Source organism: Sturnira hondurensis, unplaced genomic scaffold (genome assembly GCF_014824575.4).
Source record: "Sturnira hondurensis isolate 20B ecotype Veracruz unplaced genomic scaffold, ASM1482457v3 Scaffold0015596, whole genome shotgun sequence".
Taxonomy (NCBI): domain Eukaryota; kingdom Metazoa; phylum Chordata; class Mammalia; order Chiroptera; family Phyllostomidae; genus Sturnira; species Sturnira hondurensis.
In genome coordinates this window covers 20,443,495-20,515,583 of record NW_028088227.1, presented here as the reverse complement: position 1 = coordinate 20,515,583, position 72,089 = coordinate 20,443,495, and the positions used below count along the sequence as shown (strand labels likewise).

The window sequence follows — 72,089 nt, the reverse complement described above, 5'->3', positions numbered from 1 at the left end:
ACCTTAAACTTACACTATTTTTTGTGTGTAAATTTTATCTCAATAAAACAAAAAATGTTCAGTTTTGCTGTTGCATACATATTCTGCAAATACCTATGAGAACACATAAATTTTTATATACATAAAAATAATTAAAATAACTTTGCATCCCTTGGATAAATCACACTTTGAAACAATGCTCCCCCTTCCTAGATTTGATTTGTTAATAATATTTCAGAATTCTTCAATGTATGTTTCTGAAAGATATTAACCTTCGGGGATGTTTTGCTTTGGTTTGTCTATTTCATATAACATATTTGTTTGGTTTTGGTGCATAAATTGAACTTCATAAAATGAGTGGGGAAGTGTTTCTGCTTCATTTTGGGTAAGCCTTTGTATTGTACTCATATTGTTCTTTCCTCAACTATTTGAAAGAAAATTCACCAATAAAGGTATACAACCCTGGAGATACTTTCTGGGAAGACTTTTTATTAGGAGTTCAATTATTAAAAATAAAAATAAAATTATTTAAGTTATCTATTTCTTGAGTGAGATTTGGTTGTTTTTCTTCTATGGCACTTGCCCTTTTTATCTTAGTTGTTGAAAGAGGAACACTTTAGAAGTATGGATTTAATTTTTTAATAGATGACATTATTCATGTCTTTTACATTTTTCACAGTTACAGGATATTATTGTCCATTAATTTTTTATTCCATACATATTTTTACATTTGATATAAAAGTATGGAGAGGGGAGGGAATTTTAGGGGAAAAGGGGAAGGATTTACAGGAACTAGTATAAAGAACACATGGACAACAACTAAGGAGGGTGGAAATGGGAGGGAGGTGGGGAGCACTGGGGGGNTTCTGAAAGATATTAACCTTTGGGGGTGTTTTGCTTTTGTTTGTCTATTTCATATAACACATTTGTTTGGTTTTGGTGCATAAATTGAGCTTCATAAAATGAGTGGGGAAGTGTTTCTGCTTCATTTTTGGGAAGCCTTTGTATTGTACTCATATTGTTCTTTCCTCAACTATTTGAAAAAAAATTCACCAATAAAGGTATACAACCCTGGAGATACTTTCTGAGAAGACTTTTTATTGGAGTTCAATTATTAAAAATAAAAATAAAATTATATAAGTTATCTATTTCTTGAGTGAGATTTGGTTGTTTTTCTTCTATGGCACTTGCACTTTTTATCTTAGTTATTGAAAGAGGAACACTTTAGAAGTATGGATTTAATTTTTTAATGGATGACATTATTCATGTCTTTTACATTTTTCACAGTTACAGGATATTATTGTTCATTAATTTTTTATTCCATACATATTTTTACATTTGATATAAAAGTATGGAGAGGGGAGGGAATTTTAGGGGAAAAGGGGAAGGATTTACAGGAACTAGTATAAAGAACACATGGACAACAACTAAGGAGGGTGGAAATGGGAGGGAGGTGGGGAGCACTGGGGGGTGGGCTGGGATGGGAGTAAAAGACAGAAAACTGTACTTGAACAACAATTAAATTAAAAAAGTATGATATCTCTAGGACCTAATTTTAGTATTTGTTTTCCATTTGTTCTTGGGTTAGTTTTTTTAGTTGTAAATTTGTTAGCTTTTATATAAAAAAACAACTTATAGTTTGGTGACTGGTCTAGTGTACATTTGTTTTTATGTTTTGTTTTTTCTAGCTTCATTGATAACTGCTATCTCTATTAATTGCCTCCTTTTATTTTTTTCTGGATTTAAATTATTTCTGATTTTAAAAAACTTTATTATATGGGTTATTGAATCACTTATTTTTAACATTTATTTTGCTAATTCTGTAGATGAGGATTTTCCTAAAGAAAATGTAACATTCTTCAAATTTTTATGTATTATATTTTATTATAATTCAGTTGAACATATTTTATGTTTCTTTGTAAATTCTTCATCCAAAAATTATTCACAGTTATATCACTTCATTTCTAAGTACATGTAATTTAACTGCTCTGGTCAGGGAATATAAACAAATAATCAGTTCTTTGAAATTAGTCAAGCTTCTCTCATTTTATTATAATTTTGGTATTTCATGAAAGCTTGAAATAATGCATAATCAGTGTTTCTTGGGTGCATTTTCCATAAAATTCGTTTAAATTGATTTTGTTAACTCTGTCATTCAGATTCACTATATTCTTCTTGAGATTTTGCGGGATTATTAGTCAATGTAAGACACAACATAATGTGCTTAATTTGTTCATAAATAAATCCGCACATAAATCAACTGCTTAGACCAGGTTGTGGCAGGAATTTTCCATCCCTCTTTTAATGTCTTTTCATCTATAGCTGATTACTTTCTAGTGGGCAACGTTGCAGTAAGAAAAATTAATATACAATGTTGTATTTTTGTTTTGTTCACTTCAATGGCAACATCTCAATTTGTAAGTTAATGTAGAAATTTAAATTTCTACAGTAATTTCTATAGTAATAATATTCAAATCTACATTTGTAACTAAATAAATGCATGAAAAGAGAAACTTTAAAAGGACCCATAGACACAGTGTGGGGATTGCCAGAGGGAAGAGGGCTTGGCGGAGGTAAAGGAGGGATAGTGGGGTCTAAGAGGATTTGACTTTGGGTGGAGGCACAGGTAACAGTATGCAGCTGACATATCACAGAACTGCGCTCTTGAAGCCTGTATGGTTTTATTAGCTAATGTTACCCAACACATTCAATAAAAAAGTACACTTGGATAAAAAAATATGTATACTTCTGTTTTATTTTACTCTATGGTTTTAGTGTAAGACATATCACAACTGTATAATGCTATACCATAATATATATTATTTTGTGTGATATATTGCTTTCTATTCTAAAATGAATAAAATCATAATTTTCCAGTATATGCATGATCTGGCTTATAATAAAAAAAAGAAAACACTATAATTTTGGAATTCAGGCTGGTGCAGAATGAATAGACTTAATATTTAATTCTAGTTTTTAGATAATTCTGTTGTCAGATCAGTTTCAAAATATGTGACTTAAGAAGCAATGCCATTGATAACAGCTAAAAAGTCTGGAATAATTTAAAATATGAATCCCTAGGAATAACTGAGTAAACACATACATTATATTTTCTGACAATTGGTCATTTTTCAAATGTTTAGCAGACCTTCACTAACAGCATTTATTTATGTAATTTAATCAATATGGCTATAAACACCAGGTACCAGGATGAGTCAAGAGAATTAAAGACCCTTGTAGATAATCATATTACTTACAGTAAGTCAAATCAATATTTTTTTAGTTCTATGGACTTATCGTTTAAAACTTCTTTGATTTAATGATTATCACGAGTCTCTTTTAGTTCCATCAATAGATTAATTAGCCACTAAAATAGCCAAAGCAGTTCTCTGACCTAAATGAATTAATTTAATACTTTTTGGATCACTTCCATTAAAAACTGTACTTGGTTTTCAAAGCAATATAGTGTTCTTCTTTTCTGGAACCTCAGAACTGAATTTATTTTCATGAATTTCTTTTGAAAAGATGTTTTACTAATTTCTTTATTTCTGCTCTTAAAAATAGGGGCACATTGATTGCTTTGTCAAATCTGAAGTGAGGCTTATTTCCAATTGATCTCGTGTCAATAAAAGTTCTCAAAAGTGACTGAGTTCTGAGAATAAATATCCCAGATTCTCCGTCAGTAACACTCAGTTTATTCATGGGTTGGAGACATTTTTAGGCTGCTGACCAGGGAGAGGGAACACTAGAAGGTAGATCAAGTAGAGGTGATCAAGCTGGCCTCTAGTACAACCAAGGTACCACAATATCATCTATTATCCTACATTCCAGTAGGATTTTTCTTATGACATTTTTTTTACAAAAATAGATAAAACAATCCTAATATTTATATGGAAGCACATAAAACTAGAGAGAGCCAAAAGTGATTCTGAGACCAAAGAACAAAGCTGAAGGCCTCACATTTCCTGATTTCAAACTATATTACAAAGCTGTAGTAATCAAACCAGTATGGTATTAGATAGAAACAAGCACATAGATCAATGCAAAAGATGAGAGATTCCAGGAATAACTTCGCACTCATATGATTAATCTTTGACAAAAGTGCCAAGAATATCCAATGGGGAAAGGAAAGTGTTTGAAAAAAATGGTGTTGTTAGAACTAGATATCCACACACAAATAAGAAAAATTAGACTAGTATCTTACATCGCTCACAAAAATTAAGTCAAAATTCAGAGGGTAGGGAGAGGAGAATAATGGTGAAAAGAAGGAGAAGTGACTAGTCAAAGAACATGGATGAATGACCCAGGGACATGGACAACAGTGTGGAGATTGATTTTGGAAGTGGGGGATGAGATTGGTGGAGGAGGTCAAAGGGGGAAAAATTGGGACAACTGGAACAGATTAACAAACAAATTTTAAAAAGATTTAAATGTAAGACCTGAAATATAAAACTCCTATAAACATACAGGGAAAGGCTCCATGACATTGGTATTAGCAATGATCCTTTGATATGACCCCCCAAATCACAAACAATAAAAGCAAAATGGACAGGTAGGACTACACTAAATTCTGAAGCTTCTGCAGAACAAAGGGAACCATCAAAAATGAAAAGACAGCCCTGGCTGGTGTAGCTCAGTGGATTGAGCACAGGCCTGGGAACCAGAAGATCATGGTTCGATTCCCAGTCAGGGCACATGCCTGGGTTGTAGGTTAGTTCCCAGCGGGGGACTCATGAGAGGCAACCATACATTGATGTTTCTCTCCCCCTCTCCTTCCCTTCCCCTCCAAAGATACATAAATAAAATCTTAAAAAAATGAAAAGACAACCTATGGAATGGAAAACAAATATTTGAAGACTAGAATTAATATCTAAAATATTTAAGAAACTCATGCAACTGAATTGCAAAAAAAATAATTTGATAAATAATTGGACAAAAGATCCAAATAGATAGTTTACAAATATGCACAGTCAACAGATATGTAAAAAGGTACTCACATCGCTATTAGAGAAATGCAAATCAAATCCATAATAATTTTGTTAGTGTGGGTATTATAAAAAAAGCAAGAGATAGCTATTGGATAAGATGTGGAGAAGAGGGAATTCTTTAACCTTCTTGTTGGGAATGTAAATTGGTAACAATCATTATGAAAAATAGAATGGATATTCCTAAAAAAAAATTGAACTATTATATAATTCAGCAATCCCATGCTGGGTATTTCCCCAAAGGAAATGAAATGAGTATTCAAGGAGGCTCTGCGCTTCCAAGTTCACAGCAGTCTCGCCAACAGTAGCCAAGACATGAAAACAAACTAGGAGTCTGTTGATGGAAGAATGGATTGAAAAAACATGGTATGTGTGTATACACACATACAAATAGAATATTATTCAGCCATTGTTGAGAAAGATTTATTTGTGATAACATGGTTGAGCATGGAGGACAGTATTCTAAGTGGAATAAGGCAGATCAAGAAAGAAAAAAATACATATATATACACATGATTATATATAAATACATATATACACATATATAATCTCACTTGCATATAGCATATCAAAAAAAAGTGAAAGTCATAGAACAAGGTCAGAATGGTGGCTACCAGGGCCTTGGGGGTGAGAGAAAAGGGAAAATGTTATTCAAGAGGCACAAACTTTCAGTCATACGGTGAATAGGTTGTGAGGTTCTAATGTACAGCATGGTGATTGTAACTAATATAAATTGTATTGGCCAAGAGATTAGATCTTACTATTCTCACCACACACACACACACAATTACCATGTGAGGTGATACATGTGTTGTTAATTAGCTCAATATTGGCAGTCATTTCATAATGTATACATATGTCCAATCATCATATTTTACACTTTAAATATGCAAATTTTGTCAACTATAGCTTGTAGGGGACTGGTTTGTTTTAGTCTGGCAAATGTGACTCAGCTCTATACGGAAAACCTACAGAAGTGAAGTGGTGGGCAGGAGCCAGACCTTCAAACCGAGTTTTCCTGTGGGGATCAGGCCTAGAAAATGCATACAGATTGTTATGGCTTGCTCTTGCTAAAACTCCATCACCCTGGTCTAAAACAACAATGTGTATTGTCTATCTTCAAGGTGATTTCCAAAGCCTGTATGAATTTTCCCAAGGACAGAGATAATGAGCTCATTGCCATCCCCCTCTGCATGTTATTTTCATTTTCTTGGTTGTACCTAAAATGTAGACAATAATATTCTATGTAATAGGCAATAAATCTTTCTCTGATGTAAGACCCCAGGAAAACAATAAAAGCCTGTCTAGGCAAGGGTCAGGGTGCTCCCCTCTTGAGGGAGTGGCTGAGGCATCCATAGGACTCTCCCCTTGAGAGAGTAGCCGCACCATTCCCTATTTCGCCACAGAATTGTTGTTGCCCATGCATTTATTCTCGTTGTCAGCCACAACGGGTGGACTCTGCTGGCTGCAGTCTGCCACAACACTTTAATAAAGCGGCAAAAAAAGGTAAAGTCTTCTTTAAAAAATTAAATTCAACAACTCAATGACAAAAGGCAAGTAACCTAATTTTCAAATGGACAAAGAATTTTAATAGGCATTTTTCCAAGGAAAATATGCAAACTGCCAATACGCACATGAAAAGATGTTCAACCTTACTAGTCATCAAGGAATTGCAAATCAAAACTACATTAAGACACTACTTCATGGCCGCCAGCATGACTAAAATAAAAAAGACATGTAATATCAAGTGCTGGCAAGGACATGGAACACGGAGAACCCTCATACATTATCTGTATAAATGTAAAATGACCGCTTTTGCAAGCAGTTTTGCATTTCGATAGCTTTTATCTTTACATGCTGCATCACAGCCTGTTGGCCTAGCTTCCTTCTTTTGGAGCACTGGTCTTTGTGCCTAGGAGCAGGTGACCGGTGCTATGGAGAGCGTAAACTACATTGCAAAGGGAGGACTCTTAGCTACAAGACGCAATCTAAGTTGGGACCGAGAAGAAAAGAACAGATACCTGCTAATGTAGCTTTTTATTATTGCACCCTCCTCCGCTTGAATGGATCTACCAGTCACAGTAAAATTGCATCAGGATTCACATGCCTAGAAGATTATGACAGGCTTGTTCGGAGCAGTCAGGCACCAAAAACGTCTCCTTTGAAAATACATATACGTGCTCCTGTCTGGCAGAAGTGTGTTTTCACAAGTAGAGCAAAACTGGTATGATAAAATTAACTTAAATTTTGCAAGTTATTTTGTTTCAAATGATTGAACACTCAACCATTAGTTACCAGACACAGACTATGTGCAAGGCAATACTGGACAAATTCAGGTTTTTAAAAATTTTTCAAGAAATAACTTAAAATCATCATGAGATAAAATATAGATATACATTTGGGGTATTCATAGAGACCTATATGGTGCCTGCAGTCCTCAATGATTTCCTTCCTCTTCTTAGTAACATTCTGCAGTAGACAAAAATGGGGTGATTAATCACAATATAATTAATTTGCCCAAGGTCACACAGTGAGCTATCGGTTCTGGATGATATTTGAACCCGCCTGTAAGTCCATGTTACTAACCAATATATTATGCTACCTCTTGATAAAATTACATTTTGTGCTATGTAAATGTAATTAAAATATTTTTAAAAAAGTATTCTCTCTTATTACTCTTCCATACAGAGTAATCACCACAGTGATTTCATTCTTTACAGAGCTAACGTTAAGAATAGCTGAGATTACAAACAGCCTTATCCTGAAGTATCTTTTTGTTTCCAGTCAGTCAGAGCCCTGTGTGGAAGGTTATAGGAGAATGTAGTAGAGTTCTGAATCACACTGGAGCTTTCATAAGCCAGCGGTTAAAATGACAGACAGATGTTCCACATAGCTGGTCACTCACAACAGGAAAAATGGCACTGATTGGGTTAGAAGTGGAAAGACTAATGCACTTCAGTCCGTAAGGGTTAGAAGACAAATAGATCGCTCAGCTCTGCAAGGGAGCACGACAAGCAATCCCAGAGCATTATTTCTGTGAGGCAGTTTGTAGAATCTGTTCCATTTGTCACTGAACTAGTGGCTGAAGCTCCACAAAACCGGCATTGTGATTCGGGTCCCAGATCGGGGACCCCATGTTCAGAGCAACACCTGAGGTTTAAAGGTGAGTCGCACCCTCAGCACTAAGCAGCAGCGTGTAACCATAATGATTAAGTCTTCAAGCTGCAGCATTGTTTGAAAAGGGAATTAGGCATTGCTCTTTGAAGAAATGGAGAAAAAAAGAAATTCTACAAATTTCAAAGCATATAATAATATTCCTGCATACAAATTACATTAATCCCTGTGATATTTTATGTAGAATTATACTTGAAGCTGGAAAGTGAGGCAAGTCTTTGCCTTAGAGGCTATTCAGTTTTTGAATAGAGAATTTCTCAAAAGATAATTTTGAAATGTAAAAAGAGAAGAAATTAAAAAAAGCAATGGAAGAATCAGTCTGTAGTCTGCAACTACAGACTTTTATGGCCATTGAAATGCATCAGCAGTTAGAAAGGAGTAACTTGAAAACTATGATGCCTGTGACATTGATGTGCAGTGCAAAACACATATTTTTGCATGTTGACAGCATACAAACCTGGAGGCAGAGTGTACTTGATGTTGTCAATCCTTAACTATTTATAATAATTAAAAAATAACCAGGTGGAACCAACATCTGTAACAGTGCCTATGAATCAGCCTGAATCTGAATACTATCTACCACTATATGTGAAAAATAACTTTAAATATTATACTATTTTCAAGCCAAACTTTTTAATTTACCTAAGTGGTGAGCCAAATACAGTGGATTCATTATTCAGTAGCAAATTAATGTGGGCATAATAACACATCATAGGCGCAGATCTGGGTACAGGACATGTAATAGTTCCGATCTTATGTTTCTTACATTTAAGCGGAAGAGACAGAAAATACATAATATCAGATTATGCTCAGGGCCATAAGGCAGACTCTTGGCATGTTGCAGGAAGGTCTCTCTGAGAGGTGAGTGTGGATCTATAACAAGGAGGACTGTTCTCACAAAGGATTTTGTGGATGGCCTTGTAAGGAGGGTCAAGGTTGCAAAGACAAGAGGAGAGAAGGGCATGCATTGGAGAAAGAGCTAGGAAGTCTGCACCACAAAACAGAATGAACAGTGAGCATGGGGGAGGGGGAGGAATACTAGGGAAAACAAACAAATACAACTAGAAAGATAAATATGGGTCAGATGATAGGAGATTGTGATAGCCATGTATTTTTACATCATGGACCTCTTTAAACAGAACTTCCTAAGTTCTGTTTAGGGTCACCACAGTGACCCTAAAGGAACACCATGGACTCTATTAACTATATAGAAATGGTGTTCTGCCCTGGCTGGTGTAGCTCAGTGGATTGAGCGCGGGCCTGCAAACCAGAGTATCGCGGTTTGATTCCCAGTCAGGACACATGCCTGGGTTGCAGGCCAGTTCCCAGCAGGGGACTCACAAGAGGCAACCATACATTGATATTTCTCTCCCTCTCTCCTTCCCTTCCCCTCTAAAGGTAAACAAATAAAATCTTTAAAAAATATTTTTAAAAAAGAAATGGTGTTCTGTAACCTTAGTTTTGTGAGTATTTAATGGTGTGATTTACAAGCTCCTCAGTGTTATTTAGTAATAGTGATTGGATTTGTAATTTGCACTTAGTTCTCCTGGAGCTTTGAGTGTTTTGCTATTTAACACTGTTTGGGTACCTAGAAGGTGCCTATGTGACCACTTCTCTACGGTCAACTCCCACCAAGAGTCAACTTTGAGCTTCCTGCCAGGCACCTGGTACTCACATGCTCTTGGGAAGTTTGAGATCTGGCAGGGCACACCTGTGGGACCCTGTAGTTCAAGGACAAAGAGGTATATCTCTTTTCTGCTGCTGGCACACTATCCATTACCTACACAGTTGCTCCATGACTATGTACTATTTGTAAACTGCGTGAATTTTTCTGCAAAGTCTTATGGTAAGTAATGCATAATTAATACAGTTCTTTATGGTAAAAAATCAGTAAAATTATTTATTCCTGATACTTTTTGGAAGGTTATTTGTGATAGCTTATTCAATATTTTGGTCTTTGTTTATACATTCTGTTATTTTTACTATTATTAATTTATAAGTACACTGTGGCCTGGTTCAGTGAATGTATTACTTCAGTAGTTATTTTAAATTGTTGTTTTTTGTCCTTAAATCATTTATTCAAAAGAATGCTTAGAAAACATAAAAAGTGTAAAACATAAAACAAGGCTGCTTTGGATATAGGAGAACAGGGGGAAAAGGATTCGATTCACTGTCTTCAAATAATAAAAGTTAATGATTTTTTCTATCAATGACTATTACCATGAATTGAGCTTTTAATACTTGTCAAACATTGTAGAAATTTTAGAAACAGTCATAGGTTCCATCCATATTGGCTCTGAATAATCCTCAAACATTTAATTCCTAGTATTATATAGTGTACATAATAAAATCTTATTTTTTGAGCAGGGAGTGAATGTTTTAAGCACTAGCAATGTTTCTGGTACAATGAGCTTCTTGCAAATACATAGAATATTTGATTATGCTATTAATCTATTGCTTTAAAATAACCCCATAAGAACAATATTAAATATATTGCACAGTGGAACATAGCACATGATACATTAAGAGACATCTTTTGCTTTAACTATTTTTTTGGTCTTGATACACTAGTCATCAAAACCACTGCGTTAGTCTATTAGGGCTGCCATAGCGAAATACCAGAGACTTGGTAGCTTAAACAACAGAAATTTATTTTCTTACAATTTTGAAAGCCGAGAGTCCACGATCAAGGCATTAGCAGATTTAGTTTCTCAGGAGACTTCGCTCCTTGGCTTGCAAATGGCTGCTTTCTCTGTGTCCTCACATGGCCCTTCTTCACTGTGTATTTCTGCTGTTTCTTCCATTTTTAATAAGAGCACCAGTAGAGAAAATCAAACAGAGAGATTAAGGGACAAGGATCTGAACTAAAGATAGTCTAGTATTATTTACATCTTCACATGGCCCACGAGGTCCAGCTCTACTCTGCCCTTTTTACACCTCAGAAGTTTTATTTGCTTTGACTTCTACAAAGTAAAATTACTTACAGTGGACCATTGAAACACATGGCTCATGGGGGTAAGTGGTGTTGACCCCTAACATAGTCAAAAATTCATGTATAACTTTTGACTTCCCTAAAATTTAACTAATAATAACCTACTGTTTACTGGGAGCCTTATCAATAACATACATGGTTGATAACACATATTTTGTATGTTATATATATTTATACTGCATTTTTACAGCAAAATAAGCTGCATAAAAACCTCTTAAGAAAATCACAAGAAAAATTAAATAGTTTAGTGTATTTACTGAAAAGTCCTGCATATAAATGGAATCATGTAGTTCAAACCCATGTTGTCTAAGGGTCAACTGTACTTTTTTCAACTAAATCAGCTTGGGTTTCTTCTGTTCTTGCCTTCTGGAGTCCTAACTAATATGCAATTATTTAGACTCATATAGAGACTTTGGACTGAAAAATAATTCTTAACTAAGTAACACTCACTTTGATTTTTAGTTAGTAAATTAAATAGATTTACTTTTTTTGCCCCAATCAGTATTCTTTCTTTATTCTTGCCCAAAATTACTGCCCAAATTAAAATAAAAATCTGCCACACTTCTGAACCTTTTTCAAAGATATATTTTAAATTCCAGAAATTACTTAGTCCAAGTATTTACATATTCACTTTTCTTTAAGAACTTCCTAAATATCTACTACACAGTCAATTCTTTAAACGTTGTCTTATGTTAAAGATCATTGTTTCTTATAGCTTGAATAGATTTTAGCTCAAAAAAACAAATAGTGACACATTGGGTAAACAGATAGTAAGATAGGGCTTTGCAAGGCCAGAAAATACAGCTGGGTAGAAAAGGAGAGCAGAAATTTCCTTTTCCTGAAGGGGCCAGTCTTCCCTCTGTTCTGTGCATGCTGTTTTTCCTCTGTGTCTGCTGTTCACGCTGCGCTCTGCCGAGTCACTCCCTTGGCTCACCTGGGGATTCTATTTTTCCCAAGATTTTGCTCACATGTAGTTCTGAGTGGTCCAGACAACAACTCCAGCACCCTGTCTGTACACTGTTTTTGTTCAAGTGGCCACATCATCTAACTCAGTGTCAGTGCCCCATGGCACGTACCCAGGAGAAAGCCATTGTCTGGCCCACCTAGGATTACAAGTTATCCTCTGTCCAATTTGCTCTGCTCCAGACTAGGTGACAATAAGATTTCCCATCCCCAGTCTCCAAATTCTAACGTCAACTTCCTGCCCACTTTGAAGTATCAATTGATTTTTAAATATAAAATGGACTGTTTTGTTCTTTTAGTTTCTTTCTGGCAGCCGTCATGTCTCACTTCTTCACACAAATGCACTGGAGTGCAGAGTGCCTCACACGCAGTGGGAATTGCACTGGTCTTGCGACATCTTTGCATCTGAATTTAAATATGCTTTTATATTGGTGCAAGATAAACACCTCCTTCATTATTTCTAAATATTTTTAAAGTGGTGGCCAAAGGGCATATAAGGCCTGACTCACAAATGAACACCCCTGTTCTAGAGCTTTTTGAGTGGTCAATTTTTTTCCTGTAGCAGTGAGAGTAGCAATGCTGAAGTTATTTGGTTGTAGGGTGTGGAAAAAAAAGAGGTAAAGTTTTGTCTTAAATCATTTTGGGTTTTTAAAAATCAGAAGACTTTCTTAGTTCCACACTTTTTATTTAGGTCTAGAGGCAGTGAGCATTTTTGCCTTCTGAATGGTCCCAAATTTCAGTATTCTGAAACCATTTACTGTCACAACATACAAATCCTAAATCATCTAGATTCAAAATTCCTTGTTTTCATGTATTCCACAATTTGTGTCTTGATAATTCCTTCCTTTACTCTCTTGGCCAACTCAGTCTACACATCAGTGAAGTCTTCATATTGCTCTGCAGATGTCTTCCCTTCGTATGACTGGACTCTGCTCGCAAGCTCCTGCTTTCACCTATGAGTCTGGGAAACACATTTTGGGGGTTGGCTACCTCCTAAAACTGCCCCCTTGTATACTTTCCTAGGAACAGTTTCAGTAATGTTTTCCAAACTCAGAGACAGACAGGTGATGTCATAATGAAGCAGATAATGTAAGCCACAATTTTACTTAATGTCTTCAAAACTAAGAATATTTTAAATTAAGGACTGATGACATCCTCCATAACTGGAATTTCTAAGAGATTGAGTAGATGTCAAATGATATTGGATGTATTGGGAATTATTCTCTAGTATATGAGTTTTTATGTATTTTGGTGGCAAAGCACTAACAAAATATGTTATACACTTAAAACCACATAAGACTATCCCAAAGAAAAGAATGGATAAATTCATAAAGCTGACAAATAAAGTAGAATAACACTGGGAAGCTCTCATTTAATTAAGATAGGAATATCCAGAGTCTCTGTAGTTTTTGTCCTTTTCTCAATAACTTCCTTAGGACTCCCAAGTTCCCAAGAAACCCTCCAGTCATTTTGAAAACTACTAGGATAAGACCCAGGTCCAAATTTAGAAAAACGTTATTATCCTCATAAAACTTCTGTATAGCTCACTGTGTAACTTTGGTCTCGGTGACTTTCAGCTTTCTTAACCTCAGATAAAATAATGAGAGTAAGAAAGGAGTAAATGACTTCTAAAGTCCATCTTAGAACCTTTACAGAGTTTGATCTACCTTTAATTATCTGGAAAAATGGAAAGGCTTAAGAGTTTACTCTCAATATATTTCTGAAGTCCAAAATGATAAGGACCCCATATGAAATAGAGCCATAAGTCATTGTTCAGACAGTTTAAAATAGCAAGCAATCTTTTTCTTTTGTATATTAGAGCAATTTAACTTTCATATAGAACCTCTCTGTCTCTGGTCATAAAAATGAATGACTAGAATGAAACAGATGAATGCCCGGTGGCTATAATACATACTAATTGATTTATTTCCTAAGTTATTCACAAATATTAACTCATAATGGTCTATTACAGGAAAAAGAAATTTCATTTTTTTTATAAGATCTAAAACTTGACAACCCATTCTAAGAAACTAGCATTCTCTTTTTCCTTGATTCATTGTGCGAAGAGTTCAAAGAACAAAAGAACAAAGATCCCTACGAACAGCGTGAAGTATCTTTCAGATTTTGTTGTGTGAGCTTACTTTTTAACTGTTAGACTATGTAATGTGAAAGCTGTTTATTATGATATGTTGGTTCAACCATTAGCTTACTCTAAGACACCTCAACCTAGTAGGTTTAATTTATAAAAAAATACTCTAGAAACAATTAGGACTTTAATAAGTCTATTATATAGGCTTTCAAGAACCCTTTACTTTGGAGAAATATGTAATCAAAAACCTTGGAGAAAAACAAATATTTTTGTATATAATTATAAATACTATGTTGTTAAGAGTTTAGTATTATGTTTTCTTACCATCCATTTGATCCTTAACACTACTTCCTGCTCTGCCCATGTAAGGAGTATAACTCACAGGGCATGTTAAAATCATTCCTTGCTCTCTAAATACCAACTGAATTTGGCCAGCGGTGAAAGAGAATGAGGTCAGCGTACGTATTACCCTGGTCCCCTCACCGGAGGCCCACAGTGTCCTTCAAGAGAAAATTACTGCTTCCCTTCAGGTGGCTTTCTCTACTGGATTCTCTCCACTGGGTCTAGGTAATCACTTGCCCTTCTTGTCTTATTTAGGGCAAGACTCTGATTAATTTGCTGCTGTGTTGCTGAATTGTTTCCTGTGTGTTTTCTATGCCCTGGCTACATATTTGTGAATAGCGCCTATATGCAACTCTCAGTAATTAGGTTGTGTGTACCTCCTACTTTTGTGGGTCAGCGATGAATACCTGACAACTTCAAGCAACACATAATAAAAATACCACCTTAGACCTTTCCCTTTAAATGATTTATTCAACCTCTAATCAAATACTTTAGGAGTACCCCTACTATATACAAGACACTCGGTTGGATAGTGAGAAAACAGTAGTATATGACTGGCTCATTCTATTCTGAAGCTAATAATACCTCTAAATGGCCAGTGACCCTAAGGTTTCCTGAGAATCAACATACATTTTTGAAAGTCTGCTTTCAAATATACAGTCTTTACCTCAACTTCTGCTACTATTAAGAGGGAATTTTTGTCTTTTCTTCTTTCATTTTTATCTGTTCCAGTTTCATGAGGCGTTCTTACCAGGAGCTCACTGAGCACCATTATTGGCAGGCGTTAAAAATAAGACAGCTGCTAGGTTGCAGCAATAACCAAAACTTACAAACACTGCTCTCCAGGGAGCTTACAGGGATATAAATCTTGGTGTCAGGTCTTTACATTATGCTACTGGAAGTGTACTGTCCTTTTACTTACTTATTTTCATTTGTTATTTTTCAATTACAGTTTGCATTCATTATTATTCTGCATTGGTTTCAGCTTTACAGTAAAGTGGTTACAAAATCATATACTTTAAGGACCCTCGTCATTAATCTGGCCAGGAGAACACTTATTTATTTGAGGTCATTCTGTCATAATGCATTCCAAGTCTCTGAGCCATGGGAAACTTCACTTATCTTTGCACACTGTCTGTTTATGTTGCCTCAGTCCTCCAGCTGTAATAGGGAATAAAAACTTATACTACTCTGACTCCGTATTAAACCTAGCTTTTACTCTAACCTGATTTTTTCTCTCGAAACTAGAGCTTGCACATGGAAAGGTTTTTTGTTTTTTTTTTTAAGTATACTTTACACTTCAGCAGTTTCTGTCCCTGTGGGAACCTTGGAGGCATCCTGACCTTAAGACTCCAGAAATTCAGCTGATGAGAAAGCAGATGCCCGCCTCAAGGATGCTGACTGTCAAGATCCATATTAAGGCCTGTGGGAAGCCGTCCTGCCCATCCACGGCCCCACGCCCCCGATTTCTTTGTCCAGCCCCCTTCTCTTTCTTGATATAACCCAATTGCTGCACTGGGTTGTTAAGGTGGGACTATCAGTCTGAGAGTCTCCCATCTTCCCAGGTGGCTTGCACTCGAATAAACCTCTTTCCTTTTCACCAGCACCTGTCTCACAAGTTTGCTTTTGGTTGTAGCAGGAAACCAAATCCGGGTTCGGTTACAAAACTGCTTGTGTTTACAGTGAAATACTTATGTGCCGTTTTATTTATTCATTTAATTTTTTTCTGTAGCATTTTAGAGTGGGTAATTTTGTTGGTCTTCAGACCGTGGGTTGCATTTCTGAATACTCATTTTTACCTCCTTCCACATGAAAATGCAATTGGCAAGAAACATTTCTATAACCACTTCAAAGAGTTTTTTCCTATTGTTTTCTAAAAGTATAAACATTTGAATGGAATTGTTCAGATTTGTTCAAGATTTAAAATAATGCATCTAACAATGGCCTCACATATGCCAAAGGGCATGTTGAAGATGGAGTTTCCAGAGAAAGATGTTTGAAGTAGACTGGAATTTCTTCTCAATATCAAGTTTTTCTAGTTCTTTTTCTTTTTCTTTTTTTTTCAATTTTTTTATTTAATTATTTTTCAAGTACAGTTTTCTGTCTATTACTCCCATCCCATTCCACCCCCCATCCTCCCCCCTCCCTCCCATTTCCACCCTTCTCAGTTGTTGTCCATGTATCCTTTATATAGGTTCCTCTAAATCCCTCCCTTATTTCCCCTGAAATTCCCTCCCCTCTCCCCTCTGGTCACTGTCAGCCTGTTCTCTATTTCAGTGTCTTTGGTTATATTTTGCTTGCTTGTTTGTTTTGTTGTTTAGCTTCCTGTTAGAGGTGAGATCATATGGTATTTGTCCTTCAACACCTGGCTTATTTCACTCAGCATAATGCTTTCCAGTTCCATCCATGTTGTTGCAAAAGGTAGGAGCTCCTTCTTTCTTTCTGCAGCATAAAATTCCATTGTGTATATGTACCATAGTTTTTTGATCCATTCATTTACTGACGGGCACCTAGGTTGCTTCCAACTCTTGGCTATTGTAAATTGTGCTGCTATGAACATTTGGGTGCATATGTTCTTTGGGATTGGTGTTTTAGGGTTCTTAGGATACAATCCCAGCAGTGGAATTGCTGGGTCAAAAGGCAAGTCCAATTTTAGTTTTCTGAGAAACTTCCATACTGTTTTCCATAATGGTTGTACCAGTCTGCAATCCCACCAACAGTGGACCAGAGTCCCCTTTTCCCCACACCCTCTCCAACATTTGTTGTTTATTGCTTTGTTTATGATAGCCATTCTCACCAGTGTAAAGTGGTATCTCATTGTAGTTTTAATTTGCATCTTTCTTATAGCTAGTGATATTGAGCATCTTTTCATGTGTCTCTGGATCCTCTGTATGTCTAGTTCTTTTTCTAAGCACTTTAAAAAATTAGATATAACTTTAGAACCAAACAAGATTTAAAAAAAACAACTTGCTGTCTGGAGCAAATTACTATTTTTTTTCATGAACCCTGGAATCTTCACAGAAATGTGGAGAGTTTCTACAGCATTTAAATGATGAGCCAAATGGCAGCTTCAGGATCTATAAAGATTCTGAAGCTACTACCAAGCTCTCTAGATAGAAGTGACTTTTTATAAACAAACACTGTCCATTTACCAGAAACAGAGTCTCCTGATTTCTTGCCGTATATCTTGTTTCTGTTTCTGTGTGAATAAATGTCAGGCAAAATCAAAATAAATACAGGTTTAAGATAATTCGGTTTTCCGTTTTTTTCACCCAGTAGGTAAACAGTCAACAGTTTTCTCACAGTGGTTTACTTCTCATTTCAAGATACTTGTTAAAAGGATTTCTTTAAATTCAGCAGAAAGCAGATAGTATTCCTACCAGGTCATGCAGTGATTACGATTTGGCTAAAATCCTTTGAATCTTCTGAACATGAAACTGTGGATGATTCTCCCCGTGTCATAATGTCACTGTGGTGTGTACACACATTACTGTTCTGTTTGGTCCATTCAGCACCTCTGCTGCTGAGGTTTGATTTTAGGCTTGGTCAGAAAGAGCGTTCTATGTATTAGATTGATTGGTGTTTCGATTAATTTCCACTAGAATTACACTCCAATATCATTGTGGAAGTAGAAATGGAATCACTCTATTACACCTGAATATCCATACAGAATCAAAATTAGTTAGTTTTTAAGACTGCATTACTGCGTAGTTAGTATGCACACTTAGATTGTGAGCCGCAGCAGGATTTTATCCATTCTTAGAATTATGTATCTGTGGATTGACCTTCTCTCTGCCCTATAGATGCGGGTAGATATTCATGACCTGCCCCTGGTGAAAGGATTCATCTGAAGTGGTCCCTCCTTTTATAATTTGTGCTGTTTCTAGCTTTCCAATTTGGAAATACTAGTGGGTTTTTCCACATTTGTGTTTAAAAACTGCACGTTCTGTCTTCCAGAAAAGAGCAGAGTGACTTGTCTTTTAAAACATCATTTCACTTTTTTCCTACACGAATGCACAAATCTAATCTTCAAAATTTCAAATATTTTAATAATTTCTGGTTGTTGATATTGTTCTCTCCATACTAGTTTGGTATTTTCTCATTTGCGCTTACCTTCATTTTATTTGGTTTTTATAATGAGTGTTAGGAAGAAAGCCATTGTTCTCAGATTTTACTCGGAAAGCTTTGTAGAACGATCGGTTGTTACAGGGTATTTTAACCCCTTTGTGGAGTTTCAGATTTCAGGTATGTAGGTTTAATCTCATTAACCATTTCTTGAACTCTTGGTAGAGTCCACCTGGATCACCATGTAAACGGTGCGGTGATAGCTGCTGTGGTCTCTCAGACGGGAGAAAGACTACTGTATTGGATATATCCCAAGGCAACTGAAACCTCCCAAAACACGTGACAAAAAGACAGTGTTTGATTGAGAAGGAAAATATTATCCACTGAAGCCAGAAAAGTCTTCCGACCACGTGGGTTTCCTAGGCCATATTTAATGTTTCAGTCATTAGGCTAAGAACGATGGAAATCCACAGAAAGGTTTTAGTTAGGATCTGCCAGTTAAATCTCCTCACTCCCACCCAGTACGAACCATGTGGCTACTTTCTCTTTGAAATAGCAGCTAACCTTTTTCTATTAACATATTTTCTAAAACTAAAACTCAATGCATTGAAGAATCTAGTGCAACCTTGAAAGAGAGGGTGAAGTGGAATAAGGACAGAAGGAAGTCAGAGGTTTCGGTGTTTTCTGTTGGGGCAGGGAGCCGGCTGCACTCCAAACACCAACAACTGTCTTGGAGACGGTGTGGGGAGACCTAGCAACCTGGAGTTTGTTAAAGCAACTGTCACTTCTCTGAAAACTGTTTAGTACTCTGACTTTTCAAAATATATATCTTCTTAAATTTAAGACTGTAATATTTTGATATGTCTTGGTTCTTACTTGACCTATGCATTGATAGCAACAGAAAATAAAATGTAACAGAATATTTAATACCTATTCTACCATAACTAATATTATGAAGATTTTTCTTCTCTGGACTTGTACATTGGACAATTTATGGAAGAATGTTATATTTTATAGCCAATTGTTTTAATTATTATACAGATTATACTTCTTTATAATTTTGATAATCTTGAAAATAAATATTATTAAACCTGGGAATGTGATAACCTATTTTTAAAAGCCATAGATTTAGAGCAGGTTCAACCACACTAGTGTGTACTTAGCGTGAATAGTCATTACCAGTAGTCGCTTCATGGGAGAAAAATCAGGTAAATCTCAACACAAAATATATTGTACATGGAGACAAAGTCTCTGGATAAAACATTTGTTTTGCGGGAACATATTGCAGCTCTTCACATAAATTGCCAGTTGTTTTTTAACTTGATCTAAGGGTGGGGAATTTGTACTTGGAATAGTTCTGTAATATGTAGATCAAAGCCCCCAAAGTGTGTTTATCCACAAGAACACGTAGCTAAAATGGTGGCGCTATAATACATATAACCAAAAGTAACCTCGCAGAGTGGTCCGATCATAACTTCCCAACTGGGAAAGCCGTGGTGGGTAGTCACGCCTTGGGCGTATAACTTCTCTCGTCAAGGAATTGCGTTTGTTTTAAGCAAGCCCTGTCTATTGTTTTCATGCACCTAGGTTGATACACCTTTGAAGTCAACTTAATCACCTTCGTTTGCGCACATAATCTTAACTACTCTGTAATCTGATCTCTGCTTTGCTTTCTCCCACCTTCTTGTAATCTTCTCTGTGTCCTCTCCTTAATTTCTAACGCATAAAAGAAACTGCAAAACTGTCATTCTCCAGTTTCCTGGCAACTGTGTTCAGTTTGGCTTAGATAGGTTCTCACAAAAATTCTCTACAGATTTGGACATTTCTTAGGTTGATATATGCTACCTGAAGTTTAATTTTCTCACATTTACTCTTTCTTACACCATGAATTATTCTAGTTATTTTATTCTTATAATTCATAAATAAAACGAGCTCTCGAGAGAGTGAAATATATATACATATATATGTTACAAAATAGAGGTCCGGGGGGGTCAATACTTGGCCCACCGAGGGATGCCCAAAACTGCTACAGAAAACAGGGGCCCCTCCCAAGGATGGTACACTAATACCTGCTGGGCTCGTCTGTCTGCTGCCAGAGAAAAGACATCTCTCAATGCCAGAGATTTGTGAACAGGAAAAGGAAAGGTTTATTCAAAGCTATAGAGACTTAAAGCAGTGACCCGATGTCCCCATAAAAATATCAAAGTCCTTTAGGGTATACACCTACACACACACACACACACACACACAGAGCTCCCTTCTCCCCCTGTCCTAACTCTGGGTACCATAAATCAGGAAAAGAGCACACGCCTGTTTTTCCAGGCTGCGGGTACTATCATCTGTGTCACGGTCCAGGCAGGATCTCCAGTTAATCCAAAGTCATGTGGCACTTTCTCACGGTCCACTGGCAAGAGTTCTTTGTACCCATTTTTCCAGTCAAAGTCTCACCTGCTTTCCAGGCCACGCTGCCAAAGGGAGCGCCCCAAAGGCACATGAGCCTCCTCTACCAGAGCTGCAGGGGTCCGCACTCTGACCAAAAGCGTGGGCTTTCTTCTTCACCTGGCTGCAGGGATCTCCATTCTGGCAGAACCAAGTGGTACTCCTTCACAAAGCTGCAGGGGTCCCCACTCTGGCCAAACTGCATGGCTCTTTCTCCAATGACTGCGGTGTCTGGGTTTAAATCCCTGCACTAGTCCTCCTTTGCAGCCCAATTTCCGACTCTTCCTAGAATTGGTTACACCTGTCAGGACTCCCACATCCTCCCAGCTCGACTGGGCTGCCATAGTGAGTCTGGGCAGGTGTGGCCCCATGGTGTGGAGCCAATCAACTCCAAGCTCACACGCAGGCGCTGTAACTAGGCAGGGGACCAGCCCCCAGTTACATCCTGGGTAGAAGCCACTCCCTTCTCCCTGGCTCAAAGTATGGCCACAGCTATTGAACCTATCTGTGAAACCAGTTAAAGGTTATAGATACATTAAATGACCATTCCTGAGGTTAGCTGCGAAACTGTTGCTATGCGAAACAGCTCTCAATGGCCCTGCTCCATTTGTCCCTTCCCCCAAGTGACACCTGGGAGGGGGGTGAGGACATCTTAATATTTCCTGGACACCCTGAGCTCTGGACCCCATTTCAAATCCTGTTCTGAGGCCCCCCTCTTGGCTGCGCCCTGTTACATATATGCAATCAGATCACTGGGGAGGAGGAGAGAGGGGCATTGCTGGAGACAATGGTAAACAGTCTAGGAAGGTATTGGTTGAGAAGCTGAACACCTCTAAATCACATGCAATTATGGGCCAAAAGATTTAAAATAAAAAGGGCAGAGACCAGGTCTCTGGCTCTCCTTTTCTTAAGGATGCCTGGATGATTGTGCTGCGGTTGCCTGTGTTTCCCAAGGGACGGTACTTTGGATGAATTTGGATGGGGGAAGAAACTCTGGGTGCAGCCTAGGATCAGGCTGGCCTGGCCGAGGGTGGCAGGGCTGTTCTTTGGGTGTTTTAGAGGGGGCGGGCTGCCATTCTTTCAAAAATTGTGTAGCTTTTGTATCTTATGTTGTTTTGGTTTGTAAACTAATCTGATAGAAACAAGATAATTGAAAACTAACAGGGGCAGGGGTGGTGGGGTGGTGGATGATAGGAAACTCAAAAGATAGCTAATAGTTTAGCCTCATTGATAGGCTTAATCGATTAAAGCCATAACTAAAGAGTACCAGGGTTTATAGCTTTAATTGCTAGGCTTGAGTGACTAATGCATGTGGAAAGCTATTATTTCAAATGGTGTAGCTTTTGAATAAAGACTCCTTTCCTCATTTGCCAAACCTTTGCCTCCAGAATTTTGCCTGGAGGGTGGTGGTGGGCAGGAAGGAGGACCCCACTTGTGTTTGGTAACAAACATAGGCCTAGTATATACACAAAGTTCAGAGCCTATTATGTAATGTAAAAATGCTCGAATGTAAATATAGAATGAATACACAGGTGATGTATTGTGGAATTGTAGACCTGAAACCAATACAAATTTATTAACCAACATCACCCCAATGAATTCAGTAGAAAACAATGAAGTTAAGCAAAACTTTTGCATCAAAAGGTTTTAATAAACCTTTCTGAAGTGAACAAATAAATAAATGCTAGGTTATCTACAATAAAATTTGTCCTAATTATTCAATTGTGTGAATATAATAAAATATTTTATTTTATTCTTTATTTTAAAAAAGACTTTACTTATTTACTTTTAGAGAGAGGGAAAGAGAGGGAGAGAAACATCAGTGTGTGGTTTCTTCTCATATTCCCCTTACTGGGGACCTGGTCCACAACCCAATCATGTGCTCTGATTGGAAATTGAACTGGTGACCCTTTGGTTCACAGGTCAGCCCTCAATCCACTGTGCCTCACCAGCCAGGGCATATAATGAAATATTTTAATAGAAGAGTATGTCAAAATAGATTTTATACTAATAGAAACTCACTTAAAATTAGCTTTCTAAATCATTGAAAGCTAAGTAAAAATAATCTTTCATTTTGTCAAGAACTTTAATGTTTATGGAACCAAATTTCCAATGAGTTATATTAAGAAAGATTCACTAATTATAACATTTGTAGAATTAGGATTTCAATACATAATGTTATTTAAAAAGTATTTCTCTATTTATGTATCTTATATGAATATTTATTTTACAAATAAAGTGTACATTCACTGGAAACAAAAGTAAATTGGACTTTCAAACATTTTAAAAATGCCTTATATTTTATTTGAAAAGTTACAATGAGTCACCAAATCATTCTGTAGGTTTGTTTTATTTATTTTTTAATATTGAGCATGGGATGGGACTTTGAGATAATTCAAAAGACTTGCTCAAACCACCCCCCCCCCCCAGTAAAGTGGGTATCTATCTATACTACTCTCTTCCTGTATTTGCTTTGATCTAAGGACATAACTAAAGAGTCACGAGGTCAGGAAGTCAGCGTAAGTTCTCCCGCCTCCCACATTCACCTTGGCTCTGTTGTTTCCTTTGTTCTGATGCGAATATGGATCTGTCTGCTGTCTTATCTCAGCCTAAGAAATACAAAATATAATACAAATAAGATCTCATAAGGGCTTAGAATATAAGCTCCTCTAGGGCGTTTCACATGGCAAAATGAGAAGAAACAGAAACTGTCTGCACAAATGGGTACTGCGGCTGCAGCCTCACCCTCGCCAACCACCTCAGAAGTTACTTGCGAATGGTTTGACGGGGTCATCCCATCCGCCTGGAGGATGGTTTTGCTCAGGCTAGAATGGAGGCCTTGTTCTTCCAAAGACCTGAAAAATCTGTGTGGCTTTCTACTTGTTCTTTGACGTTTGATGTGTCTTTTATGCTTGTCTTAGAAGTAACTTTGTATGATATGTGATTCTATTTCTAATGTCTCATTGACTTATCTTTTATCTTCCCAGAAGGCAGGACCCTGGAGTAATCTCTTTGTTTTCTACAGCAGTGCTGGGGTATCTTCACCCATCAACAAATGACCCGTCCTTTGTTCTCAACACATGTCTAATGAATTTTAGTTCAGAATATTTTCCCCTAGCAGTATAATATTAAAAATTATTGCCTACTTTTCAACAAGGCATGAAAAGAACACTTTAAAATTCCAGGGTGTCAGTGATGCGAAAGAAACACAGTTTTATTATTACGTTTGTTGCTAGATATATAATGTAACTCTTCCCTTTCCCTCCACTTTTAACCCATTTATATTTCCTAGGACAAAATCAGACTTCTGGTCGTCTGGGATATGAGTATATCAGATGTCTAAAGTTGTAGGTTTTAGGAGGAAATAAGATTAGAGTAAACCAGTTGTCCTGAAACCTAGACCTTAGTTACAATCCTTTTGGGAACTTCAAAAAAAAAGTGTGAATTCCTGAGTCCTGTTACCAGAACTACCAGGTTAGAATGGGAAAGGTTGAGTGGCATAAATCAATGCATTAAAAAGGATTCCAGGTGGTGAGAATTATCAGTCAGCTTGGGGACAACTTTGATATTGACTGTGACGTTTCCTTCCATTCTGAGATACTATAATGCTAACCTCTCCCAGCAAATTCCCTTCCTTTTGTCCAGTGGCTGTGGCGAGAGTGAAATAGTTGCTTTCCGTTGACACTGATCCCTGCATACGTGTAAATGTTTATCTGGAAAGACTGATACATTCCCCACACTCAGTGTTCTGTAGCTGGAGACTGCAAAGCGTGAAATTACTTTTAAAAACATTTGCTCAAGAAGTTACCTTAATTTGACAACAACCCAGGCACAGGTTACCTGCAGTTTACTGGCAAGCTGAGGACAGGCTGCATTGTTTTAAATTGTATTTTAGAGTACCTTGGAACTTTTCTGCTGATCCCTCTGCCTTTCGTCTCCTCACTTAACGCCATCTTTTAAACCTCACCTTTAATATATCTTACCAGCTCAGCATCCACTATGTGATCAGTATCAGCAGGTGCAATTAGTATGTGACATTGGAGGACTGAGTCTGTTCTAAGTCTGAGTGTCACTGATTCTGCCTTATGTCATGTACTTGGTGTGGATGCTAATGAAGGTGATAAGGTGGCACCCTGCCAGAATAAAAAACAGGTTGCCGATCTTAGAGCTTTGATTGGTGTTGTCATTTACATGTATACAATATAACATGCAACATGTTAATGTATTATATTGCAATAAATATTTTATATCAATAAAACAATAATATACAACGATGCATAATATATACATGTGTATACACACATGTATATGTGAATGAAATGAAATGGATCTAAATGAAATTCAAGAGCATGTTTGTATCACAAAAAATTATTCATTCCTCAAGAAATACTGTAGCATTCATGATTTGGTTTTCTTCTGTTAGAGTTAAATATATTTTTATGAGAGAGGAAAAGTACTTGATGATTATTTTAAGAATGTAATTTCCTGTGAAAATTACATCTCATCATTCCATTTCCCAATTGTTGGTTGGTGACATCAGATTTATTTTACATGGTCATCCAAAGCATAGCACTGAATCGGCACATTAATTCAAAGTTATTGTAATTTCCTTGTGTAACTGTTTTGTTTTTTCTATTTTATGTAAATGCTCCAGATGGCAAAAATTCTTGTGAAATAAATAATTTAACATAGTCTGGACAACCATATATAATTGTATCTACGTCTGACATTGAGAAAATGAAAGGTGTATGATATATTGAGATACAACTTAAGCTTTTGAAAAGAAAAGTACATTTTCCAAGTTTGAATTATTCTTTAACCAAATCCTTCTTTTTTGTTGTTGAGCAATTTTTTGAATCTAGATTCTAGTCTAGATTCTCATAGGGAACATAAGGATGATAAGAGCCACCTGTCAAGAATGTTTTAAAGTCAAGAGAAAATATCTGTGTAATGTGCTCCTCACAATTATACTCCAATAATTTAAGTTACCTTTGTTATTTTAGCCTTTAAAGTTAAAATAAATAATTATTACAGTAATAACTAAATATATGTACTGATGCTTCTCAACTTACAGTGGCGTCATATCCTGATAAACCCATTTTAAGTTAAAAATATTGTGAGTCAAAATGCATTTAATACACCCAACCCACCAAACATCACAGCTTAGCCTGGCCTAGCCTGCCTTACTCATGCTCAGAACACTTACATTAGCTTACAGGGGGGCAACATTATCTCAGTGCCGTTGTCTAACATCATGGGAGAGCATTGTATTGCATATCACTAGACCAGGGAAACATAAAAATTCAGAATTGGAAGAAGAGTTTCTACTAAATATGTATTACTTTCACACCATTATAAAGTTAACAATGTAAGTAGAACACTGTTTTATTTTATCACATACCAACATATCTATATTTTTATAATCGAAATGACAAGATTTTTAAGTTGCAAAAGGAAATAATTTTTCTCATATAATTTCTAGAAACTTGACCTGTTGCTTCCTCATAACCACAAGTATAACCCGCCTCTTACCCTTGTAATTCTAAGGCTGTGAGTGTTTTCTCTTAGGTGTGTCTCTGCCCATAAGTTAAGTTCCTGCTGGACTTTTGGTTGTAAACACAATACATTCTGTTCTTTAACATCTCTAATTTATTCGAGAATTTTAGTCTGGAGTTGGGTCTTGATCACCTTTATTAAGAACTCGGTTTTTATAAATTACTTCTTTTCTGCCAGATCTCTACCCTTTCTTTAGTTGTTTGAATATGGATCTCTTTTCTCATTGGGAGAAAGCTAGATTTCACTCCATCTTTTAATTCCCCATTGCTTTCCACTCTGTGGTTTATGGTATATACTCTAGGCTTTGAGTCTTTTAGGCTCTTGGCATTATTATGCTAAATTTAGTCTCCCAAACAGCCTAGCTTTCATAACAAAATTGCAGCTGTTTAGGACTATTATTTTTAGTAAATAGGAAAAATGAGTTATTTAGAAATATGCTATGCTCCCTGAAGCAATGAATGCCACTGGTTGATTAGTTTGAGGGATATATGAGAAAATATGAGCGGTTCAGGATATAATATGCCTGCAAGTAACAGGAATGTTGTCTCAAATGGGTTTCAATGATAAAATATATGCCCCTACATGAAGGAAGACTAGAGTGGGACCATCTTCAGGTGTGGTTCTTTCAGCAGTTTAAAAACATCTTTAAGGATCTGGCTCTTTGTAACCTTCTTCCCTTCTGTCAGTTCATTCTCTGGCTGGTAGTGAGATAGATACATTCATTCCAATTTTTCACAGTCCCAGACACAGGCACATCCTGAGGAAAATGACAATCCTATGACCTTTTGTAGTTTCCCTTGAAAGTAGAAACACTTTTCCTGAAGTTTCTGAGTCCCCTGCTACCAATATGATAGTATGATCCTACTTTTCCCCTTCACCAATCTCTGACAAGATACTGGAGATTATCCCAACATAAATTATGCCATGGAATTCAGCTTCTCCTGAAGCATAATGCAAAGAGAAGAAAACAGGTATTTGTCTGCAATAGATTAGGATCTATTAGGAAGGAGAATGTCATAAATGTTTATTGGGTAGGAAAGCAGTATCTGCAACAATCATAATACAACGTTATTCCTCAACATATTCGTGCAAGGAATTTCAAGATGTCCTTGTCTGTGATGTCAAAGGTTTTAAACAGCGTGGAGAAGTTATGTGCAGTATGTGTGTACATGACAGGGAAAACTATATGCAGAAAGAACTTCTAGAAAGTCCCAAATGTTTTTAAAATTTTTTTTTCCAAAAGTTTTTATAGAAAGTGAAGTTGCTCAAACAAAGCCTGAAGAAAAGAGAAGTGTGCATCTTACCCCCTTGCCACTGCCCCTTCTTTCAGGAGAAACAGTTTCTTCCTGGAGTTTCCTTTTTAGAAATAAGCTTCCGAACAACAATGGGTTGTGCTGCCCCTGTGCCTGGAGATTGGAGCAATGGAAAAATAAAGTGTAAGGCCCACACGCATGAACATGAGATGCAAAAAGGTGCTTTCAGTGTCACATCCACGTAGATGGTGAGAAAGCAACCACTGGATTTAAACAGCAGATTCAATGATGATGGGCAAGTTGAATGGAGCCTAAGAGAGCTATGTTTAACATTGACACAGAAACTAACTGGTTTACATCATAGATCTTTAGAATCCTTTATTGACTTTTATTTAGGGATGGTAAAGATCCTAGACTTTGTGATTAAACAGATCTGGGTGTCATTTTGCCACTGGTAATTATAAGCTAGGATGCTGTGCTGTCTTGGAGGTTGTTTTCAGCACAGACTCGGACTTGAATCCTTCTCTATGCCTGTCAGTGTGTTGCAAATACTGATTTAGGCAACAGATATGGGTTTTATCCCAGTTTCATTGCTTAGAGGTTATGATTATGAGCAATATGTTCAACTTCTCTATATACTATAATTTTCTGATCTGCACAATGGAAATAATGACAGACCTATAACATAATGTTGTGTGGATTTAATACTGCATATATTTTTACTAATGTTGGTTTATACTTCATGACTTCCCCCTCATTCGTATTTGAAAGTTGTCTCCTGATTAGTGTAGAAAGACAATCATACATTTAGAGATCTATTTAAAAATTTGACAGTTATAAAAATAAAAAAAACATTAACATTCCTGTGATAATTTAGATGCAATGGGTCTTTCAATGCTTTTTTTTGGGTTCGTTTAAATTTCATATCACCTTATTAAATTACTATGGATGTGTGGCCTAGTCATATGAGTTTTTATAAAGAGTGGCAAAAGACTATTGGCTCATTATGTATGTACAGTGAATTCCACTCTGTGATCTATGAGCATGACTGGAAATAATTTGAATGTTTAAAAGATATTTAATGTTTTCCAGGTCTCTTCTTATAATCTAGTGCAATAAAATAAGTGCATAAATACATACATGCTTGAAATGTGCTGCATGCTAGCAACACCACCATTAATTTAGCAATACTTTTGCACATACTCTTTTTTTAAAGGTTTTATTTACTTATTTTTTAGAGAGGGGGGGGGAAGGAAGGAGAAAGAGAGGGAGAGAAACATCAATGTGTGGTTGCCTCTCCTGTGCCCCCTACCAGGGATCTGGCCCATAACTCAGGCATGTGCCCTGACTGGGAATTGAACCAGTGACGCTTTGGTTCGTAGTCTGCACTCAATTCACCGAGCCACACACGCCAGGGCTTCACATATTCTTTTATTAATTTTTATTGGAGAAAATAAAAGCATGAATATACTTATTTTCATGGTCTATCTAGATTAAAGAGTAAAGAAAAATAAAGGTCTTTGTCCCCTCCATTTAGGTTAGAAAATAGTCCCTTTATCACTCTTCATGTGATCTTTCTAATTACCTCATGTTTAATGTTGAACATGTATGTTCCACTCTCTGGATATTGTTAAAAAATCCAAGCTGATGATACCAATTACATTTTTACCGCTTTCTGCAATCTTTAGCAACATTTGCCCTTAATATTTTTTAATTTAAGTGTTGCCTACTTTTAAAATATTAAACTGCGTTTCTTTGGGCCTCAGTAATTTTTTCTTGGTTTTAATAAATTGGATTATATTTTGATGTGCTTATGGACAAACTATGATTCACTTCTAATAAAATGTCTCATCATATCTTTTAATCATTTTGCTATCTGATTGTTCTGTATATTTAATGATTGATATAACTTTATATTCTGATTACATTTTTATGTTGGATGTAGAATTATCCATATGGAATTTTCCTTTTTAATGTATGCTTCTTAGGAATTTAAGGTAGTCCAGGTTATAAACCTTCCCATTATAGTTTGCATTTATTTCCTTGTTTGCAGTCTTTCCACATGCAGAATACAAAAGCATCCTTTTCTATTATGTTTCAAAAATGTTATAGCTTTGTCTTTTTGATTCTTTATGCAAATTCAATCGAGTTTTGTACATTCTGTGAACCAGGTATCTGGTTTCAGTTTCTTTCACCGGGAGAACTTATGGTTCCAAAAGTACTTATTGTTTTCATACTGTTTTTCTCTACAGTGAACAGAATCACTTCCCAATTATAGAATTAGCCAATTGTTAATATCATGGCAGTGTCACTTTGTTGATAAACATTTTAGAATTATCTGAAATACCTGTTTTAAAATAAACCAAATCTCTCATACGTTCTGTAATATGACATGGACTCAGTGTGAATCACTTGTCTACACTTTTACAAACACAAAAAATCTCAATTACTAAATTTTTTCATTTACCTTAATATCTGTTAGAGAAACTGTGACTACACTGTTATTTTTCAGTAGTCTCAGTCTTGGGCGTTCACTTTTGCATTTGTTGTATTTCCTTTTATTTGTGAGTTAAAGAAAATGGTATTGATCTTGGTGGCCATTTAGGAAACAATGTCTTCTTTCTATTAAATCTTCTATTTACAAGAGTAAGTAATACCTCTTTTTCTGCATTTATTTCCTTATTATAAATGTCTTTAATAAATATTATAATTTTTGCCACTTAGTATGGCTCTGCTTTAAACTTTTATGCAAATTTCTCTTATCAGATCAATAGACTGGTGTGTTATGTATTATCAAATTTTATACATTGATTCATATGCTATTTTTCTCTAATAATATCTTTTTATAGGAAATCACATTAATCAATTGATACTCAATTATTCTTACACTCATAATATTTACTCAATACACTCCTTGTGTAGTAACAGTTTTTGATGCATTACCGAACTCGATTTACTAATCTTTAGATTAAGGTTCTTGAATCAATTTTTATGAGTGAAATAAATTTATAATTATTCTTTTTTCCAATAATTTATAATTATTGCTTTTGTTCTTAGCAAGGTTATATTTGTATAATAAGTTTGACATTGAACATTTTTTCTATTATCTAAAGCAGTTTTATGAGCTTACAATTAATATCAATATTCATTGATATTTTGTGAAACTAAAGCCCTCTAGACTTAGTGTTATTTCAAAAAAATTAATTACTACTTTTTAAAAAAAGTTTTAGTGCTATTCAGGTATTCAATATCTTTTAAAAAAATTTTATTTATTTATCATTAAAGGGGAGGGGAAGGAGAGAGGGAGAGAAATATCAATATATAGTTGCCTCTTGTGCATCCCTGCTGGGAACTGGCCTGCAACCCAGGCATGTGCCCTGACTGGGAATCGAACAGCAATCCTCTGATTTGCAGGCCTGCACTCAATCCACTGAGCTACACCAGCCAGGCCTATTATTCAATACCTTTTGAATATAAATTGTATTCAGTTTTGATAGACTTTTGTCTAGTAATAATTAGTTTATCTGAATTTCTAATATTATTGGCATAAAGTTATTAATTGAATTCATATTTTAATAGTTAATGCTGTAGCAGTTGATTTATCTCCTTTTTGTTCCAATCATGCATTTTATTTCTTAGTAATTAGAGGTTTATTTAATTTCTTGTTTGTTTTCAAGAAATCAATTTCAGCAGTGCAATTATTGCTACTGAAATGCTTTTTCTGTTTCATTAATTTCTGTCCTCTTCATTATTATTTTCTTCCTTTTCCATAATTTGAGTATATTTTGTGGGTTTTTTGGTTGTTGTTGTGTTTAAAACCCTAATTTGGAAGTTTACGCTCATGTACTTGGAAATCCCTCACTGTACTATTTCATAATCCAAAGCATAACTTAAGAATATATTTTTATTTATATCAACACCATATGCTCCAAGTGTTATAATGCTTTTTCACATTGAATGACACTGATATCAGGTGTGAGTAAGTGTAGTAATGACTGACATGCCTCATTTTCTGAGAAAGTGATATATTTCTGCCTGAAAAATAACCTTAACTTAAGATCGCTTACCCCACAGTGGGAAATATAGGAGAAGAATGGATTGTTATTCTATCTGCAAACACTCAGTTTTGTTAGACGTGCACTGAGCAGACTGAATAAACTCCAGCAGCATGTGTTGAAAGGCATGAGAGACTGCTGAGACACACCCGTTAAAGGTTCACACACACACACATTCTCTGACCTCTCTGAATGTTCCCACGAGGATACTGAAATGAGTTAAAAATATACAATCCTAGGAAAGCGTAGTATAACTTATTTACTTTTCATAAATGGAATGTATTGGGGTGACCCTGGTTCACAAAACCACACAGTTTTCAAGTGTACAACGCAGTAAAATAATGTATGCACTGCATCGTACGCCCATTGCTCTGAGCAATCTCTTCCTTTTCGCTCCCCGCTCCCTTGGCTCCTCCGCCTACCTCTTGATCCCTTTTCCCTCTGGCTGTCACCACATGCTGTCTTTGTCTTTGTGTTACATAGTTTTTATTTTCCTCGGAATCAATGCTTTACTATTGTAGAGTCAAATATTAGGATTAAAATAAGAAGCTACCTTGTTTCCAAAAAAAGACTGAGCCATTTTCCAAATGGAAGTGTGTTCAAGTCTCATAAAAACAAAGGATGCAGAAACGTTATTCTATGCAGAAACTCAAAGCAGTGATGTTATTTCCTATTGCTCTGAAGCCATAAGAAGTGAAAATTGAACTAGTGTGTAATTAACAACATACTTCTTTATTTGGGCACTTTTTAATGAAAAATAATATTTTAAAAGATATGTCTTCCCTCACACTTGGTTAGGAAATTCATCGGCATTCTCCAATCGAATGGAGGACGTTTCTTCACGAAGGTGTATGTGAGCAAAAGTACTGGCAGATCGAGGACTTGTGAGCACTTCTCCATGCAAAGTGACTGAACTGAAGGTTAATCCACCAAGGCCAATTTTTCAGATATAACAAATGCCTGGTAGGTACAGACTTTGGGCCTGCCCAAATCTCTCTGCTTTAATTGCACTTACTATTGAAAAAATACTTTATTTCCTGTGTTTAGAACATAAATTATGAGCATCATGTTGAATAAAGATGGATAGTTTTAACATAATAAATTAGAGAAATGGAAAAAAAGTGATATTGCAAGTAATATACCCCGAACTTATTTTAGAACGATTGGGGCTTTGATAGTATGAACACATTTGTTTCTGACTACTTAATACATTTCCCCCATCACATTGCACCTGTTTCTGAAACATAAAAGTGAATAATAACCAGTGTTAATGTGCTGGAGACTATAGGAGAGCCCTGAAGGCAGATAATACTGGGTGCTGCGTTGGGTGGAAGTAAAAAACAAGCCATCAATATGATAATCCATTGCTACTTAAAAATGCCCTTATTCAAGCACCCTCTTCCTTGGTTTCTACTTGCAATCAGAGGAACTGAAAAAAACAGAACCACTGAAAAATCCCCTTGTCCAAAACATGAACAACTTTATATATCACATGAAGAAACTATATAAGAACCTGGAGTTTAGCTATACATATCCAGCACTTTTCTACTTTAGAATCACAAATTCATAATATTCAATTGCATGCTTTTATAAATTATAGTTTTCAACTTGCTCTAAATATTTTAATGAGATTCATTATCATGGTTTCTCAGTACTTACATATCTCAAGAGGGTTAAAATGTTCAGCATTACTATAATTCATTTAAAAGTAAAGTATGTATTTAGCTCACTGAAATTCTGCCTAATTAAAAAAGTTCTCTGATTACCTCTTACATTTACCTGCCTTATTATAATACATTTGTTGTAATGCTTTTGAAAGAATTTTTAAAATGATAGTTTATTTTGTCATTGTGTTTTCTTAGCAATGAGTTGGCTCAGCAATTAGTGTAGGTGTTCGTACAATAATTTTCTAGTTTCATTTGGAGATTATATTATAAGAAATTTCTTGTATACTCTTTCTTTCTTACAAAAGAAATTATTTATATTCAGAATTTGTTAATGCAAACCTCAAAAAAGTTTCTATAGAATCAAAGACAGTCTAGAACAAAGTGATTTGTCATTCTAAATAGATTTCTATATTTGTAAAGACAAATGAGTAGGTGTATTCTTTCAAGAATACATTTTCTAATTTTATACAAATTATCCAATTATATTTTTAAAAAGTACAAGAACATTTTTTTCATCATGCCTGTCATTTATAAACTGACAATTAAAAATGTATTTCACTAGCATCTCTTCTCTTCAGATTGTTGAATTTACATGTAAAAACTCTTGAAGAGCAAAGGGGCAATGGAAAACCAAGTGTTAAATATTAAGAAACAATTGCCTGAACCAAAATAATCTGAATTAAAAATGCACTTGGAAACTCTCTTGCTGAAATTTTATTACTAATGGGTTTACATGTGCTGGCTTGGTTTAAAAGAATTGAATATAGTAATATGACTATAATTTGAAAGTTTTGATGTCTTTATTTAAATAGTTCACTCTCTTTAAAGTTAAGCCTATTTTAAAATAAATATGGTTTGGTCCATTTATTTATGTGGCAGGTAAAATGAAATAAATAAATTTTAGAATGTATTAGCAATTATTATATTTATAATTTTAGCACAAATATTATGAGAATAATAATGGACCATATTACTATGGTCTCCAGAGCCCTGTGTATTTTTGAAGCATATTAGTGTTTTTGTTTTCTATTAAAAATTTATGTGTAATGTGTATGTGTATATATATGTATGTATGTATGTATGTACCTATGTGTATGTATATATATACACACCCACATTCATATATATATATATATATGGAAATTGAATGTTTCAGACTCTGGATTCTTTACCTTGCATCAAAATCCTTGGATGTGTTTCCAGAAACACAAAATAACTCTCCAGCAGTCAACTACCTTGTAAATAGTAGAGCTGGAGTTGGAACCTCAATGTCCTGACCCTTAGACCGGCAACATTTGATTACTCCCATGTAGGATAGAAGAAACTTAAAACTGAAGGCCACAGGCTGGGGTTCTAGTACCACTTCTGTCTCTAAATGTATCTGTGACTTGGGCAGGTCCACTACACCTTCTGAATTTCACCTTTCTCATCTACTTTGTGAGGAATAAAATAATTTAGCATTCTCATGAAGATCAGCTGGTATAATACATGAAATTGACTAAACTTTTCTAGAGCTATTAAGCACCAAGTATCGCAGTACTGCAATTTTTCATTGTTGGTGTTTCTGCAATGAATGTAGAAATATTGAAGTAGTAATGTTAAGTGTCTCATTTAAGTAATAATACGGTATTACTGATCCTGGCCCTGGAACTCAACTTTATATTGAGAATATTTAAACATTGTGCCTTACCTGAGCTCAATGAGATGATACTCGGTTCTTAACCTTTTCCTTCACTAGACTGATGGCTCAGCAAATTAGAAAACTATACCTCTAAAGATGGAAACCTCTTGGTGAATCTGCTTGACAAGTATTTCTGATGTTATTATGAGTCTTAGTGAGTGTTACTGGGTAGTGTCAGATGCAAAGAAAATTGCCTTGATCTTTTATGCCTACAATTTTGAGCCCTCTGTTCCTAAAGTCCTGCCGATAGTGATATGTATCATGCAGAATAGAAGCCATGGCCAAGTACAGCAGCTTCCCAACTGAGCAAGCTAAGCTCCCTGTGGAGTTTGGTCAGTATTGGTTTTAGTTATGCCTTGTGTCAGCACTGTTTCTTCCTCACAGAATGCATAATCAACAATCAGAAAAATAATAAAGAAAATGGTTGTTCTAATGTGGAAAGATGTCTTCTTGCAGAAAGAAAACAAAATTGAAAAATGAGGCAAAATAAACCTCTGGTAGCAGTCAATATGGGAAACAGCTGCAGCAAAGATGGAAATAAGAGAGAAAGCATAATTAAACCAGATGTTTTAAAACGTATAATTTTAAATGATATACAACATTGATTTAAAATATAAATGTAAATAAAAGTGGATGGATTGGAAGCATAATTAAAACCAAAAGAAACAAAAATAAACTTGGGGAAAGCTAAATTAGAAAGATAGACAGTCAATGACTTTGCTTAGCCAACAAAATATTAGCTAGTGAAGGTTTTTCTTGATTTTAGTTTTAGTGTTGCTTAATCAACAGACATTTAACAGGGTCTCAGTAGGCATTTCAGAAAACGAAATAGGAAAAATGTGTTCTTTCAACAGTATAAAATACAGTTTAAGTTACTGTATGCAATGCTTTTTTAAAAGTATATTTTATTGATTATGCTATTACAGTTGTCCCATTTTCCCCCTTTGTTCACCTCCACCGAGGACTCCCATTCCCTCAAGCATTCCCCCCTTAGTTCATGCCCGTGGGCCATACATATAAGTTCTTTGGCTTCTCCATTTCCTGTACTGTTCTTAACCTACCCCTGCTTATTTTGTACCTACCATTTGGGCTTCGTATTCCCTGCACCTTCTCCCACATTCTCTCCCTTCCTCCTCCCTGCTGATAACCCTCCATGTGATCTTCATTTCTGTGATTCTGTTCCTGTTCTAGTTGTTTGCTTAGTTGTTGGGGTTTTATTATTATCATTATTATTTTAGATTCAATTGTTGATATTGAGAGTTTGTTGTCATTTCATTCTTCAGAGTTTTGATAATCTTTTTCTTAGATACGACCCTTTAACATTTTATATAATAAGGGCTTGTGGAGATGATGAACTCCTTTGGATTTATATTGTCTGTGAGGCACTTTATCTGCCCTTCCACTTCAAATGATAGCTTTGCTGGATAGAGTCATGTTGGATGTAGGTCCTTGCCTTTCATCACTTTGAACACTTCTTGCCAGTCCCTTCTAGCCTGAAAGGTTTCTTCTGAGAAATCAGCTGGTAGTATTATGGGGCCTCCTCCTTAGGTAACTTTTTTCTTTTCTCTTGCTGTTTCTGAGATTCTCTCTTTATCTGCAACCTTTAGTATTTTAATTATGCTGTGTCTTGGTGTGGACCTCTTTGGGTCAAACTTGTTTGGGATTCTTCGAGCTTTCTGGATTGGTATGTCTATTTCCTTCATCAAATTTGGAAAGTTTTGATTCATTGTTTTTTTCTAATAAGTTTTCAATTTCTTTTTCTTCTTCTTCTTCTGGTACCCCTGTAATTCAGATGCTGATACATTTAAAGTTGTCCCAGAGGTTTCTAAGCCTCTCTTCATTTTTTTCTTTCTGTTCTGGTTGAATATTTATTTCTTCCTTCTGTTCCAAATTGTTTATATGAGCCCCAGCTTCCTTATTTTCACTGTTGTTTCCCTGTATATTTTTCTTTATTTTATTTAGTATAACTTTCACTTCTTCCTTTATTTTGCAGCTGTATTCAATCACTTTTCTGAGCAGCCTGATTACCAGTGTTTTGAACTCTGCATCTGATAGGTTGGCTATCTCCTCATTGCTTAGTTCTATTTCTGGAGTTTGATCTGCTCAATTCCACTATCTTAGGTACTATGGGACTCTCAGCAATGAGACTAATTTAACAACTTCAATTTAAACTCTAACTTTCGCTATTGTCTTATCTTACCCTAAATTCTCTGTTGATCTGGATTAACAGCTTTCTTTCATCCTGAAAATAAATCTAGTTGTATTACTTGGGCAACTATAGGCCATGTTTTTCTCGTCCTAACCTTTCTTCTCCCTTATTTTTATTTGCGTGTCACCCCCTCCTTGCATTTTATGTGTTAATTACTGTCAATTCAGGTAGTTGTCACACTTTTACAAACATTGTTGCCTAGGCTGTCCACATCAGGGACTGTACTTTTGTAACAGCATGGATGAAACTGGAGAATACTATGCTAAGTGAAATAAGCCAGGTGGTGAAAGACAAATACCATATGATCTCACCAATAAGTGGAACCTAGTTAACAAAGCAAACCAATGAGCAAAATAGTAGCAGAAACATGGAAATATAAAATAAATTGACAGTGACCAGAGGGGAATAGGGAGAGGGATAATGGGGGAAAGACATGGACGGGGCCAGCCAAGGAGCATGAATAGCGGACTCATGGGCAAGGGCAATGGCGGGGGGTTGACTCTGGGTGTGGGTGTGGGACAAGGCAGAGGAGAGCGATGGGGAAATAAGCAAGGCAACTGCAACTGAATAGTAAAAAAGGCAAAAAAGAAAAGCAAAGGAACAAAAGTGAACCGCAGGGAAGAATAAGCATGTAGCCCGAGGTTATATAGCTGGAAAGTGTGAGGTCTAAAATCTGACTTAGGACAGCAGACTCCAGACTGCTTTTTACTTTCCTTTTTAAATCCTCTCCCAAGGATACATTTTTTTGTTGTTTCTTTTTTTCCAAATTTTTTATTTAATTATTTTTCAAGTACAGTTTTCTGTCTTTTACTCCCATTCCATCCCACCCCCATGCTCCCCCCTCCCTCCCATTTCCACCCTTCTCAGTTGTTGTCCATGTATCCTTTATATATGTTCCTCTAAATCCCTCCCCTATTTCCCCTGAAATTCCCTCCCCTCTCCTCTCTGGTCATTGTCAGCCTGTTCTCTATTTCAGTGTCTTTGGTTATATTTTGCTGGCTTATTTGTTTTGTTGTTTAGACAACCAACTGTATAGGAAAACATATTTGCCAATGATACCTCACACAAAGGTTTAATCTCCAAAATATACAAAGAACTCACACGACTTCACTCTAAGAAGACAACTAACCCAATTAAAAAATGGGGAAAGGACTTGAATAGACACCTTCTGCAAGGAGGACATACAGAGGATCCAGAGACACATAAAGAGATGCTCAATATCACTTGCTATCAGAGATGCAAATTAAAACCACAATGAGATACCACTTTACACCGGTGAGAATGGCTATCATAAACAAAGCAATAAACAACAAATGTTGGAGAGGGTGTGGGGAAAAGGGGACTCTGGTCCACTGTTGGTGGGATTGCAGACTGGTACAACCATTATGGAAAACAGTTTGGAATTTTCTCAGAAAACTAAAATTGGACTTGCCTTTTGACCCAGCAATTCCACTGCTAGGATTGTATCCTAAGAACCCTAAAACACCAATCCCAAAGAACCTATGCACCCCAATGTCCATAGCAGCACAATTTACAATAGCCAAGAGTTGGAAGCAACCTAGGTGCCCGTCAGTAAATGAATGGATCAAAAAACTATGGTACATATACACAATGGAATTTTATGCTGCAGAAAGAAAGAAGGAGCTCCTACCTTTTGCAACATCATGGATGGAACTGGAAAGCATTATGCCGAGTGAAATAAGCCAGGTGTTGAAGGACGAATACCATATGATCTCACCTTTAACAGGATACATTTTTTATTCATTTTCAAGAGAGAGGAAGGGAAAGAGGGAGCCCAGACAGGGGATGGGACCCACAACCTAGGTATGAGCCTCAAACAGGAATCAAACTTACAACATTTGGTGAATGGTATGATGCTCCAAGCAACTGAGCCACACAGGACTATTTTTCTAACATTGTACATTAAGTACCTTATCTGAATAGTTTGTTAATTAGTGAGTTTTTAAAAAATCAAATATCTCCATAATGTTTACTACATTCAGGAGTTCACCTGTGCTAGTTGTACAATCTTCGTAACAACATAATTAGTCAGGACCAAAACCCTATAGGTACTGAATCACTGTCTTAAAACTGTCCCTTGGTCTTGTCTATATATCTAGTCCTGTTATATAAAGTTGACAAAAGCATGGACTAAACTTTTAAAATTGTAATTTTTTTGAGTTTTTGTGATGGGAAGAATGAAATTAGGGCAAAAGGGAGTCACTTTTAATATGTGTACATGTATACATACATTTAATGTGTACACATCACTATATTTATAATAGATCTTTTTTTATAGGAAAAATTCCTTTGGAAATGTATTATAATAGTGATCTGCTTAGCCATGTTACTTTTTAAAAAATTTACTGCTTTCATGTCTTTTCCTGTCTCCTTTGCTGTAAGCAGATAACCTTGGCCAACAGCATAGTGGTCTCGGTGGGATTTCTGTTATCTCTCCCACTCAGAAACAGACCATTTGTAAGCTAACTATTGACTGCCAAGATAGTGTCTGAAGTATGGTTAGTACTCATTTCCAGGGAAAATAAGGACTCTCATATTTAAGTCTCTTCCCGTATATAAATAGAAAAGAAAACAAGAATTATGACCAATACAGTGGCAAAAATATTTGTGATCTTCAAAGGAAGGATCTGATATTTGTGTGTTGTTATTTTCAGCTGATCTCATAAAAGAAAAAGTCTTGAAAGAATATGCTTTCATAAGCTCTTTGAAGTAGAATCTAAATGGAAGATTCAGAGAAAATACATAATACTAATTGTAATTGTTTTGCAGAACAACATATGTACACACAGTAGGAATGTAAAACACAAACTATCTTACATATCAATGTATATCTTTCTTAAAATTAAACTAGAGATGGTCAGAAAGAAAGAATGAGAACTGGTTTATATTAAACAGCTGTAACTAGGTTCTGTGTGTTATATAATAATTTGAGAAAGGACACTCTTTGTCTGTAGCAATCTGAAATCACCAATCAGGAAACGTTATTTATGTGAAAACTATTCAAAGTTACAAGAAACCTAAGTAATGAATTTTAAACAGTAGGATATACACACAAAACATATTCTCTCTCTCTCTCTTTCTCTACCTGCAATCAGGTAAAGAAACACTTTTTCTTACTGACTTAAAAAGTTATTAGTCATTTTTAATATTACAAATAATTACAAAAGTAGAATTTTACCTTGAATATATGCATATAATTACTGTTTTAGAGTTTATCCATTGCCTTATTTTCTGATTGTAAAGTCAGAATTAATGCAATTTAGAAGATGGACATACATAAAATCTACATGTATTGTGATGTAAATCATGAATTTATTAGATTCCCATGCATTGTAACACTCTATTTCTTTTTTTCCTTCTGTAACATATTTTTTAAATTGTTCAAGTGCAATTTTTTGTCTTTTACTCCCATTCCAGCCCATCTACCCAGCCCTTTCCCCCACTCCCAATTCCACCCCGCCTAGTTTTGTCCATGTGTCTTTAATACTTGTTTCACTAAACCCTTCCCTTTTTCCCCTGAAATTCCCTCCCCTCTCCCCTCTGGTCACTGTCAGCCTGTTCTCTATTTCAGTGTCTTTGGTTATATTTTGCTTGTTTGTTTGTTTTGTTGTTTAGATTCCTGCTAAAGGTGAGATCATATGGTATTTGTCTTTCACCACCTGGTTTATTTCACTTAGCATAATGCTCCTTAGTTCCATCCCTGCTGTGACAAAGGGTAGGAGCTCTTTCATTCTTTCTGCTGCATAGAATTCCATTGTGTAAATGCACTATAGTTTTTTGATCCATTCATTTACTCATGGGTACCTAGGTTGCTTCCAGCACTTGGCTCTTGTAAATTGTGCTGCTATGACCATTGGGGTGCATAGGTTTTTTTTGGATTGGTGATTCCAAATTCATTTTTTTGGATCAGTTCTTGGGGTATAATCCTAGCAGTGGAATTTCTTGGTCAAAAGGCAGGTCCATTTTCAGTTTTCTGAGAAAATTCCAAACTGTTTTCCGTAATGGTTGTACCAGTCTGCAATCCCACCAACAGTGCACTAGGATTCCCCTTTCTCCATAACCTCTCCAACACTTCTCGTTTGTTGCTTTGTTTATGATGGCCATTCTGACCGGAGAAAATCACTCCATCTCAATAAGCACTGGCAAGTTTATTGGCCAGGAAAATATCCTCTCTTGAGTCAGTACAGCTCTATTCTTTGTTTTAATTGTATGGGTATGTATTATGCCGTTTTGGTACTGTGGGTAAAAGTTAGAAATTTGGGGGTACTTCTGTGCTTAAGTATCATGTATTTCTTTTAGCTAAAAATTTTTATGGATTATTCTTGAACTCACTTTTTAAATTTCTTCTTTTTATTGTGTTTTGTTCATTCATCTGTATTTTGCAATGCAAGTATAAGTAGTAACATTGCCCTAACTTAATTTGACATTTCATTTTTTAGTGATCTTTAGAGAAATAAAAATGTCCACAGTGTTACCAAATTATTACATCCTGTCATGAAATTCTTAATACAATTGATCAAGGGGCCTTACATTTTCATTTTGAACTGGACCTCACCGGTTATGTAGCCAGCCCTGGACCAAAATTTCAATTATATCACATCAGTGCAATATTCCATAGAGGACACAGCAATTTAGCAGAGTTCAATGATAAAATGAAAATGGTATATGTAGGAGTAAGTCATTACCTGTGGCTCCAGTGGAAAACATCATGACCATGATCAGGTCTATTTGGGACTTACAACAAAAATCCTCAGGAGAACTGCTATCTTATTGCTTAATTATCTAAAATTGGACAATTTTCTCCACCAGTAAAGCAAAGCATGTTGACGCAGGTTAGTAAGAAGCTAGGAAAATTCCCTGGCAAATGGAATGGAGAAACTGAGACAAATAGTTAAATGAACAGCCCAGAATGAGCAGCCCGCTAATAAATCACCAGACCGGATCCTCCTTAACCAAAGACACTTCGGAGCAGATGGTTTAGATCTCTCCTCTCCAGCCAGAGAGCAGGTAGCTTAAATCACCCCCATCAGGGAGATAGATAGCAGAGAACCAGTGAGTGCCATTAGTGTCTGGCAATCCCAAGAACGGGTGAAGTCAGCAGAATAAATAACAAAAACTCAATTAGAGGCAGACAAATCTAAGATAGAGGTAAAGCTGGGCAGAAAATAATTCCAAACCCCACTGTGCTCATTTGGATGCACCAGTATATTAAACCACACACCTAGAAAGCTGATTAATATTCTGATTTAGCCCCATCCTAGAATTCCCTCCTGCAGGAAACACATAAAAACTTCAGGACAAAGGACAACAGTGCTGTGCTAAACCTTGACAATGCCCATGCCTCCCTTTCCTCAGGTGCATGCTTTTATTTTCTCCAGAGTGGCCCTCTTCTTGCCTAAATTTTCTGACTTCTGGTAGCCCTGCCTTAGGTCATACCTGTAGCTGTGATTTGCTCCTTCTATCCTAAGTCCGTCCTTTTGTCTCACCGTCTGGGCAAAGCAGCCCCTCCTCAGCTCACTGCTGTTGCTTTGATCTTGCCTTTCTATAACTATAGATAGTTAACTAGTTATTAATAAGAAAGAGAGCATAGGGAATTAGTCGTTGAGCTTAATAGCTCAAGAGCATAAGCCTGCTCGCTGAGCTAAGAGGCTATAGCATTTACAGAATCATTTACACACTAGGGGACTGGTGCTGAGGATTCTTAATCTTAGAAACACAGGAAATCTTCCCAGGAGCACTGTCCACCCTTCTTTAGAGGATTGTCGGGGGTTTTAGTGGGGGATGCTCGACCATAGAGGCCTGTCAGTATAACTAGGGGGTATGGACTCAAAAGCCCAACTCCTTCAAAAGCCCACAAAAGCTTGAGGAGTTGATAGGTTATTTGGACAAAGTTATAACCCCAGGGGAACAAAGAAGCTCTTTCTGTCTTGGTGACATTCACTTGCTCCATGCACTTATACATTCTCTCCATAACCATGTGGCCCTAGAAGACTTTAAACACGGGTTCCAGGTGGGAGCCTGGATACAGCAGCAGAGCTGGGGACACAAGCTAAGCTAGGCAGATAATACCAAAGATTGGACTGAACTAACACTAATATGGCACAGAGCTCTAGTCCATGGCTTGATTCTGGCCCTGATTTTCCATGGCAGGAAGAATAGACATGGGACATTGGAAACCCAAGGGCAGATTTCTACCTGAATAAACCTTACCAGAAGACCATACCTCCACCTCCCATATGGGTCCCTGAAATGCTTTCTTTGTGATCTCACGGGAAACCCTGATTTCCATTGACAACACTAGTGTCCTAATCTCTTTCTTTGTTTCGCTGTCTCAAGCTTTAATAAATGTACTCTCAAAATCACCTGGACTATGTCTTGAAATGTTTCCTGCACTAAGTCAAGAATCAATACATCCCAGACCCTGCTGGGGCAGACCGACCTCCATCTGGTCCCTTTTCAGTGGCAATATCACTTTCTTTAATGAAGGAAGTTCATAAATTGAGATTTCTGAGGTTTGTTTTTCTGGCATTCACTCTGAAGATGATAAAGTCAAGTTGGCAAAAATAAATCTACACATTGGACAGAACTGACAATATAGCTAACATTAAAGGAAGAATTGGGTTCTTACTCTTCATGTAATGTTTGGAAATTTATGGTTTCATTGTATTGTCAGGCATATGAGCCCTACCTTATCAAAAGGTAGGGTACCTTTTTATGGAAAATGAAATTATGAACATCCCCATGAGGATTCCAAGGAAGAGTTGAAGTGCACCATAAATCTACTAAAAATTGTGTTTTATCTAGAAAAAATGAACAAACAAAATTGTTTCTGGGCTTAGCTACATGGAAAGGTGCCGTGATTGGTTCTTGAGATTTGAAGTTACGTCACTTTGTAAGTGACAAAGATAAGTGACATATTTTCTTGTTGTTCACTAAAGCTTTTATTTTGGTTTTGAAAAGTTTACAGAACTATAATAAGAAATAAGTCATTTAAAGATGTATTGCACAAAGGTATTCAAGAATAAGGGACAGACCCCCACCAAAAAACAAAAAACAAGAACAAAAACAACTCTGAATTACATAGGAGCTTTTAAAGTAGTTCCTGTTGACTTTAAATTAATACTGATTTGAATAGGCAAGTATTCTACTTTGGGTTTTCATTATCTTGAGGCTGAAGACACTGCTGAGAATTCCATTAAATATAGAAACACATTGTGACATTATGTCTTACTTTTGTCCTCCAGGCTGCATTGCATCAGACCAGGGTTCATGCACTTCAAAGCTAAGTGTGCGAAAACAAACTTGAAAGAACATCATGTGGGTTCATTATATGCTTTACCACCGATGAAGTGCTGGCTTGATTGAGAATTGAATTTCTGGGGGAAACTTTGTGCACAAGTTCCTCCATCCAGCACGGATGAAAATAATACTACCAAGATATGATCTGCTTGGGGAGGAAGGGTGGCCAATCCCTCAAAGGAGAAGGACCAAGAACTCCTTCCTCACTGGCTTTTATTAGTTTTGGAACACACAGGAATACAGGTAAAGCTCATCAATCAATGTCAGGTGGCAAGGATCAAACAATAGACAACATTTCAGAGAAATCTGAGGGCTTAGTGTGAGTCAGTGTCTGTCAGGTTAAGGGGGTTGCAAAAACTTTGGGAGACATACTCATTTCCTGCTTGGACCCTTATCATATGAATGAAAGCACTCTTAGCAGAGCAGGCTCCACAGTACTTTATGAATTCTTTCTTATGCCTGATCACCGCGGAACCCTCTCTAGCTGGCAAAGGACTGCACCGCCCTATCTTTCATAGGTTTTTAGGTTTAAGTGGATTAGAGCCAGGGAGTGCTTCTCCCAGATGGAAGTGGGGGACTCACGCTATGTCAGAATAAAGGGTCCATCACCCCCTCTTTGCTGCAGCCCCCTGAGTCCTTCCTTGAGGGCCTCCCAAGTAATCGTGTCTGGCTTAGGTTGCCCCCCTCTCTGAGGGGTCATACCCACCATTGACTAACTGACCAGGCACTGGTGGTCAGAGATGGATGAAGCAGAAGCAGCATTCCTGCCAGGGAGATAAGCTTTGTCTCCTTAGTGGCTGATAATCCAAAGGTGGCTCACTCAGCCTTACCCATGGGGGGCAGCTACAACTCCTGAAACCAGGCAGAGCTGTTCCCAACAGCCATTTAAACGTCTATTAATAAAAACAGAGGGATGATAAGGAAATGAATTACTATCTCATTTTGATTAGATACATGGACGTTTTATTTGATTTTGAGGGATAGGAGCAAGCACTGGTATGTCATTGTGATATTCCATTAAGTTGGAGATGAGCAGGGAAATAATAGTTGTCCAGGTACCAGTGAGAGAGCTAAGTTACTATAAAAATAGAAAAGTTAGAAAAGCTTAGAAAAGATGGCTTCTTAACTAAATGATTCATGCTCATATACTTTTATTTTGGACAAATTCCAAGTATTGAGTTCCTGGGACATTTAAATCTGGGTGCTGCCTTAGATCCTGAGATCTCACTCTGCTCTGCAATTGCCTGTCCTATAATCTTTTTGTTATTATTGTTCAATTACAGTTGTCTCACTTTTCCCCCATTGTTTTCCCCTGCCTTACCCACACTCCCGACTCCCAGAGTCAATCCCCACCCAGTTGTCCATGCCCATGGATCCTATATTCTTTTACAAATTTAAGCAAATATGGTTGTGCATGAAGTATATTGTGTTTATGAATTTCATTAGCTGTTAATATGAATCCAAATTTGTTGGTGCTAGTTGAATAGAGTAGGTATGACAATATACGATACAATTGTTTTAAATGCAATGAGATACCCTACAGAGAGCATGGGGGGTGGGATGGGATGGAAGTCATAGACAGAAAACTGTACTTGAAAAATCATTAAATAAATTTAAAAAAAGAAAGTACCTAGTAGAGGAAGTTTTAAAAAATTATATTTTATTAATTATGTTATTACAGTTGTCCTAATTTTTTCTCCTTTGCTCCCCTCCGCCCAGTCTCCCCACTCCTTCAGGAAACCCCTACACTGTTGTCCATGTCCATAGGTCATGCATGTGTTCTTAAGCCACTCTATTTCATATGGTGTACTTTCTATGCCCATGACTATTTAGAGTGACTATTAATATTAATATTAATTCTTCTGAAATACAGTGACACACAGGTAAACACTGATTAAAACACACTAATTTAATCAATTATGATTTAATTTATTGGGGGAAAACTTGTAATGTGTAGTTGCTTGCATTATTTTTTATGTATTCATTTGTTGGGGTACCATTGGTTAATAAGATTATATAGGTTTCAGGTGCACATTTCTATGATACATGATCTGTGTATTGGATTGGTGCTCACCATCCAAAGTCAAGTCTTCTTCCACCACCATATATTTGACCTCTTTCTTCTTCAATGATCCCCACCCCGTTTTCTTCTGGTAACTACCACACTGTGTTCTGTGTCTATGAGTTTTTGTTTGTTTTTCTTGTTTGTTCTTTTCAGCTTTATACCCCATATATGAATAAAATATTATGGTTCTTAAGTTTTTCTGCCTCACTTATTTCACTGAAATTTATTAAATAGTTTATTACTTTACCATTTTTTTCATAATCCAGGCTGTTTTGCAAAAATATGGCTGAAATATTTTGAGTTTTATTCATCTATAATCACAAATATTCTTCTTAAATTTACTCTACTTAATTTTTCAAAAGTTATTTCATAACTTAGTCATTTAGAAATTAACAAAATATCCCCCTGAGAAAGTTTTTTCTAAAATAAGCTATTAAATATTATTCAGTCAAGAATTATTATCTTGATTCTTTTATCACATCCTTAAAATTAATTTTGTCTGCCTTTGTCTCTGTGAGGCTACAGGTATAAAGTTGTGACAGCACCATTTTAAGTTATGCTCGGTGTAACCTAGGTCAGGTGGTAAAACACACTGAAATGAATTTATAAATGACCACACACTGTGCACTTTTTCGGAAAGGGAAATTATAGATTCATTAAGTGACAAATGAGCTGTATGTCTAAAAATGCTAGAGCACATTACAATTTTTCAGCCTGATTAAATAAGAAAATTTGTTAACACTTTCATGCATTACATAGATCATTATAAACAATGTCTTCTGAAATTTATGTAACCTTATATTTAATGGAACAATAGCCAATTGGAAGTATTCCACTTCATAAGACATATAGGATTATTCTCTTGCCGTAGCCTCATGACTGCTTTCAATGATTAAGTCGAGATTTAGTATCGTTTAAAAAAATAGTTATCTGCCATTACACACAATATGTGAGCAAAAAGTTACATTTATTTCCTGAAGTATGAAATAGGTCTAAACAAACAAGTGCATAGACAACATACATATAGATATATATCAATATTTCTTCATATATATATAATTTTTATTTCATTGGCACTATTATAACAGAAGGATGAGCTGTTTTCTAATTATTTTGCCAAAGAATTAATTTTACGTCTTTATTAAAATCACGTTTAAAATATGTTTTGTAATACATTTTATTTAAAAAGTGCAAAATAGTGTTATTCTAATTCTCTTTAAAGTTATATTACAATGGCAAAATGTCCAAAAATCACTTGCTCTCTGGCACGCAATACCACTTCTGCCATTACGAGCTCACGACACAGGCATGGAAATATGGAACGGACTGAAAGTGACCAGAGGGGTGGGAGAAGAGGGATGATGGTGGAAAGAAGGGTGAGGGACCAGACAAAGAACAAGTGTGAATGACACAGGATGTGGACCACAGTGTGGGGACCGTCTGTGGGGGTGGGGGGAGATGGGCGGAGTAGGGCAAAGGGGGAAAATGGGACAGCTGTAATAACTTGATCAATAAAATATATATTTTAAAAAATCTGTGACATATGTGTGCTAAAAGCTGTATATTAGTCTTTCAATTGTATTTAGCCTTTAAAATATACTTGGGCAAGTATTTATTACTTCAGTTTCTAGAATTTCACGGATTCACTATGATACCATCCCATAAAAATGAAACAGTTTCAAGGCCTCTGAAATGTTTTGCTGTTCTTTACTGAGAATCCTTTAATAGTCTATGATAATTTGGTTACTAATATAGCTTCTAAAGATTCACTGTGTATCAAGAAAATATAAGTATATATAATACATGTGAACACATATATATAAGATAATGTACCTATACATACATGTCTAAATACTGTGTTTTTGATGAAAACGAATGAACAAAACACTTTAAAAGTTATGTACTTGTTGCTAGAATGTTATTAAGTACCGCGATCCTCAAAGAGCAGGCACCTCGCCCCTCGGGCGGACACCCTCAGAGAGGGCTGGTGAAGTGGGAGACTGGATCGCTCCAGGCCAGCCTGGCAAGGCCATTCAGGAAAAGCTGGGACACAGTCACTTCCAGAAACTCAACAGCCGCTGTTCTTCGTTGGGAGGTGTGTGCATAGTTCTCTTCATCGTTCCTTGTTCATTTGGTTAGTATTTGTACCTGAGCTCCCCAGAGCGGGTACATGAAACAACTTAATTAGAAATTACCTGAAAGCAAAAAGGTTAACATTCAGATTCCTAAAGAGAGACATGATAGGTCAGCTGCTCTACATATCCAGGTTAGAGAATCTGAACTAAACACAAACCTTTAGTCCAATATTTCTCAAGGGTTGCTTATGTAAGTTAAAAAACCAAAACCTAGCCTGGCTGGTATAGCTCAGTGCATTGAGCACGGGTTGTGAACCAAAGGATTGCTGGTTCAATTCCCAGTCAGGGCACACGCCTGGGTTGCAGGCCGGGTCCTCAATGCAGGGTGGGGGAGAGGCAACCACACATTAATGTTTCTCTCCCTCCCTAGCTCCCTCCCTTCCTCTCTCTCTAAAAAAGTAAATAAAGAAAATCTTAAAAAAAACCCAAACTATAACACTTGTTCATTTTTATTTTCTTTGTGAAATCACAACGTTGTCCTTAGGAAACTTGATTTTGGGTGCACTAAAATATATTTTTCCTTCATCAGACAAAATTGTCAGACAGAAAACAAATGACCTAAAGCCCAGCATTCTTGCAGGAGGAAAGTTTAGTGCCTTTAATTTTTATTCTTGAAGAAAGGAAAATTCCCAATGGCAGCACAGACAGCAAATAACAGCAACAGTGTCTACCTTTATTAATGCACCAAGCTTTGTTTTACGAAATATGTTTGCCCTGTTGCCAGTAGTAAGTTTGTGTCCTGACAGGCTCACCATCTTGCTCAGAGTCTGGGAGGAAGCAGAACAGGGTTGTTCACCTTGACTTACAACACGTCCTCGTCAGGTATAGTTGCAGGGAGTGTCAGGCCACAGCTGTATTATAGGTTGGCCATAATGCTTTAGAGAAGAAACTCCTTTTTTTCCCCTCTGCACTGTATAATTTACTTTGTAATACTCAAAAATGTAGCTTTCAGGGAAATAAAAACTTTCAGAAAAAAACAACAACAACACATTCTTTTGACCTTATTCTCTTTCAGTCTCCCTGGTTTTGTTTATTAAAACAGAAATTTGAACCTTGGTCCTCTGGGAATATTTCGCCTGAGGATGGCATTAGGACTACTTTCCTAGTCCTATTTCTTATTAAATCCCAGGGAATATAAGTATTGACCTGCAAAGTGTCCCTGACAAGTTCGGGCCCGTCTCCTTGACTCTGAGAGAAGCCCTCTCTCCTGAGCCAGGACCTTTGAGTGTCTGTCTAGAAATGATCTCTCCTAAAGGTTCCGACACAACATTCTGTCTAGAAAATTTGATGTCCAAAATGTATGGAAGCCCTTGAACTATGAGGGGATAAATCGGGCTTATCGGTTTCAACTGCACACCTCTGCTTACAGATAAAGAATGGTGGAAAGACTTCAAAATTCTTCATCAAGTTCTTGTATTTAAAAAGGTTATAGTAAGTGCAAAAAAAGAGGGCTTACTATCAAACTCACATTTTCTCTTCCTAATCCTCTCTGCTTACTAATCAAATATATTGCCACTCTGGGATGCTGGCGAACTCACTCAAAACCACAAAGCTAATATCTGGTAAAGAGAACGAGGCATTCTCAACTTCCAAGCCCCTGCACTTCCCACCATGTCACACGTTAATGCTACGTTTTGGGGATGATCATTGCTTGACATAGCTTCTCTTATTCTGAAGCAACTATTAAAAGATAAGGTGTGCCATTATTTTATTTAAGCTAAAATTAAGAATAACTAAAGTATATTGAATGTTAGATACTATATTCTTAATTACTACAGTATTTCATCAATGGAAATATCAGCAAAACAAGATACTATGAGGCAAAACACAGAGCTAGCCAGTGAGAACAGGCATCTTTTTTAGCAGATAAAGAAACGATTTACAGGAGTTTTGAGGGAAGGTATTTGTAACCAGAGCTGGCCATTTAGATTTTAATATGCGCTCTGATTTTTTCCAAGTTAGTGATTCTGTTTAAGGTGATGTTCAATTTGCATTCTTAAGAATGAATGCTTTTGAGTGGAACTGATTTAAGTTGAAGAATAACTTGCATAAAAAATTTCATTTGACTCATAAATGTGGCCAGCTGAAAGAAAATAAGTCTCGCTTCAATCACATATTGAGGCAAAGACAAAACAGCACAGATCTTAATTGCTTTGGTTCACAAAGATACTGATGCTCATTTAAATCCTTTTCTGGGAATGACAATCAGGGCAATACACATGATGTCACTGGAGGCTTGGTAGGACAATCATTCTCATATTATACATTTGCGTAGGTTTTCTTCATGGGAAAATCAAAACATTTGTCTGCTGAATAGTTTATGCTGATTATTAGCATAAAGCCACAAACAAAAGTTTTTCAGGGAGGTAAAATTATCCTGTAAAGTCATGTAGAGTCCATTGTTGTAAAAAAGGACACACAATAACATTTATGATTTTAATCTTTTTAAAGCATACAGTGTGTGACAATAAATACATTCACATAGTTGGGCAGCCATTACCACTATTGATCTTCAGAACATTTTCAGCTTTCCCAACTGAAACTTTTAACTTACTAAACACTAAATCCCCCTTTTCCCCTTTCTCCAGCCCCTGGCAACTACCATATCACCTTCTGTCTTTACAGATTTGATCACCCTAGAAACCTCACGTAAGTATAATAGTACAATATTTGTCCTTTTGTGGCTGGCTTATTTCTCTTAGCATTATGTCTTCAAGTTTCATCTGTGTTGGAACATGTATTAGAATTGATCTTCCTTTTCAGGCTGAATAATACTCCATGTACATATGCACAAGATTTTATCTGTCGAAGGACACTTGGGTTATTTCCACCTGTTGGCTATTGTGAAGACCATTGATACGAATAGTATCAATATTTTCAAATTCTTACTTTGGTTCTTTTGGGTACCCAAAGTGGAATTGGTGTATCATACGATAATTCAGTGTTTGTTTTTTTTTTTTTTTTTGAGGAATCACCACACTCTTATTTTTTAAGATTTAATTAACTGATTTTTAGAGAGAGAGGAAGGGAGGGAGCGAGGGAGGGAGAGAAACATCAATGCATGGTTGCTTCTCACTTGTCCCTACTGGGGACCTGACCTAAAACACAGGCATGTGTCCTGATTATGAATTGAACTAGCGACCCGCCCTTTGGTTCCCAGGCTGATGCTCAATCCACTGAGCCTTGCCAGCCAAGGCGTCATACCCTTTTTAGAGGAACTACTCCACCAAGAATGCACCAGAGTTCCAGTTTCCGCACATCATTGTTAACGCTTGTTATTTTCTACTTTTGTTTGTTTATTTGTTTCTGTGTCTGTTTCATTTTTTAAAAGATAACAACCATCTTAATAGTCATTGAATAGCATCTCATGATTTTGGTTTGCATTTCCCTAATGACAAATGATGGACATCTTTTCATATGATTATTGACCATTTTTGTGTCTTATCTGGAGAGATGTCTATGCAAGCGCCTTGCCCATTTTCCAACCAGAATGTTTATGTTATTGTTGTTGACCATGCATGTATCTTAGCAAATAAATGCTTGGAAAGAACACAGTTTTAGCTCTGGCTGGTGTGGCTCAGGGGACCTAGCACCAGTCTGAGAACCTAAACAAAGGTCACTGGTTTGATTCCCAGTCAGGATGCATGTTGGGTTGCAGGTTAGGTCCTCAGTTTGAGGTGAACAAGTGGCAACCGATAAATGTTTCTCTCCTTCTCTTTCTTTCTCCTTTACTCTCTTTCTAAAAAGAAATAAATAAAATCTAGAAAAAAACACTTTTACAAATAAGTAAGGATGGTATCTCAATACCAAAATTCTACTTTTGTATTTTCTAAAAAATGTTTCTAATATAATCCTGAACTATATTTTGTATATGAAACTTAGAGATGGACACTGAGTGTTTCCTGCATTCATCATAATGTACTAATGGTCATTTTCAATGACCAACTGCAAAAGTAAGTGATGGGATAATTTTGAAGAAATAACTGGAAAAACAAGCAGAGAGATGAGTTCTAACTTAAGCTCTGTCCCTGACCAACTATGGTCTTCTTAGAGAATTAATTTACTGATACTATTTTATTTTTAGTTAATTAATATATTTACTTTAAAAGGTTTAAGTGGTAAAACTACCACCTTTTCCAATGCATTTGATGCACTCTGGCTTTGTGTCATTTTTTATTTTTATTTTATTTTTTCTTATTATTTTTAAAATATTGTATTTATTTATCTTTAGAGAGGAAGGGAAAGAGAGAAGGAGAGAAATATCAATGTATGGTTGCCTCTCATGAGTCCCCTGCTGGGAACTGGCTGGCAACCCAGGTATGTGCCCTGACTGGGAATCGAACCACGATCGTGTGGTTCTCAGGCCTGTGCTCAATCCACTGAGCTACACCAGCCAGGGCTGTGTCATTTTTCAAAAACTTTTATGATGACTTTTCAGAAGTGCCACATGAAGTCTTTATTCACACACATGGATTTGATATGTTTTATACATTATAACATTTTAACACATGGAACTTAGAAGTTCTTTCAATATCATAAAACTTGCTTTTGGATTTAAACAAACAGAAGTTGTTGTATTGAATCAATTCCTTTAGAAGTAATCAGTAAAGCTACATTGTATACCTTGTTTTAAACACCGGTGCAAACCTGGGGGCAGCAAGCAGTTTATGCCAGAGTAGTTGTGGTCTGCAGTCTGTAAGGAAAAATATCACCTGGTTGCCAAAAGACTTTTGTAAATTAAGTTGCTTCAGTTTCCTCTGCAATTAAAAATGTTATTAAGACAATGAGTGGTCAATATGCTAAAGCTTTTTCAATACTTACCCTTAGAATGACACATCTTTGAAGTGCAAATTCTACTTTTGGGATTGATTAGATAGAAGGCTTTTTGTTATTGTGACATCATAATTATTATTGTGCTATTCTTCATTTGAAAAATAGATTTCACACTGAGTAAATCAAAATCTTAAACTGAGACTTAGCATCAACTCCCTACTTGTCCTTGCTGTCAGATCTTTGGAAAACTATTTAATTGATGAAAGTTGGTTTGTTCATCTGCTAACTTGCAAACTTCAATGGGTATTGTATGGAACATTTAGACACAAGCAAAATCTAAACATACATTTGGAGATGACTTTCCTTTTAGCTAGAATAAACATATCATGAAAAGGCATGTCATGGACAATCTCTTTTCACTGATTCATTCACCCTTCCATGATTTCCAAATCATTTAGAATGAACATATTTACTTTAGTGATTATTAACATGAAGATGAAAAGAATAATCTGTTTGTTCTCTTCTAATCTAAAATGTACAGTAAATCATATCTCAAGAGCAGAACAGATGCATGAACCTAGGAATGGATAAGTGCCCCCTCAACATGACCACTTGAGAATAGATGTGTCAGGACTTCATGAGCAGCAAAATTTTCATCACAGATACCCAGCCAGGGTAGCTACTACATTATCTTTTGCTTTCGATTTCTTGATGGGGCTTTGATTAAGATAGAATTTGCTTTTCAGCTCAGCTCTGCAGTTTGTAATTACTACTTAACACTCTGCTGGGATTCTTCATTAACTGTTAACTCAGAGGAGAAATAAAAGAGCTGACGACTTAAAAGTGAAATGATGAATATCTCAGAATTAAAAATAATTTCTGAATATGATGCCATTTTGAGAATGTTGTAGTGAAAGTTTATGCAGGATGGTGAAAGGAAAATGAAGGCAAAATTGGCTCCATTACAGTCAGGTCTCAGTGAATTTTAAATGACAAACAAGCAGAGTGATTGAAAGATGCTTTGTGTGTACCAAATGGTCTTTGTGGGTCCATTACTGCACTGAGGGGCTTACATGGGTTGGTGTATTTCATACTCAATAGAATCTTGGAGACAAGCAAGCTTGCTTCCGTAGACTAAACAGCTTTCCAAAAATATTAACGATGACCATGCAAGTAAGAAATAACGTGATATTTGTTCTGGTGAAAAAATACTTCCATAAATTACACAAGAATTTCTGATATAATTATTCCAGAAAGCTAAATATAAAGTAAATTGCTAGGACTTGCATATTTTCATACTGGTTTTCAATTGGTAGTTTAAGTCTGTTCAGGTAGGTTTGTTGTGTTGTGGTTCAAAAGGCATAGAACATTATTGTCATCTTGTAAGCCTAATAATTATTTACATAACAAATTCCAGATGATTGAGATATTAGAATAAGTATGAGAGAAATTATATTACTAGGTAAATATAAAAGATAAATATCATCTTCTCTGCTTAAATATTCTCACATAATTTTTAGTTTTTCTTTCAAGAAAAAAATATCAGTAGGAGTAACTCCGAAGAGCAGTGCATTCCAAACCAAGGCAAAATGAAATAGTTAAATTAATGACATTGCACTAATATGTAAATTCTTATGTTAAACAATATTGTTAGTTCATAAAAAGTGATTTTGGTTTTTTTCAATATTTTTATTGTGTAAATAATATTATGTGCAAATATTAGCTTCTGTACTCAACAAAAATTGCATTTTTAACCATTCAATGCCTTTATTTACTATATGTTATCAGAATCACTGCTGTTAATACCATCAATAGGATTTGTCTTAATTACCTGAGATACTTACAGTTTCTAAAATCTTATTTTAACAAATATCCTAGAAACTACAATTTTAAATGATCACATTTTGTGATTTCAAACAATGACATTGCATTTTGTCTATAGTATTTATTAGATCATGATATCTAGATTTATTGGAGGTAATATGAGATTTAAAATTTTTAAGAAAATTAACCACTAAAAACAAAATGTATTTTATGATTTAGAATTTTAAATTAATTTAATAATCATATTTCATTAATGTACAAGAATCAATATTTTTAAAACCAAGATTGATCTTTGACAGACTGGTTTTTTTTTTTTTTAGATTATTTATTTATTTATTTATTTATTTATTTATCTTTAGAGGGGAAGGAGAGAGGGAGAGAAACATCAATGTATGGTTGCCTTTCATGCGTCCCCTGCTGGGAGTTGGCCTGCAGGGAACCGGCCTGCAACCCAGGCATGTGCCCTGACTGGGAATCGAACCGCGATCCTCTGGTTCGCAGGCTCGTGCTCAATCTGACAGACTGTTTTATGATGATTATTTTTGATATCATAAAAGAGTGCACTAGTCATCAACAAAAAATCCCTTCCTTGTATTTTATTTTTAAATAAATATATGTATTTATTTAGCTTTTTTGAGAGAAGGGAAAGGAGGGAGAAAGAGAGGGAAAGAAACATCAGTGTGTGGTTGCCTATCATGCACCCTCTACTGGGGAAGTGGCCTGCTAGCCAATCATGTGTCCTGACTGGGAATCGAACCAGTGACGTTTTGGTTCTCAAGTTGGCACTCAATCCACTGAGCCACAACAGCCAGGGCCCTTACTTGTATTTTAGAGATAACTCTCCTCAATCTTGCCATCCTTCAGGGTATGATGAGTTCTACAAATTTACCAATAATGCTTTTGCTCTACTTCTGAAAATGAAAGGTTGTGATGAAAAGAAATGCTTAGTATGGTTAGAGCTAACAATAAGATGAAGTTTTGAAAGGTTTTAGTATGCACTGTTTCAATGTCCTTTTGAGTCGCAGGTGGTAATCACAGAACATGCGAATGCACAGACACAAAGTTGAAGGTGAGATGTATAGTGTGGATGTGTGTTTTACATCGGACAGTTAGATGAAGCAGGAGACATGGTGGGTTAAAAAGTGTTTTAGACTGGTACTGAAGCTTAAGCAACTGATCCGCTGACTATATGTAAATAGAATTTGGTTTTCAAAGGACTTTTATATAACTACCACAATATAAAAACTTATATTTTGTAATTGAATAATTTTGAATATGTTTCCACTTTCTAATATTGATCATCAGCTGTACCTATTTAATTTAGATATAAAATATTTAAATTTTGAGGTGTTTTGTGTTATAGTATTATTCTACATAAAGACATTTAACATATGAGGTAGTGAAATTCAATTTATTAAGCTGGTAGAAGAGAAATCTATATCATTTTTAATATCTGTTATCAGATTTAACATTGATGATAATAGCCCATAATAATAGCTACCTTTATTGAGCTTTCTGTGCATTTGGCACCCTTATTAAACCCTTTACAAGAACATTTTATTTAACAGTAGGGGGAAGGGTTTTCAGGAACTACTCTAAAGGACACATGGACAAAACCAAGGGGGAGGGTGGAAGCAAGGGAGAGAGGTGGGTTTGGCTGGGGTAGGGGGGAGTGACGGGGGGAATGCAGACAATTATCATTGAACAACAACAAAATAATTTTTAAAAGAATATTTTATTTAAATCTCTCAACAACACAATGAGGCAAGTAAAGTAATTATTTCCATTCACAGGTGAGTAAAATAAAGGATATATGAGCTAAGTCACTGACCTACCATAAGTTTTGGGCCTTGGCCCCAGAAATGATGTAGCTACACATATTTATGCGATTGCTAGTCAAATAATAAATGATGAGTCCTCAATAGAGACTGGCATATAGAGGAAGATTATAGTCACGTCTGAGCAGGGAGTCACGGAAGGGGTGACATTTGAAATCAGAATAGCGTTATAGAAAATTATAGCCATGGCGAAGAATAGATCAGAGAGAGACACTAATGCATGCAAGTGTAGATAGAAGTAAAGACTTCCCAGATGAGAACAGACAGGGGCCATTCATTTGGAACTTCATCTGATAAGTGCCACAGTCACTCGCAACTGGCAGGGACTCAGAGGCAAATAGAGGAGCGGGAAAGCTTTATCGTAAAAACAAGGGTAAGTTCAGAGAAGCTTCAGTGATTAGTCATTGACACTAGAAAGCTGGAGGAAGGTTAATGTGAAGTAGGATATCCTCTGTGATTAATTTGAGGAGTGTATATGACTCTGTGATTACCCTTAAGTGGAAAATAAGAAATAAGAAATAAGAAAAGTGACAAACACTGACAAATTCTTGACCCTCTTGTCCTGATTGCTGTAAAGGCCGAGTAATGCAACATTTGTGGGTCAGTGGTCACTACTCATGTATGTCTTGATCATTGTCTATTCGTATATTCAGTACACCAGTCTTTCCTTTTAGTTAGTCTCTCGTTTGTGACATGTTTACCAATTAAGGGAGTGTTATAGATCCAGATTTCATTTTCTTGGGAATGGTAGTTGTCTCCATAGTAACCGTATCAGATTTTCTTGAGTTTTTTTTAGTGTATTATCGTGGTAATTATCTGATCAGAGAGCCACCACACAGAAACATTGAAAGCTCTGGGCTAGCATTATGACCGCTATGACAAAAACATGAATAATTAATAGTCCCACAAAGATAATTTGCAATCAGGAACCCTGCTACAGACTGAATTTTAGACCCCTCCTCCCAATTCACACACTAAAGTCCTGATCCCCAGTGCATTGGTATTCAGAGGAGAAGCCATGGTGCAGTAATTCGGCCTTGAGGGTGGAGCTCTCGTGAGGGTGAACAGGTCACAAGAGTGAGGTTCTTATAAGAAGAGAGAGGAGATGGATGATTTCTCTCTCTGACATGTGAATATACCATGAGAAGGGGTCTGTCTGCAGTCCAGAAAGAAAGATTTCACCGGATACCGAATCTGCTGGCATCCTGTTCTAGGGCCTCCCAGCTTCCATAACTGTGAGAAATAAATGTTTTGTGTTTCACTCACTGAATCTATGACACCTTTGTTACAGCAATCCAAACTGACTAAGACAAAACCTAGTGTCCAACCCAGGCCAGGATAACGAGTCCCGTAAGCAATGACAATCAATTGCAGAGATTCAAGTAGGCTTTTCTTTAAAGTGATGTATAGCCTCTTCTACTTTGCCTGCATCATCACTGTACTTGCAAGTACAGCAGCACATACTAGCAATGGCACAAATGTCACCGTGACTAGCCAACAAAAAATGTAGAGTAATGAGACTGTCTATCACTGCTCAAGTCAATTAATTGAAAGCGATGTGTGTTCCATATAGCACCGAGCTGGTATTATTTATATCTTCTGTCAGAGTTAATAATAAGTTTTTTACAGTCTTTTCTTACAGTCTTTTCTATATGCATGATTCCCTCCATTGGGGGCAGTGCTTCGATTGTTCACACAAACAGTGAGTGAGTAATTTCCCCTCCTATAAGCTTGAATAATGAATGGCAGCTTCAATCTGGAAATTGAAATCTGAGTCAGAATTTCAGATTTGATGACTTACAGAAGGAGGGCCTCTGTGCACAGACAATTCTTGGGTTGATTTGACTTTACTGTTAGTCTGAGGAAAATAGCATGAGGCTTCCTAGCTGGAAAAGGAGTAGTGTGTGAAAGCGTCACATGGAACTCCAGGAGGGAAGAAAAGTTGTTCATGACAGTCGGTCAGACCTAATGCTTTGCATGACCCGGGTTGAATGTTTGGGTCTCTATTAATCTTTTTCAAGGACTACAATATTGATTTATTTTCCTACAAAGTTTGTTAAATTAAATGTGTAAATTATTTATAGTCTAATCAATGCATTATAATAATTTTAAGGTGAGTGGTTGAGATAGGGACATTAGTAAAGTGACGAGTTAATTTTTTTAAGGTCACCTGTCTATGTCGGTGCTAGTGAAAATGCCATGAGCTGTAAATCTGTGTTGTCACATTCACTGAAGCCAAAATTTCCCAGAGTGTTTTATGTCGTAGGCCTAGCGACAGACGATGTACCTACCCAGCAGTCAGTTCAGATTGAGGATTTGCCATAAACTAAGAATGAGTATCTTCTGATCTAACAGTACTAATAAAAATTTTTAAAAACACAGAAAATAAGTCATATTTTTAAAGAGTCTGTGATAACCAAAGGTTTACAGAAAATGATAAACAAGCATATAAAAATAACACAAGAGAATTAGACAGGGTTCTTGGTCCAATGTCTCAGAGTAAAGCTTTTCATTATCTTACATTTGGGGTTAGTTCTAATGGTCCCGATTTAGCTGCATAGTTTTAGAGACTGGCTCTTTCTAAATAATCTGAGAATCCAGTTCAAAAATCTCTCTTAAAGTAGAATTCCAACTGTTTGGAATTCAGGATGGTATCTTACACTATGAAATGTCCATCCGAGATCTGATTCCCAGGCAAATCACTACCGCATTTCTTTCTGAGCAGTTCCCAATATTATCCCTTCCCATTATGTTCCAAAGCTGCTTTTCTTTTGTACCTTTTTTCAACATGTGAAATCGTATCATTGAAGATCATGAGAAAACATTGTAAGATGTTGTGGGAAAACAACCATAAGCTGTTGATGAGGTTAGCTATAATACTTGGGTCCCTGCTAGTATTTTCTCATGTCTGTGTCCAGCAGGGCAGAGTGTAGTATCAGAGGTAAAATCACTGAATGCATGTGCCTTCCAGGTGTCAGTTCACAGAGGGATAATAAGTGAGTGGTACCCGGAGGAGTGGCCTGTATAAATATAAGGGCTCGGGTGATATTGTGCAAGGGAGCTCAAGAGTTTCTAAAGTCTTGTCCCTATCTATACCTATGGATCATTGGTTACTCCAAACTTTACAGAAGATTGTGAGTGGTGAGTGCAATGCAGGTGTCATGGTTTAGTAGACGTGTCTTTGTACAGACTTCTTTTATAACGGTTTCTTTAAAGTGTGTGACTCAGTCCCTTGATATAAAAGTTGGAAGGCCCCAAACTTGGAAATACAAAATCAAGCCATTTTTTAAACATGTCTAAAAGCAGCAACTTTTCAAAAACAAATGATTCAGCCCACTGTAAAAAGAGATGTATAATAATTAATACTTATTCATATTCCACAGACATCAGCAGCTGCATAGATTGCATCTGGAGATGTCCAAATGGCCATTAGGGGTTTGGGTTTTGGTCATGTGCCAGCTTTAATTTTTTTCCAGAATTATGTGTTTGACACATTGCATATAACTTAAATTACCTTAGTTATCTTCTCAGTTTTTCTGTTGATTTATTGCTAACAAAGTTGCCTGTGCCATGATACGTAGTCTCCTGGAGAAATTTAGCTGATACCCATTTGAAATGATCTGGTCTAACAAGCAGCAATCTTGGGAGCATCAGAGATAATCTGAGTAAAGACCTCAACTAGATTCTCCCCCATTCCTCTTTCTCAAAATCAGTGCCTCGACATTGCTGTTTTGTAATTACCTTTTTGAATCACTACAGACATCTATGCTTGAAGTAGTTTATTGTGATTTCATCCTGATTGAGGCTACTTGTTTAACAACCTGCTAGAGTTTTTCTTTGTTTTCATCTTTTTTCCCCATTGGCTTAATTTTTATAAAAGCTACATCTATTGAAAGTAGGAAGAAACTTAAAAGTTCCTTAAGTTGTCTATTTCTAAGGCAAAATCCAGCAAAATTATAAGAACTCTTTATTTCCCAAAGCATAAAAAAAAGCCATGCACTACTTAGAAAGCAGACCTGCTATTTATACAAGGTCTGTCCAGAAATTATCCCACTATGCAATATGAAACACTGAGACATTTATTGAAGAAGACAGATACAAGAAACATTGCACCAGGACAATGATGCCTCAATTCCCTTAGAAGTAGACACATTATACCTCACAGTTTTTCCAATTGCCATCAGCTACCCCATCATATTTTCCTGAATCTCATCAACAGTCTGAAATCTCTTCTCTTTCAAAGGTGATTTTAGTTTTGGGAAAGGCCAGTAGTCGCAGGGTGCCAAAACTGGGCTATAGGAAGGCTGAGTTACCCGCATGATTTGATGTTTCACCAAAAAACTCTGCACAAGACATGGTACATGAGTGGGCACATTGTTGTGATGAAGCTGGCAATCATGAATTGCCCACAGCTGTGGCCTTCTGAGTGATCCGAGTAGTTTCTGTGGAGGAATGTTCAAACTTAACTCAGAATTTGTGCAGATTCATTGCTCTACTCGCTCAGTCATTGTGAATACAAGGGCCATACTGTACACATGCTTGCTCAATGTCATCTACTGACCCCACTGGCTAGTACAGTGAAGCTGTCATTGTTCACACACACACACACACACACACACACACACTAGTCCACTCTCCTTGCCATCCAGGTTACATTGATGTGGTGTGACCCATTCTCATTATATTAAAAATGGCTGGATTTTTTCTGGAGAGACCTCATATATATGTGTGTACTCTATAGCCATTGATTAGTTGACAAGTCCAGCTGTTCAAAAATTTCTGCCATTTAGACTGATTTTATCTCAGATTTAGAAATGTATAATATTAGTAATAATACATGCTTCTTAACTTCTGGTTTCTGTATTGAGGCATGACCCATCAAAAAGTAATATTAGGTCAGTGTTCTCATGAAAATCTATGATAAACCTAAGCAAGATATACTTGCGTAAGTGAGTAAGACAACAGCGAGTAAGGTATTATTCTGGTAAGGCCCGCAGAGGAGTAGGATTCAGGGTGTTGCAGTGGAGAACAGTAAGGTGAAGGAGAAAGGGCAATAGAGTCCAATAACAGGTTAATCTCCTGGCTTAAAGGTTTTGTGTCAGCTAGTAATGACATAGGTACCATGTGAAGAACCATGAAACAAAGTGGGAAGCCTAGAGCTAGTTCGGTAAAGGCGTCGATGACTTTTGTAGCGGCAGTTACGGTCCTAAGGCACAGAAGATAGGCCTTCGAATCCTGATTCAGAATAAAGTTTTAGCAGGCAGCGAGTTTTTATATTTCTTCCGAAGCTTGGTTGAAATGCCAAGGATTAGCAGTCACTGATGTATATATACAGCTTTTTGTAATAGAAGTCTAGTTGAAGAGATTACTCCAGGTTCTAAAAGGACTATTTATGTTAAGGCTCCCAAAAGAATTTTTTAATGTGGACTTCATCAATTAATTAAAGAGGATTTGGAATCTCAAAGAAAATGAGATTCATGTGAACAATGGTTAGGTAAAACTAGAGCTATGGACTTAATATGCCCCCCATTTATATTTGTACTGTAACCCCCAAGGTGGTGGTATTTGGTGGTGGGACTTTTGGGAGGTGATGAGGTCATGAGTGTGGGAGATTTATGAATGGAATTGGTGCCCATATGAAATGGACATGAAGAAACTCCTTTTTACTTCCTGCAACGTGAGTTCCAGTGAAAAGAAAGCCACCTGTTAACCAGGTAGCAGTTCTGGTTAACTGACCAAAGGGTTTCCCTGATCTTGTATTTCTGTGCTACAAACTGTGAGAAATAAATTTCCATTGTTTACAAGCCAGCCAGTTCTTTGTTGGTTTGTTTGTTTTTTTAAATAGCAGCCTGAGTGAACTAAGACACCTAGGAATTGTCCCAATTGCAATTTTGTGAGGGATCTAATATAAATTGGGACACTGTTTAGTCTATTGGGGGAGACAATAGGTTTTTGTTGTTGTTGATAAGTTTTTGTTGTTTGTTTAAAAAGTTTTGTTTTGTATTTCCTAGACATGTGGGTAAAGTGTGCTGGAAATTGTACCGAGTAGAGTCTGTTCTGCCCTTGAGAGTGGGGCCATGATAAATGACCCATTTTTGAGCACAGTCCCCATCTGTGTCTTTGAACTCTGAGCACAGAGTCCCTGTGTTCCCATCTCTTCCTGTGTTTCTTCCAGTTGGGTTACATGGTTACTTTTTGGCCCACTTTCACCCTCACCTTCCTCCACCCTCTTTCTATCAGGCAGGTACTTGCAATTGCTAACTCCTTGGTGATTTACTTTTCTGTCCTATCCAAGGAATAAAGGTACCTGTTATATTTCAATAGAAGTGCTGATAATTTATTGAACATTCAATCTAGTTTTGATTCTTATTACCACTGGATCTTAATTATTTGCTATGTTATGAAATTATTCACATTTGACCATAACAAGGAATGTACTTGTATGACTCTCCATCTCAAGGGGAAGGCAAAATTCAGAGGTCAGAAAAAAATTCTTTTTCCCAAATGAATATACTTTTGGATCACAGAAAAATAGAGAATTTCCTCAAGAAGCTGAAAATGGAACTGTCTTTTGACCCAGCAATTCCACTGCTGGGATTATACCCTAAGAATCCTAAAACACCAATTCAAAAGAATCTATGCACCCCAATGTTCAGAGCAGCACAATTTACCATAGCCAAGTGCCGGAAGCAACCTAAGAACCCATCAATAAGTGAGTGGATCAAAAAAATTATTGAATATTTATACAATGGAATACTACAGAGCAGAAAGAAAGAAGAAACTCCTACCCTTCGCAACAACATGGATAAAACTAGTGAGCATTATGCTAAGTGAAAGAAGCCCAGTGGTGAAAGACAAATACCATATGATCTCACCTATAAGTGGAACCTCATCAATAAAACAAACAAGCAAGCAAAATATAACTGGAGACATTGAAATAAAAAAACAAAGTGACAGTAGCCAGAGGGGAGGGGGCAGAGGAATAAACTGGGGACAGAAGGAAAAGGGTCATCAAGGAACATGCATAAAAGATCCATGGACAAAGCCAACAGGGGATAGGACTGAGAGTGGAAGATGGGGGTAAGGGGGTGGGGGTGGAGCAAGTGGTTGTGGGAAAATGTTGACAACTGTACTTGAACAACAATAAAACAAATGCAAAAATAAGCATAAAAAGAAATTAAAAAGAAAGGAAATGCAAATGTTGATTGCCAAAATAGGGTATCATAAATGCAAATAAAATTACTTTTAAAATTTAACTTCAATGAGTACTTTAACATAGTCATTGCAATAAATTTATTTATTTCAGTGTTACCACATGCATATACTTCTACTCAAGAATCAGTGAGTGGATAAACCAACTATAGGGCATTTATGCAATGCAATACAGCTTGGCCTTAAAAAATAAGAAATTTTTACCCTTCATGACAGCATAGATGGACCTGGAGACCACTATGGTTAAGTGAAATAAGCCAGTCAGAGAAAGACAAACACCATATGATTTCACTCATATATGGGATCTAATAAAAAAAAAAACTGAAGTAAAGAGCAAAATAGAGACAGATCCGTAGAGACCGGTTGACAACTGCAGGATGCGGGTGGTGATTGGAGGCTAGAAGGATCAAGCCAAAAAAAAAAGGGCTCGTGGACATGGGCCAGCATGTGGTGACTGCTAGGAGTGGGGGTGGTTGATGGAGGAGGAAGAGGGTATAAAGGATAAATGGTAATGGAAAACATACAATTAGAAATAAACTATTTAAACTATAATATCATCGTTCAAGGAAAATGAGATTTTAATTTTCTTTATCATGCTATCTTAGTCTTTCTTTAGAAAAACTGGGATCTGAACCACTATTAGAAATTTCCACATTAATTGTAATCTATATTTAATCTCTTAATGTAGCATTCCTGAAGATTATAAAATAACAGGAAATGCTAATATAGTTGTAGCATTCAAGCAATGAATCTAAGTCGCCTCCTATCATACAGACCATCTCATAAACTCGTATGCACACTGTGTACCTCACACAGATTTATTGCAGTGTCCTTGTAGATAAACTATGGGTACACACTGTTAAGGGCAAAGCGTTCACCAAGATGAATAATAGCAAGTGGGAAATGGTCATAAGCAACTTCCCAAAACTTTAGAGATTCTGTAGAATTTTATACTAATCACTATAAGTTTTAGATGGTTAAAATGGGGCTTTCCAAATGTCTAAGAATTCTCTAAACAATGAGCTGTGTTCTAGTGTGTTTATGAGAGTAAACAAAAGGGAGCATGTACACACATGGAACTTTGGCTCTGAGAAATTAAAATCCAGTACAGCAATCCTTCTTTAATCTATTGTAAAGAAGGGAAAGGTAACCTAGTTTAATCAGCATTTTCTCCCTTTCTCCTCCTGTTGGTTATACTTTTGCCTTGCGTTTTCCCCTGAATTTAACTGCTTTTGTTCAAAAGAGGGCAGTGTATCTTCATAAATGTATGGAAAACTATAAAAATGGATCTAGATATGTTTTGGAATTTTAATCTCTGGAAAATAGTGAGTGGAAATAAATTTGAATATAATGAATATTATAAGAACAAGCTGCTTAATTTGAGAACCTTTACAAAGTGAACATTATTTTAACTTAATTTGTTTTACCATCATGAACTTACATATTTAATATTGTAACATAGATGATTGGATTTTTACAATGGTCAAAGACTAAATCCCTAGCTAATCAACAGGTATAAAATTTAGTTAAATGTAGTAAAATGAAATGAAGGTATTTTCAGATTATAATGTTTTAGTAGATATTTGTTTAATTTTAAACATGGCAATTTACACATTCCTTGTCCTTATTATCACTCTTTTTTCACCCTACATACTAAATTTTGCACCAAAAATATTGCTTCTGAAGGCATTATTAATATCTTCTGAAGGATTATCTATGATGAAATAAAGAAATGTGAATTAATAGCGATTCAGATAACATTCCCTAATTGTGACCTGCAATAATTCAGCTCAAATTGTATTACCAGACCTACCACATGCAGGTGCTGGATAATATATATGGAAAGATGCTTAACTATATTGAAAGTTGGGTTACTTAAAAAAAGGTTTTATCTGAATGAAATATCATAGTGAGTAAAAATGTCTGAAATATAATTCTGTGGAATAAAGCTCTGAGTTGGCCATTAAGTGACCTTAAACTCATATTTTTTAAAGATGATTTTTAAAAGATTTTTTAAATTGACTTTTAGAGAGGAGAAGGGAGGGAGAAAAAGAGAGAAATATCAATGTGTGGTCGCTTCTTATGCGCCCCCTACTGGGCACCTGGCCTGCAACCCAGGGACGTGCCTTAGTCAGGATTTGGAATGGGCTGCCCTTCGGTCGGCAGAGAGGCACTCAGTTCACTCAGCCCCACCAGCCAAGGTTTTAAACTCACGTGCTTTTGCCTCTATGTCCAGTGTAGAATTTTCTTCAGAAATGTATTTTTCATAAACACGTGTAGAAATTTCTGCGTGCAGTTGAAACAGCAACAATAAAATGAATACTACTGCATCCTCCATCTGATTTAAGAAACAGAATAATGTCCTGTCCGAAAGGCTCTGCCTTGATTCTTTTTTTTTTAATATAATTTTTATTTAATTCTTGTTCAAGTACAGGTTTCTGTCTTATATCCCCAACCCTGCCCGCCCCCCACCCCATGCTCCCCACCTCCCTCCCCTTTCCACCCCCCACCCTTAGTTATTGTCCATGTGTCTTTTATACTTGTTCATGTGAGTCCATTCCCTTTTCCCCTATGATTCTCTCCCCTCTCCCCTCTGGGCCCTGACAGCCTGTTCCATATTTGAGTGTCATTGGTTGTATTATGCTTGCTTGTTTGGTTTGTTTAGATTCCTGTTAATGGTGAGATCATATGATATTTGTCTTTCACCGCCTGGCTTATTTCGCTCAGCATAATACTTTCCAGTTCCATCCATGATGTTGCAAAGGGTAGGAGCTCCTTCTTCCTTTCTGCAGCATAGAATTCCATTGTGTAAATGTACCATAGTTTTTTGATCCAGTCATTTACCGATGGGCATCTAGGCTGCTTCCAACATCTGCCTTGATTCTTGATTGCGTCATTATCTCCCTCTCCTTCCCTTTCTCCTGGGGCCGCCATCGTGTGGACGGTGCTAATCACAGGATTGCATTTCATTAGAGCTCACATTGTGTTCTCCAATCACACTGGTTTAATTGTCTAAGTTAGACATTTATGTATTTATTTTTTTCTGGTATTACTGCAACAATACAAAATTATTATGGAAGGATATGGAGTACAAGGGGTGATGTATGTGCCCTTGTCTTGTACCTTCCTAACCATAACAGCAGTGGATTCAGTACTTCAGCATTTGTTCGATGTATGCTGTTGGTATTTGCAGGTGCCTTGTTTAAGATTTCCCTTACTGTCAGGGCACATGCCTGGGTTGCAGGCCAGGTCCCTAGTGGGGGCCATATGAGAGGCAACCACACATTGATGTTTCTCTTCCTCTCTTTCTCCTTCCCTCCCCCCTCTCTAAAAATAAATAAATAAAATATTTAAAAAAAGATTTCTATTACTGAAAAGAAACAGATTTATTTTTATGCTTTTTAAGTCACAAATGGATATTGGACTTTATAGAATTTTGGTTGCATTTATTGTGGTAGCCATATGTCTTTTACTTATTGTGTACCATATTTATTAAATAATTTGTAATACGATAGTAACACTTTATTCCTAAAATTCCCAGTCTGGTCATAGCTAGTCTCATTTTTATCCATCTGAGAAAGAATTTTTTTATTAATGGTCTTAAATGATTGTGATCTCAAATTTTATTTACTCATGCAGTCCCTAATAGATTTTTATGACAGCATTAAAGCAGTTTTACAAAATTATTTGAGGCTTTGCCATCTTGTTTTCTTTCCTGTGGCATTTAGCATAGTTTTTTCAACTGTCTAGACAGTTGAAAAATACTGGAAAAATGTATTTTTCAAAAAAAAAATACAGACTAAAATACTTGGAAAAATGTATCTCTAAAACAATGTTTTCCATCTTTTCTCAGTTTTCCCCCTACCTGAAAGTGGTCATTTGAAGTGATCATTTATTCTTTCTCTTATTTTTATTCAACATCTGTATATGCATAGCTGTATATCTCTGTTTATCACCCCAGACTGGATCTTGGAGAATTCCACCTGATCTGCAAATATAGATCTAACCTTGGAACAATTAATTTCCTGTACTTTTTTTCTTCTCCTAAATATCTCCTTTCTTCTTATTGTGAAGACCCTATTTTTTTATGTTAGTTCTCTTGGATGGCTCAAAGACCACTTTGTTTCCCCTCATAATTTCTGTATCTGTTTGTTTTCTCTGTGTTTGTGCTATGTTCTGCATTTATATTTTCCAAGCTTATAATGTGGGTTACAAGATTGGCTACCTTTTGTTTAATTCATCTACTGTATTTTGGGTCATATTTCAAATTTAGCCCCAGGACATCAGGGATAATCTGTCTCCTTCAGCAATTCTGTTTTATTTTCCACAAATTGTAGATAGTCTGTCCTGACACTTACAGGTTGCTACTTTTCTTCGTATGCATACTGAGATCTTACACAGAAAGAATGATTTTCCTCTTCATAAATACACCTCTGGTTGAGTTGTTGACATAGCTAAACTTCATAAATAATGAAGAGGACAGAATCACAAAGAATTCTCCACACCTCTCTCAGGGTTCTGTGGAATATAATCACACAAGCTGTCTGTCCCTTGTCGCAGAAATTAACAGAAGCTTCCTGTTGTCAGTGCACCCATCCAGGTCTCCTTTAGCCTTCGGAGCCCTTCCTCTGGGACCTGAAGTTGTTTTCCAGACACTCTGCTTCTGAGCTGTGCGTGCTAAGGATAATGAACATTTAGATGCCATTAAACTTTCTCCTGGAGACATTTGTTTATATTCCAAGATTCATAGAGCCCAGGCTCCTTCCACTCCCCTTACAGAGAGGATCTGTTTAAAGGTCTTTCTCCTCTCATTGGACAGGAGAAAGGCCAGTGTGCAAGCTGCCCTAGATAAAACCTGGTCTCATAATTTCAAGTTTCCATCCCTGTGATACAAGCTCTACTGTATGCACAGGTAAATGTTGCCTTCCTTGCTTTACCTTATGAGGAATTCAGTCATAAGGAAACCATGCAGCTGTAAACATATGCACTCCAATTTATTCATCCATCTCTAAGCCTTGGAGATATCTGATGGCCTTTGCCCTGAAACATGTGTCAGCCCTGTTCTCTCTTTTGTCTTCTAATTCACTTCTCACTCTGCCACCCCCATGGAGGGTCTTCTCGTATTTATTACACCAGTTGGGAAGGTGTGTAAATTGTGGCATGTGAAAATGTTCACTGTCAACAGTCGCAATGACTGCAACAACTCCTAACATGGAACAGAGTGTAGAAGACAGGTGAGATAATAAATGAATTGTTTTCGAGTATAACATGCTACTACCCTTGCAAATGCAATTAATTACCAAGAGAGAAATTTTCACAATGTACTTTGGAGAGCTATAAAAAAGGATAATGTGTTATTTTTAAAAATAAGTCTTAAACTACCAAATTAAAGAAATGTGTTATGGAATACATAACATTTTACTTATGTCCCACTGTCCATTATCTTCTATAGACTGAATGTTTGCGTCCTCCCAAAGTGCATGTGTTAAACCCCCAAACCATGACATTTTGACATGGGGGCTTTGGGAGGTTATTCCTGAAGCCCTCGTGAGTGGAATCAGTGTCCTTATAAAAGGGGTCTCAGAGACTCCTTTGCGTTTTCTGAGATGCAGGGACACAGCAAGAAGACAGCCATCTATGAACAGGGAAGAGGGCCTTCACTGAAAATACTGAATCTGACTGTTGTCTTGATCTTGGACCTCCCAACCTCCATAATGGAGAGAAATGAATTTGTTGTTTTTAAGCCTACTATATGAATTTATAGTAGTCAGTTATATTATCCCAGATGGATATTGTCAATCCCAAAATTTCAATAAAACCATTTTTTCTTAAATGAAAATTAAAATTTTATTTTATAATAAAAATCAGCTGCTGAATGAAAATGTCTACTTTCTCTCATTCATAAAATAAAATTCTTTTAGAATAAATATTGTTGTACTTCTAAGGGGCATCAGGATTTAAGAAAGAGAATATTGATTTTTTAAGAAAAACCTTACTCTGTCAACAATATTTTCGCAGTCCTCGACCACTTACTTTAAAAATTAAGTAAAATAAATCATACAGTATCTGATCATCAGCACTGAACTTATTTGCCTGTTTTCCAAATAGGATGAGAAGGAAAGCAATTTTCATCAGCAAAGAATGTCCCAGAAAAGAGATACTTCATATTATTATTTGGTATAAGCCCATGAAATATTGTAGTATCATACAATACAACAGTAAACCACAGTACTTAATTTTTTAAATGCCTTTTCTTATGAGTAAGAATCTGAGAATCATAACACAGTAAGAGCCACGGTATTGGAAAAGAAAAACAGTGATATAGCTTAATAGTCAATTATAAAAGCAGACAGATGAAGATGTTTAAATGTCTCCAAAAATATATTAAGTAAAACAGAAGTGATTAATGCTAAAACTAAGTCTATTAGTATTATGCACTCATATTATAGTATATACAACTTTGTAACAATAAATACTAATTTTACGTACATGATCCACTCAGTCATTTCTTAAAATAAGGTTCATATTTTAAGTGTTTGTATTTTTTCAATACAGTAAATTTATTGCATTAGCTTTCATATAGTACTCAATTTGAAAATAAATACAAATACAACCATTCATTGGCTTGTAATATACTCAGGTTTATTTTATTGTCACTTATAGTTTTAACAATCTCTCCAGTCACTGAAAAGATATAGAAAATACATAGTACATTGATTTCTCTAAGTTGTTTTCCTGAGGCACTAATCATCAGAAACTATAGCCAAGCTACCAAAACTATCATGTAAAAACAGAATCTAGGTTGATTGCTTTTACTGTTGTTTGCATATGCTTGTCTCATAAATTGTTGGCAAACTTTTACAAAAGCACTCATAAAATTATTAAAAATATCTATTTGTTTGTTTTGATTTAATTGACAAATCTAATAGAAAAAAAGCAGAGTGAAAGGAAAATTGATTACATTTCATATTTAATTTGGTGCCTTCTGTACTTTAGCAGAGAAAGGGAAACACTTCTATTGTTATTTTGAAGAACACAGAGAATACAATACAACTGCCTAAAAAATTACAGGTGACTTCCTTCACAATTATTGGAAATAGTTATGAAATACAGTTGGCTGATTTCAAAATAACATCAGGGACTCCAGTGGCTGATATTTGATTTTCCATTAATATACTCAGATTTCTAAAGCAGTGCTGATAAGCCAGAGGCAAGTTTCCTAAAAAAAAAACCCACAAAATTTTAAAAGTTGAAACTGTTTACTATAAGCCAAGCAATGCTTAATTTATAAAGGGCCTCACATAAAACAAAAAGAAACAATTAAAGTCCTATTTCAAACTTAGGTCATTTGTTCATTCTTTCCATTTTCCATGACTGAAGTTAAATTCCCAGGTACCAATTTCTCTGTAAACAGTGCCTTTTGTAAGGCACACAAAAATATACCACACATCAACATGTAATGCTTTGGCCTAA

The 72,089-nt window shown here is 36.3% G+C and overlaps 1 long non-coding RNA gene across 1 annotated transcript; it reads left to right on the top strand.

Moving 5' to 3' along the window:
- Positions 1–22,553: 22,553 nt before the first annotated feature.
- LOC119000321 (uncharacterized) lies at positions 22,554–34,890 on the top strand. Its single transcript, XR_005069294.1, has 3 exons — positions 22,554–22,631; positions 24,364–24,365; positions 34,878–34,890. It is a non-coding gene; the product is annotated as an uncharacterized LOC119000321 (long non-coding RNA).
- The last annotated feature ends 37,199 nt before the right edge of the window (positions 34,891–72,089 follow it).